The 72089-nt window shown below is 28.7% G+C and overlaps 1 protein-coding gene across 1 annotated transcript; it reads left to right on the top strand.

Annotated features, from left to right (window-relative positions):
* Positions 1–25200: 25200 nt before the first annotated feature.
* Positions 25201–71575, top strand: Peritrophin-A (Peritrophin A). The gene is made up of 5 exons (XM_075370356.1): positions 25201–25314; positions 47068–47286; positions 60481–60675; positions 67180–67387; positions 71325–71575. The coding sequence occupies exons 1-5, from the start codon at positions 25260–25262 to the stop codon at positions 71341–71343; spliced, it is 696 nt and encodes a 231-aa protein (XP_075226471.1). The 5' UTR covers positions 25201–25259; the 3' UTR covers positions 71344–71575.
* Positions 71576–72089: the final 514 nt, after the last annotated feature.

Here is a 72089-nt window from a genome sequence, read left to right as displayed (position 1 = left end):
ACTTCCAAAAAAAATTAAAAATAAACAAATAAATTTTTTTTAAATATAGGGATAAGTGTAAATCTGTCTATCTCCTCAATAGTAATTTGCCACTAGACCCCTTCGACAATCAAACTTCGGGACCTATAATACTTAGATACGCTGCTTAGTCTAACAATCCCGTTTTTATTTGCTATTAAAGCTCACTTCATGTCTTTTCCATCCCATCGATCATACTTTTAACTAATATTCATCTTTTTTTAGCCTCCGGAACCACCTTTAGGTATTGCTTCAGAGGATGATGAAATGACAATTTTGTGCCGCGTGAAAATTCCATGCCTAACCGGGATTCGAACCCAAAACCTCCGGATGAAAGGCCGAGACGCTACCACTCGCGCCACAGAGGCCTCACTATTACCCATCTAGAATAAATCACAATTAATCAGTGCAATTAGATTAGACAATCTGTAAACTGGTCACAGAAAATCGACGTAATTCAACGAAAGTATAGAAAGGCCCCCTGTTTTAAACACACAGAACGTAAACCCTGGTATTTTGCACGAGACAATATGTTAAAGTACAAAGAATATCCTACTTCAAGAAAAATGTCAGATTCAAAAAATTATTCACAACTCATGAAACTTCCTCAAAAAGAAAAAGTACTGAATCATTATGGCTTTCACATTTTTTCTACAGAAGCATGGGTTCCAGAAACAATTAAAAAATAATGTAATGGTCTAGCATAGCCTATTACGAGATATCAACTCGGTCCAACTTAGGAACTGATCTAAGACGGAATTACTGCAAGAGTTAAGACAAGTCATAATCCGGTTTTCACAGTTAACAATTTGTCGCTGTTAGTTTTCTTATTTCGAAGTGTATATTAAATATTAAATCAAAACGTTAGTTAGAAATGTAAAAATATAACTGCAAATTTAAGAAAAATGACAAACAATTCTTCAGATATAAATTACAGCTTTAACATATTTAATGACTAAGCCACAATTCGTTACCAATTCAACCTAAGAATCCTCGATGTAACCAAATACTGAGTAATAAAGAAATGCTAAACGCTAGTTAATTTCTTCAATCTTGATGAAAAGGAATTTGCTAGACAGATAAAGACAGCTTTCATGTCATGAATTTTTATGAGAATGTTTTTCTCATTGAGAATTTACCTGATTTTAGTAATTTTCTTAAATAATTTATTTTTTATTTAATTTAAAGTTATCGATTTATGCTAATTTTGGGTTTAGATTAGGTCTCCTCTGGTGTTGGCCCTTTTTTTAATTGTTTAGAAATGTTTAACTGCTTCCCCCACTCTTCTAACCATGTACCCTGTTTCATCATCGGCTCTAACGATGAAAGAACGGATCTATAAGTAATACAGATGAAAATATCATTTAAATGAAATTTTCATCTTCATTTACTAAGCTCTCCAAGATTCCCAAGCTAGTGCCAGTCGTTTCATTTCGGTATACCCCCTACATCCTACATCCCTAACAATTTGTTTTACACATTCCAAGCGTTGCCTGCCTGCACAATTTTTCCCATCTACATGTCCCTCCAATATTAAAGCGACTATTACAGGATGCCTGTAATTAATATTTGGCCTATAAGTCTGTCTCTTCTTTTAACCATATTTTTCCAAATGCTTCTTTCTTTATCAATTTGCCGCAGCACCTCTTTATTTGTCACTTTATCAACCCATCTGATTTTTAATATTTTCCTATAGCACCACATTTCAAAAGCTTCTAATCTTTTCATCTCAGGTTCTCCGATCGTCCAAGTTTCACTTCCATATAAAGCTACGCTCCAAACATATACTTTCAAAAATCTTTTCCTGGCCTTTAAATTAATTTTTGATGTAAACAAATTGTATTTCTGATTAAAAGCTCGTTTCGCTTGTCCTATTCGGCATTTTATATCGCTCCTGCCTCGTCCGTCATTAATAATTCTACTTCCCAAATAAAAAAATTATTTTACCTCCGTAGTCTTTTCTCACCCTACTTTTACATTCAGTGGTCTATCAACTTTATTTCTACATTTCATTAATTTCGTTTTGTTGTTGTTTATTTTCATACGGTAGTTCGTGCATAGAACTTCATCCATGGCGTTCATTGTTTCTTCTAAATCTTTTTTACTCTCAGTTGGAATTACTATACCGTCAGCAAATCGTAGCATCTTTATCTTTTCACCTTGCACTGTTACTTCGGATCTAAACTGTTCTTAGCATCATTAACTACTAGATCTATTTAAAGATTAAAAATTAACGGCGATAAACATCCTTGTCTGACTTCCTTTTTTATTACTGCTTCTTTCTTATGCGTTTCGATTAAATTTTAGCAATTGATCTCTATACTTGAACCCTAAATTTTTAAAAATGCTGAACATTTTATTCCATTCTATGTTATCAAATATTTTTTCTAAGTCTACAAATGCCGTGTATGTTGGTTGATTTTTCTTTAATCTTCCTTCTACTATTAATCTGGGCATTAAAATTGCTTTCCTTGTCCCTAACATTTTTGCTGAAACCAAATTGATCTTGTAACACTTCTTCCACTCTCCTTCCAATTTTGTACGGAAGTCTAGGTAAAAATTTTGATTCATGAGTAGTTAAGCTAATTTTTCTATATTCTTCACATTTATCTACCCCTGCTTTCTTTGTTATAATGACAATAACACTTTTTTTGAAGTCTGACAGAACTTCCCCTCTATATTATACATCAGTTTGTATAATCTACCTATCTATCGCTTCCTCACCTGCATTCTGCAGTAAGTTTGCAAGTATTCCGTATATCCCACGAGCCTTTCTCCCAATCAAACCCTTTAATGCTATATTAAATTCAGATCTCCGTATTATAATGCACTTTGCACCCTTTTCTTCCTCTATAACACCAGTTTCTAACTCATTTCCTCAGATTTTAACTTATGTAGCCCAAAATTTTCCTTAACTTTCCTGTACGCTCCGTCTCTTTTAACAATGATCATTTCTCTTTCCACTTCTGAACACTTTTCTTTAATCCACTCTTCTTTCGCTAATTTGCACTTCCTGTTTATAGTATTTCTGTAAATTGTCGATAGGTCCTTTTATCTTCTTCATCACCAGCATTCTTATACTTTCTACATTCATCCATCAGCTCCAATATATCCTCTGATATCCAAGGTTTTCTACCAGTTCTCTTTGTTCCGCCCAAGTTTGCTTCTGTTGATTTACGAATTTCCATTTTAGCATTCTCTCATTCTTCTTCTATATTTTCTACCTTATATTTTTTATTCACACCTCTTACGATGTCTTTCTCAAAATCTTCTTTACCTCCTCTTCCTCAAGCTTCTCTAAATTCCACCAATTCATCCGGCACCTTTTCTTCAGTTTCTTAAATCCCAATCTACATTATGGAGATTGAATTACGGTCGCTACCGATGGATATGCTTTGCAGTCGACGAACTGATTTCTAAATCTTTGCTTAACAATGATATAATCTATCTGATACCTTGCAGTACTGTCCGGCATTTTCCACCTATATATTCTTCTATTACGATTTTTAAATTGGGTGTTGGCAATTACTAAATTATATTTCGTGCAAAACTCAGTAAGTCGGTCACCTCTTTCATTTCTTTTGCCCAGCCCATATTCACCCACAATACTTTGTTCCTTCCCTTTTCCGATGCTTGTATCTATTCTCTAACTATTATTAAACTTTCGTCGCCTTTTATGTGATTAATTGCTTTGTCAATTTCCTCGTACACACCCTCTACCTCATCATCATCGTCATGAACACTTGTAGGCACATTAACAATCGTTGTCGGCTTAGGTTTTGATCTTGTCCTCATTACAATGATTTTATCGATATGCTTTTTGAAATACTCTAATCTCTTCCCTATCTTCTTGTTCATTACGAAACCTACTCTTGCCTGCCCTTTATTTGACGCCGAGTTAATTGAATCCGGTCACCTGACCAGAAGTCGTATTTCTCTTCCTACCGAAACTCGCTAATTCCTACTATATCTACATTTAGCCTATCCATTTCTCTCTTTAAATTTTCTAACCTAACAACATTTTTTAGGCTTATAATATTCCACGCTCCGATTAGTAGAATATTTTTATTTTCTGGTGACCCCTACCTTAGCGGCCCCCACCCGGAGATCCGAACGGGGGCTAGTTTACTCCGGAATATTTTACCAAGGAAGGCGCCTCCATCTTTGTTACGTGAAAATGAAGAGAACTACAATTTCTTGGAAAAAATAGCTGTAGTTTTCCATTGCTTTCAGATGCGCAGTACTCAGAAGCTTGAGTGATGTTGATATGGCTGTTTAAGTCTTCCTGACCTATGCCCTTAACAGCTTCTGAAAGAGCTGCTGCCCTCTTTCAGGAATCATTCCTTAATTTGGCTTTCAACAGAAACCAATCCAATATGGTTGCACCTTATAGCTGGTCCAGCTACTCTGTATCAGTAAGCACTCAAGCCTCCTCACCATCGGCAAGGTTTCATGATTCATAGAGGGGAATATATATATATATATGTATAAATACATGAGATGAAAATCTCATGCTTTTATTGTCTATAAATATAGACATTGATTGTATGGCTATAAACCTCTAATTAAAGAAAAACAACAAAGATTTTAACGTCAGTTTTAAGTGTAACTAGAAGACAATAACTCCACAAGTGTTAATATATTTTTGAAATTTGGTTACTTAATTCAAGAAGAGTCCAGAAAATAGAAATTTACAAACTCAGTTCTACATATAAAACAAAATAGGCTCCAGAATGTTATCCACTGCTTCCAGAACGAAGAAAAAAATCTCAACAATTAAAAAAAATAATCAAGAATTTAGTCAAAAAAAATCCCAAAGAATTAAACAAACGAAAGGTTTCAGAAAAAACTTTAAATACTAGGCCATTAAACAACATAGTTTATAAATTAAGAAAGAGAGTTATAACTAAATTTTATGGTTTTTATTAAGATTTTCAGGCTGTCATTAAAAGTAAAAAGTGAATTTAAATTGCTTAATTAATTTAAATTAAATATAAATTATGCAAATCAGATACAAGGTAAAATCTATACAGTGATAGTTTCTGGAAAAAACAAACTTCTGCTTATGACCGCTAATGGTTAATACAGATTATACAATACTTAAACTTTATTTATTTTTTTATAATAATTTAAGAAATTATTACCAAATTGTTTTAAATTATTTTTTAATAAAATATTAACGGAGAATTTTTTTACTACTAAATAAATATTAATGCCAACAGAACAGTAGAGTAATGCATTGCAACTGGACCGACCTGTTTATGCAACGTTCTGCAACAGATGCTGCTGCAAAGTTGGCGCATAAAAAAAAATTGCGATATTTAATAAATAAAAGCTGATGCAGAAACGTATTCAGCTTTTATTTAACATATTACTTAAATAACTATTCATAAATTAATATTTAATTTATTTACACTTATTGGCAACTACAGGCTGACGCCCACTTACAGTCTTGCCACTCTTTTTTTAAAGATCAAAGATGAATTTTGTAACGAATGGAAAATGTCAAGCTTGACCGAGATTCAAACTCAGAACTTTCCAGATGAAAGACATAATAAGAATAATAGATGCATATTTTTTTTCTACAACTTATATCGTATACTTCGAAATAAAATGTTTAAACCCACAAATTAGAATACTTTATAGTACAAAATATTATAAAATAAATACCTCAAAAAAATAAAATTCGTATTCACTGCAACAGGTCAAGCAGCCTTCTGGAGGCATGCAGTCTGATTTATTTCAAGTAAAAGTAGGAATATAATAACAACGTTATATTATCCTACCGCACTCGTAAAACCTGACTTAAGAACAGGTAATTAAAAAAGTAGCACGTATGAATTAGTCTCAGGTAAAAGGTAAACTAACTATGCCTACGACGAGTGTTTAGCGGAAATGCAGGTGAAGCTTCAAATGAGTTAAAAATATTACAGAAAGAATTTTAGAAATTTTGAGAGATAAAACGATGTGACTCGAGATTCTTCCTAGATGTTTTAAATTGTTAAATACAAAAACCACAATTCTTCATAAAATGTTGCGATTACTCCTTTTATCATAAATTTATACTGGAATATATTTAGTTGTTACTTAATCTACATTAAAATTTACTTCTTAAGTAGGTATAATTTTAAGACTAAAAAACTGAAAAATAGGTTATTTTATAGAATAAAGTTATCTAGTGATATGTGTAAATTGCTATATTATTGTAAATTTTTTAGCATCTAAAAATTATTCTGTTAAAATGTCTTACGATTTCAGTCGATTGATTCTTAAAATCAGTCGAAAGATTTCTACTTCAGCAAGTGTTGATACATTTACTTTCACACACAGAAACACATAAGGGATTTCAAACGAGAAGTTCATCATGCCAAAATACCTATTTCGTTTTTCTCTTTACATTACTTTAATCACAAAAATTAATAGTTTACAATTAATCAGTAAATCATAAAGTATTCCTCATGATAAGAGCGTAAAGAAAAACAATAAATCTTTGAACTATATTTTTCATACTATACACTGTGTAATTAAACGAATTCATTTCTGAAGGAGCAATCTTTTTTCTCAAATTAAAATGTTTGCTTTGTACCAGAATTAAAAAAGAGCTCATCTTTAATTTTCTGATGTAATTACCAATTTATTAAAAACAGACAATTTTTTTTTTCTATTTAATAATTTATACTGGAAATCTTATCAGTCCAAAGTAGTTATTATAGTATATTCTTATCTGAAAGATTTCTTTTACCAATATTTTACAAGAAGACATACAAAATAGAATATTATACAAGGAAACCCGTTTATATCTGTAGAAAATAAATGGGAATTGTTACAGTAAATAAAACAAAGTAATACTATTTAATCGAAAAAAATTATCTCATTAATGATGTTTGGCAAGAAGGGCAGAAAGTTTAGTATTGAAAATAAAATTCAACGAACGAAAGAGAAGAGAGAGAGAGAGAGAGAGAGAGAGAGAGAGAGAGAGAGAGAGAGAGAGAGAGAGAGAGAGAGAGAGAGAGAAGAATATGTTAAGCGAATAAATGGATAAAAATGTAATAACAGATAGTGAAATGTACGAAGAAGAATTTTTAGAAACAACTAGTGATAAATAGAGATGTAATACTGAAATTTTGACTACAAAAGTAATGGACAGATAGTGTTCATGTGAGTGAAAGAAAAAACCTGACAGATTCTCAAGAAGAAGTAAAGTAATGACAAGCAAGAAAAAACTGGGTTGAAACGACCCGAATGAAAACAGGTCGAGCTGGAAGAAACTTACACCAGGAAACACATGTTTGAAGTAAAGAATAATTTATAACAATGTAATTTAACAAACGCAGTTTACAGTAACTGCACGTATACTTAATTACTCCGGCAACTAGTAAACAAACAGTTATAATACCCTCCCCTCTTTTTTATGATGAGAAAACAAATACGGGTCGAAGATAACAGAAGCCAGAGTGGCAACAAAAACATGAGCACTTTTTTTAGTAAAACTGGACAAAATGGATAACAGATCTGGTAAGCCAATCTTAATTCTATTAAACTATTGATAATGATGTATTGAAACTTTGAAACAATCGGGAAATTCAATATATCCTGAAATGACTATTAAACATCGGTAAAGAACAGGTAAATGAACCCTGAATAGTGGTCGCGAGAAAACATAATATTTATATTATGCAAAAGTTAATTACAGCCCAAGATTTTAAAGATATATTTTAATAATATACTAACCTGACTGAATAAACAGTCTAGTCCAAAATAATGGACACTAGCAAAGGAAATATCTCAACATCTCAACAGAAAACAACACTTTGACCAATCAGGCAGAACGAATAATAGATGAAAGAATGTTAATGAATGAAAATAATACCTCTAGGTGGTTTAGTTCTATCAAAAAAAAAAAAGGAAGTGAAGTAAGAACTAATACCTAAATAATGGTCGTTATAACCTCATAACTATGAAACTGATATCTACCAAAGAATTTGAAAAGCAGTTAAACGTAAATATAAAAATAATAACAGCACAGATTGGGCAGTAAAATCCCAGCAGTTAACTTTACAAAGCCGTAATCGGTACAATTAAAATATGGGGAATGAGTGTTTGGAATCACACGTAAATCGTCAGTTCTTCCTCCTCCCGGTACGGTAGCAGTTACGTACGAGTGTATTGTGGTTAAGGCTCAGATACTGAACAAATGCTCTTACATTTTTCCTTCCTTTAAGCGTGTTTATATAATAATGAAAGGCGGTATGTTACTTTCTTTCCCACAAGACAAGCGGAGAGAACAATGGAACGGTATTAATTAACCAGATATATTACATCTCGCACCGGTTGTCGTATTCGGTTTCACACTACCATATTTCATTGCCTGGGGTCTAATATATATATATAATTTTTTTTTTAAGTAATAAAAATAGTTAAAGAGAAACCTATTTTCTAAGACCTTGAAAAACCTTCACGTAGACACTGCCTTAAGTCATTCCCACTGCAGGATGATCATATACAGTCGGGAGAACTAACTTTTCGAGGTGGAATTTTTAAAAAGATTTTTTAACGCGTACAAAGGACATCAGTACAATAATCCGACCCAAAATTTTTGATTTGGTATTTACTATTAAAAGTAGAAAGATATTATTTCGCGTATTTTATATATACATATATATTAGGTAAGAAGATTTGTAAACTTTTTAATACAATAGAGGTTGTTATTTAAGATAAAGAAATTTTACTGAATCTCAACATTTAAAAAAAATCGCTTTCGGCACGCCGGAAGGCGGAGGTAGATTTCACCGGTGCTAAGTAAGGGATAAAAAAGATTTCCATCTTAAAGTTAAGAGAAAATTCAAATTTACTCAATAAGACAATGACTGCATTTGTAAAAAAAAGGTCCACATGTTTAGCATACAACAAGCCCCATCTTGTTACAATTCCAGTAAAAGTTTGGTCATCCCTTGCCGTAAGGGTTGGTTATATCAAAAATTGTTTCACAAAAGTTTTAGGTAATATTTAGAGGACTAACGACTACTTTAAACCGATTCGATACTGTGCCTATTAATGATTTTTTTTTTATATTCAAAAGGCAATTTTTTCCACCCCCTGGGCCACGGTTGGTGATATAAAAACACATTACTTATATAAGTTTTAGGCCCTTATCCAAAAAACAGTAGGAAATTTAAACGAATTCGATATTTTACCTAATAAAAACGTTATAGCGATATTTTGTTTTTTTAAAAAGCCCCCATTTCCACTACCACGATCCGATTTTAGCCGTTGACGAACTCGACCGAGATTTTGGGACGAATTATTTTTAAGGAACAATTTGAAAGTGACTGACGCAAAATCTGGCAGTTACCGTATCCACAAGAAAGTGACATATATATATATATACGTATATATAAACTTTTGAGCTGATGGTAGTTTTGGGGTCAAGGGGATGTGAAACGCGAAGATATGTCGAAATTTTTCGGAAGTCGAATCATGGAACCCATTAATAGAATTTCTTATGAAATCCACCTAAAAGTTATAAAATTGGAAATTTTATTCATTTTAAAAGAAAAGCAAATAATAAAATTAAAAAATAGCGCGATAATTAATAAAAAAATTATTTAAATATGGCGCATTTTTCTGTAAAAATATTTGTTCTAGTCTTAACTGACATGATCTACTTTACGTGATCACTCCAATAATAATTAATCGTGATTCATCTTTCGTGTTGGTATTAAAATGCGGTCTAAAACGCAACATTATTGCTCCATAAAATTAAATCCTTAACGTATCTCCATGAAACAATTATCCTTTTCATCAACAATATTAACGGTATTTTTCACTTTCAAAAACACAAAAAACGAACGCGTAAAACCCTTTTAAATAAAATAATTTTTTACAGAAAGATCTTAAAAAAATTTACTTATTATTATTATTATTAAAATTTTATCATGTAATAACATAAAAAAAAGATCGAAAAAATCTAACTACTTCCAATAGTTTTCCAAAACTTCCCGGTAAAAGCTCATACTTTCAATCGCACTAAAAGATTATTTCTAAAAGGAAAACATTCGAAACCGGTAAATTTTCACATTAACAAACCCTCTAGTGAGTAAAAAAACAACCTTTCTTCTTAGAGAGCGAAGACGAATTTTTAAAATTGTTAATATAAGTTTATAGAAGAAAAATGACAAAATAAGTAAGTCATCATTCTAGAAGGGAATTTTAAAATTATCATTCTAGAGGGTGATATCCTTACGGTTTGTAAAATACCGTTTTGATATTAACGACAATGATGGTCCATTAAACACATTTTTCGTTTATTTGACTAAAATCTGGCGTTTATTAAAAAATAATTTTTTTTTTTTTTTTTTTAATAAAAAACCTCATTCTCATTTTTTTCACATGTATTCAGCTTCGTTTACCTTCCTCATTTGAGGTGTAAAACAAATGCAATATATCTTATTAAAAGAGAAGGTTCCTAAAAATCTATTACGATTGAAAATCATAAAGACGGTTAAGAAGACAGGTTTAGGTGTTCGTTTTAATGGAAAAGATTATCTCTTAACAAAAAAAAAGTAACTAATAAATACAGAATAAAAACCGAAACCGTACGCGATAAAAGAATAAAAATTCTAAGCGAGCGTGAAAAATAAATACTACATTTTATAGAAGTATACAGTTATTATTTTTAAATAATAAATAAAACGGTTGACAATAGATAATTTTAAAAATAGTAGAGGTATACAACACGTACTAAAGAAGGAGTGTTTATTGGCTTTAATTCAAAAGAATATTTCCGTCTTGTCACGATTGAAGTAAACGTGACGTGAAATAAACGTTATGGATTACATGTATCCGAACGACATGAGATTTATTTTATAAATAAATTTATGCAACAGATCTGCCGTACATAGTAAATTCTCAAATATTTTTAACTAAAAGCTTTTTAATAAAAATTTGCATAAAATTATATAAAAATTTACTTATCACTTCTGTATTTAATAATATCACACTTAAAATACCTCGGTGATACACTGATTAGTTGAAAAAGTATATGTGTGTGTGTGTATATATATATATAAATATATATGCACAATTGATAAACTATTATTATATTTAATCTCTGTCAAGCTTTAAAGGATTCATTCTTCCTGATAGGAAATAAGAAAAATAATACAAATTTCCTACTTCGTAAAACCGATACAAAAGCTAGATTATGTAAACAGTAATAATAGAACGCATAATACTTAAAATAGATAGACTACGTTTATGCACGTTAAGTGGCTAACTGTAACAGTTGTTGCTGATCTGAAGTCACTTTCAAAAACGACACAGCCATTCCCAAAAAATACTAAAGAAAGTGAGGAGCGAAGCGATTTTCTATTGACTTCTTCCCGAGCCTAATTTAATGTTGCATATCGGCATGTCAAGTCCACCGAAACGCAGGTGATACTCAGATCCTACAAGTGAAATTGATTCAGTCGTAAGAAATATATGGTACACATAAAATAACAAATTAACGTACATATTTTCAACGGAAAAGACTACACAGTTATATAAATTCAATTCAACAAAATTAAGTGTATTGCATAATGATGATATTGTACCTTATTTAGAAGAATTTTAAAATAAATAAAAGTTATTTCAAATTTTTACAATTTAATAATTTTTGAAAATTTATTATTATGTATATGTATAAAACCGATAAATGTATCGATAATAACATAACTGTATATTTATAACCACATGAATTTTTAAAATACATCCCTTTATGTTAAATTATCAAAATTTAATTATTTAATCAAATTAAATTAAATTCGATTTATTTAATTATTTATATTAATTTATCAATTTCTTTTTAAATTGATTCTTGCCCGAAAAACTGGAGCTCTGTTCTCAGTGATTCTCATACCATTATACATATATATTTTTTTTTATATTACCCCATGAATTTTCAAGATACTTCCTGATAAGCTTAAAAAAAGTTGGAAAAATACTTTTACAAAATTTTCCCGATTTAATCAATTTTTTTTAAATTATACCCTTTGCCCGTAGCTAAACTGGAGCTCTATTTTCTGTGATTCTCATATCATTACTTGTATATACTTTTACTGGATATCAAAAAATTAAAACTATAAACATTTAAATTTATATTTCTTTTAGTTAGAAGGTTCGGAAAAGTTTTTCAGCTATTTTTATACTACTATAGTTCTTAAATAAACTAGGTAAACTTTCTAATAAAATCGCATCCGGGTTGATTACAGTAATCATGGGTGTAACGTTTACAAAAAAGAAAAAAATTAGTTAACCCTTTCCTCTCGGATCAAAGAAAGTAATATCCTCTCCTTTTGGGATCAAAAGAGGAAAAGATTTTTAAAAATTGTTACATTAGCTTATATTGTCATCAAAAGTTCGTTTTTGAAGTTTTCCGAAAACGCAACTATCTCGAGATATTAATTACGAGGTAAAGAAAAACTACACCGTCCACTTGGCCGATTTCATAAAAATATCACAGAATCAATATTTACACCAATAAACGTACAACATTTCAAGATTTTGTTAACTCATACAGGAATATTAAACAAAGCAAACGTCAAAACAGGAGCGCACATCATACATGGTGGAATTCCACCTTAGGCTTTTTGCGTTTTTTAACTTTCGAAAATCAACATTTCAGAAAAAGACTCTCATTATAATAATTTCCCTCATTATCGAATTGTATAGTAAGTACAACCAGGAAAGTAGATATTTACTTTCAACCACCTCAAAGGAAATTTTCACTTCCTAAAGAAATTGAATTTGATGCTTTTTTCTCAAAAAGTCTGTTCGTTTTTTTGGGAAGTCTAGGTTTTTTGGGAAAAGATGTTTATCCCTACGATTTTTCTTAAGTAATAAACAAATGAATGGAATCAAAAGGATAGGTATATATCAGAATGAGGAAGTAGGAGGGAAATCAGGAGATAATTAAACTATTAAAAGAGTGGGGAATCAAATGCAACGGGTAATGAGCTAAATACTGCAACGGTTTACGCAGTACAGGATAAAGAATAAACGAAAGTTAACAGTACGGTATGTCGAAAAGGGAAGTTAATGTGACGTCACACCGCTTTATTATTTAATGTTCTCCATACCTCCTTAATAATTAATAATTACTATAGCCTTTATCCTAATCACCGTAGTTATCGTTCAGCATATGATTTCTTTTTAACCGCGTTCTTACCATTCTATAGTTGAATGCGAAAAAGACAAACGTGATAAAATATATTACCGATATAAGACTGTTAAACCCTACTTACAAAAATTAGTCTTTTTATTCAGATCGATTCATAATTACATATTCCTAAATATGTTGAGATGGGCTAATGTGCTATTTTGCAAATAATAAAAGTTAATTCTTCATCATTCTGGTGAAGAATTAAGGGAAACCACGGAAAATCCCCATCACAGCATCATCGCAATATTCAAAATTTTTGAATAAAAAAATAAATAGTTAAGTTCAAATTTTTGCAAAAAAAAAATAATTCCTATACGAAACAATTATACAATTAATGTGTGAAAATATTCATAAATGACATACTACAAAAATAAAATAAAATAATTTTTTCAAAATGATTAATACTAGTATTATATGGAGTGATTCAGTAGGAAAGGGAAATAATTTGGGAACCGATTCTATAGCCTGAAATAAGGAAAAACGTTCATACAAACATATGTCCGAAAACGCTTTGTTATTGAGTTTCGGCTAAAAAAAGATTTCACCCGGATTTCAGTTCCTCTGGTGAAATGAGGTCACACTGAAATTTTTAATGCGTTATTTAAAGGGTAAACTTCATGTCTTTTGATTTGAAAAATCGAGTAAGACTAATCCTAGAACTGTATCTCTCGTAGTTTTCATAATATCCAAAGTAAAAGAGAAACATTTATTATATTTGAAGTACGATAACTTTGTTAAATGACTAATTAATTTATATTAACTTTAATATAAAAAAACTTGTAGAGAATTTATTTCTGAGAAAATTGATGTAATAAAGTTGAAAAAATAACAACTTTTATTATTAAAAACAAAACTTAACAGAAAAATGTTATAAATTCGTAACACTGAAAACCGATTTATTCATTCAAAATTAATTAGTTCAAATTTATTACTTAATGTATAGGATGATAATTCACGAAGAATGTAAAAAACTTTCAGGACATGTTCTACTAGTGAAAATAAAGATTTATATAAACGTAGTTTCGGAAACAAACACTATTACGTTTTCTAATTTAAATGTTAATTATTGTTTAAATGCAATAAAAACAAATCTGGTACGGACACCACATGACTTCCTTGTACGCCTATTAAATTACATATATACATTTTTTTTAAATGAAAAGTACATAAAATTTTATTTCATTAATAACTTCTGATATTTTTTAATTTTTTTTTGTTTTTGTTTTTTTTTTGTTATTGAATTATATTATTTATCGTAAAACTTTGTTTACAATCATAGAAGTCGGATTCGAACCGATGTGCCTTCCCCTTGTAAGATCCAAATATTTCATTAATTAAAGTTGTATTTGGCTAAACTCTGGAACCAATGAAAATAAGTACCACTTATGATATATCGTTGAAAAGCTCTCAGTACGTACAGACGTCACGCCGAAACTAATCAAAATGGAATCAGGGATGGTCCAAATATTCCGCTGAAATCTGAAAACCGAAATTTTTCGCGATCACAATACCTTCTTTATTTCGTACAAGGAAGTAAAAACTTAATTGAATCAGCTGTTAAAACAAAACTAGATAAAATTATTTTTAATTAAATTTAAAGATGTCTAATAAAAATTATTCTGCTCTGTTTTTAATAATAAAAATTGATTTTTTTTTATTTTCATAGACTTTATTACATCAATTTTCTCAGAATTAAATTCTCTACATATTTTCATAAATAATTAGGCATTTATTAGTCATTTAACAAAGATGTTGTACTTCAAACCTTAAAAAAAAACCAACGTTCCTTCACCGAATTTTTCTATTTTACATTGGACATTATGAAAGCTACTGATATACATTCTAGGACTTGTTTTATTCAATTTTTCAGGTCAAAAACATAAGAAATCATCAAGTTTACCCCTGACATAAAATCTTAAAAATTTCAGTATGACCTCATTTCATCGGGGTAGGCTAATAATAAAATTCTACACAAAAAAATCATTAACTAACAAAACCTCACAGGATCTCATAAAAACCAGTTCTAAGAGTAGGTCCAACTTTTATATCGGTTAAACAGGAAAATCATTTAACATAGTCAATAAAGAACGCACAACGGTACTCGCACGGTGAAAGTGAAACTATGGAACATTTTAATAACAATAAATCACCTCTACACAGTACGAACTAATTTAAAGATCTTAAATACAATATAGTACCAAAAGAACAAAATTCAAAATAAGAAAATGTTGAAAAAAATACACAGCTTCAAAATAAAAACATTCTAATTATCGTCAAAAATATTAATCACTTATGTAGCAGTATAAATAAGGGGTTAAAGGAAATTATCTAGAGCTATTAACCTTTTTCGTTGACACACTTAATTTTATTCATTAAGATACTACAAAATCCTAACAAATCTATTGGTTTATGTTGTTACTAGAAAAGGGGAGTAAATTGAGTTTTGTGTAATTTAAATAAATGCAACACTGGCGGAATCTAAATTATACGATTCAAACATAGCTTTGAAAAAAATTATCACATATTATTTGTTTGGTACTTACGTACTAACGCCACCGCAGCTACAGCTTTATTTAAAAAAAGTTAAGTAGTCAATCGGATTTCGGTGGAAAATGGGCCGATATAGAGTTTAACATAAATTCCAAACAGTCTCTTTATTAATTTTAATAAATGGTTATTATTATTTATTTATTTTATAAATATAGTTTAACCAAACTTAACCTACGCCCGCTAACCTTGACTAATTAACAGGAGTGTTTTGATTATTTCAATAATAAATAATTGCAATAATTACTGAATTTATTAAATAAATACTCAAAAAATTACGGTGTTTATTAGTCTAGGTTAGCGAGCGAAGCGAGCGTAGGTTAAGTTTGGTTAAATTATATTTATAAAATAAATAAATATAAATAACCATTTATTAAAATTAATAAAGAGACTTTTCATTTTCCACCGAAATCCGATTGACTACTTTGTTTTTAAATAAAGCTGTAGCTGCGGTGGCGTTAATACGTAAGTACCTTTTTTAGTGAATTTTAATAAGAAATTATTTAATTTTATATATTTATATTTTAGTTAAATATAAATAAATATTTACCAAAAAGATATTTATTATTTTTTTTTTTTTTAATTATGAATTTAAAAATTTACCAGCTTATTCCTTATTTAAAAAATTAAAAAGTTTATAAGATCTTTATTAAACTCAACCTAATCAAATTATTCCCGAATTTTTTTTTTTTTTTTTAAGAAATGATTAATTTTTGTCCACAACTCGGTTAAATTTGAAAACAGTAAAAAACAGATGCCGAAATAATAGGGAAATAAGTGATTTTTTTAAAGATTCTTAGTTTTAAAATTACTGGTGAATGAAACACATATTCCCGGGAGTAAAAAAACAAAAAAACTTACAAATTCATTATTTGGTCGTAAAGAGTAAATAAAAAAATTAGCAGGAAATTTTGTTATCTTTATAAAGGGCCTGATATCTTTTTTAAATCGATAATTTTTTATATATTTAAAATAACCGTACTTTACTCACGTTGAGTCCTCTAACTTTATAGAACAGACCATTATATTTGCCAAGACTAAAGAATTTAAATTAATTAAATTAAACATGTCAAAATAAAATGTCAATGACCGTTAATTATTTCTTTATTCAATATTTCTTTTTATTATGCTAATCTTCTTTAATTCCATATTTGAATCGTATTCCCTCCTGTTCTAATATCAGATTATTATTACAATCCTTTGCAGAATGGCATTTAAGAATTCTGGACAACAGCGAAACAATATATACTCATATATTTCTATTAATTTAATCCATTTATTTTATTAATCAGTTAAACATCACGATTCGCGAAAAACAACAATAAAAAGTAAATTCATAAATTATGATTTAACTTACAATTAACTAACAGGCAAAACGAACCTAGAATTGTGACAGTTTATCCTCGATAAGGAGACACCCTCCCACTGAACAGAATGAGTAATTTTTTAAAAATTGAATGCATTTTCTTACAGTTCCCGAATAAATATAAAAGATTTAACCTATTTAATATTTCAATGTAGATTAACGAAATTACTTTCAAAACAATTTTTTTTAACCTACATAAAAGCAGTCGCAATTAAAATTAAATATAATTAATTAAGATTACATTTTTCCACACTTTTATAAAAGAGAGAAAGTATTAAATGTATAATAAGATTAATTTTTTTAACATAATAGCAATAGTAATAAAATCATACAGAATGTGTTTAATTCTTTATAATAATGTCAGTTAGATTATAAGATGAAATTAAATCTACAAATTAATAACCGAGAAGGGAAAAGAAAGTGGTGAGAACAAGCAATTAATATAAATATATATACATATTTTATTCTTTACTTTTAGTAGTCATTTAAGTGTTAAAATTTAAAATTAAACGTAAAAAATTAAGAGGTTTGAAAAGGTTAATCCGTGTAGAAGAATGTTATTAAAAAAAGAAAACTTTAATTAAGCTTTCATGTTATTTGAAATACAAGTTACAAAGACGGCAGTTGAACCACGATCTACAAATTCAGGTGTTAGAAGTGTTACGATTGTTAAACAGAAAAAATTTTATCAAAAAATCTATTACTAGGTTATAAATAGATTCTTATTTTACGACCCGGTTTAAATAAATGAAAATATGTATTGATAAAATAATAACACCTATATTTTCACACCGACCAGTTATTTGCAATTGTTAATAAACACGACACAAACGTTAAGGTCCGTAGAACGAAATATAAACAATACAATGACCTTAAAATAAACATATCATTCTATACTAGTCGCATTATATCTTTACCGATGAATTTGAAACTTCATAACAGTAAAAAAAAAAAATCAAAGGTGATTTTTCAAAGCCACAAAATTACATTTTATTACTACTCATTTTTTTTTTGCTTATAAAACCGAAGGAAAATAGTTTAAACGTAAATTATATTTTCTCTGATAATAATTTTTCTCCCCGTTATTAAGTAAAGTTATGAAACAACTTGCTTATAATATTATTTATTTTCCTAAATGTGGAGAGAAAAAACCATTTTCCTAGATTTATGACAGCCGAAATATCATTTGTTTTAAAAATAACATCCTATAAAACCTGCTTTAATGCTTGAACGATTGATAAAAGAATTCTTCCTAAATATAATTAAATACCAGTCTTTGTTTTAATTATGTCTTTTAACGAGTTTATGAAACGTTGAAATTATAATGGAAAAACAGACGAAAAACAGACTTTTATCGATACGGATTTTCCGGCTTTTCTGTTTTCCTCCTCAATGGGGTTTTTTTTTACGTTACGTATTATTAATTGCTCATGTTTTAATTATTTGCTTATAATAATTAATAAAAATTATAAATATAATCTAACAAAACTTAACCTACGCTCGCTAACCTTGACAAGCGAGCGTAGGTTAAGTTTGGTTATATTATATTTATAATTTATCTGCAAATACCTACAAATACCATAAAATTATAATTATAACATAAGCAATTAATAATACGTAACGTAAAAAAAACATTTTGGGGGAAAACAGAAAAGACCCGATTTTTCTACAATATTTCTTCATATTAGATTGCAACGAACAAAAATAAATTAAAAAATAACACGTTTTAATACGATACAAAAATAATTTTTCTCCATCAAGGATTTAATGGAAACGATCATATTTTTAGTAAAAACTCAAAAGAAAAATTTATTTCTTTCGTGAAATATATTTTTTTGATATTTCAACAAATGTAATATGTAACAATACACAACATAATATAATTCAGCATAGTTAAAAAAAATGAAAATTTTACCTATACGTAAAGATATTAAAGAATAGTATTTGGTACAAATGAATCGACGAAAAATATCATTGATAGCATAATGAACACCGTAAATCTACCAATACCAAAGACATCTACGGTTTTTTTTAATAATACATACAGAAGTGGCATAGACTTATGGAAATGTCCTGATAAGATTTCCTTTTTTTAGCTTTATTAGCTTATTTATGGGGTATTCTAAACTGTACTCAAATAATTGCATATTCAGGATTAATATTTATTAAAGAATAATTTAACTGATCATAACCATAAAAAATTTGAATCCGATTGGATCACTTGTTCAATCCCAAAATAATCTCGCTTAACCTTTTTTGGAACCTGACACGAAGCAGTTATTCCAAAATTCAATCCTTTGCACACATAATAATAATAGATATACGCCAAGTTCACCATTAATAAAGTGCTACTATTTCATTGAACCGTAAATTGTTTAGGAACAAGAAATTTGTTTCGTTTATTTATTTTTAAATACGAAAATATAATTTAAAGCAACCTAGTGATTTTAAGTTGAAAAAAAAAGGCTTGGTCAACTGTTTTCGGAACAATGAATGAGTGAGTATTTATGTGAACCGAAAACCTAAACATGTTTAAAGAGATGACCATCAGATGTTTAAAGAGCCATTATTACCGATCATACAACAGTAAATATTTGAATGAAATTTTTTTAGAAAATCATCGTCTGCAACAGAGATGTCCTAGCATATCTACGACTACCATATCGTAGACGTAAACATCATAACTGTAGATCATTCATATTCGTAATCTAAGACTCCTTTTAGACTGAAACGAAGTATTTTTTTGTAAAACCAATTATTAAATAACAATTTTTAAAATTCAAAGCTACTCCCAATAAATATTACCTCTTTTCCAACTGGATTAAGGTGAACGTGAAAATCATCTACCAGACTCATTAAAAATATTTACCTCAGGGGCAGATATATTTTAAGTTTAAATATAGAGCAATTTTTTATTAAAATTCCTTGTTAAATTAAATTTTTTGTCAAAGATCACTGAATCCAGACTAAATCAAAAACCAAAATATTATTCATCTTTTAACTGACGTCAGAATTAAATATAATTCCCACCATTATTTTTATACTTTCACCTCAGATGAACCCTTTTCACCCTCATTAGTTTTATCTTCACGTATTCATGTGAATGTATATTTTTTTCATTAATAATTTGTACTTAATATGTATCAATTATTTTTTCTTTTTAGAAAATAATATCTAAGAAAATACTATTCTATGTTTAAATTATACGTAAAAGATAGGACAGAACAAATAACAATTAAACACGAGAAGAGAAAAGACCAGCGGATACCGACAATATTACGTACAAGGTGGTATCTTGACATGCAACCAATTAGATAGCTATTTATTATAGGAACACAAATGAATTCCAAACATTCTGTTCCAGTTGTGATTTCTCCGGTCGTTTTCTTTCAACACAAAGAAATTTTCAGCTAAATTTTTTCCGTTTTCTCTCGTTTACGTAGATCTACTCTTAAAAAAAGACCAGGGTTGATCTAATAGTAAAGCCGTCGTAGAAAATCAGATGATTTCGAAGTCGACGTTTTCAGGTCCAAATCCTAATTAAGGTTAATCTTTTATTCGGGTTTAAATATCAGTTCGTGGATGCCGGTGTTCTTTGGTGGTTGGGTTTCAATTAATCATACGCCTCAGGAATAGTCGGCCTGAGTTTCTTCAGGACTACACATTTACATTACACTTGTAATTCGCTAATGACATTTGATACTATACACTTAATGCTATAAAGTATTTATTTTCTAAAAAAGGTCAGAGGAAATAGATAAATATAGAAAAATTCGTAATAAAATATACATTTTTTTATCAAGATATGTAAATATGAAATAAAATCATTAAAACAATTGTATAGAATTTATAACTTTAAAAATCGCTTGTCAGTTTAACAAACGTTTACTCAATTTATCAAGGTTTATAAAAATTATGAAAAACAAATAAGCTCAAAAAAAACTTATTGAAAGTTTACAGACTTCTTTTATCGTGGTATAAAATATATTTTCGTTATCCTGACAAAAAAATTATTATTACATAAAGCATACCGACCTAGTCCAACCTTCCACTCTTCAGATATTAATGTTACCAACCTTTCTTTATTACTCAAATTTCAGTTAGAGCTGTAGACTACAGGGACCAAACTTCTCGCACAATAATTTACGAGATTTTATTATTTTATAATAGTTGCAAACCGTATTATATACCGGTGGTCTGTACGGTTCGATCTGTGTTGAACTTAGAGCTAATTATTCTGGTAAAATTTTCTTACAACTGTTAAAAATATTTTTTTCTAAAAAGATATTAGATAAGCGAAAAAACGTAAGAATAGAAAATAACATATAATTCGGATACTAAAAAAATTAATTTTTATTTTTTTAAATATTATATAACTAGAAACAACGGTTACAGTAAACTGAAGAGGAACAAACATGTAAATAGAAATTATAAAGGAGAAATTTAAGAATTGAGGCTGCTAAGTGGAAAAATGGACATCGACCTATAAAAGAACAGATTGGCTGAAGCGCATGAATTATATGTGATATGTAAAACAGACTTAAGTCTATTAAAGAAAGACTAGAAATTAGGAATCTGAAATGGTATTTATGAAGAAAGTTGTACGAACAAGATAAAAAATGAATACGCATTAAAAAAGCGGAGGAGAAGAGGACATCACTGAATGAAACAAAGTCGCAGAAGAAGAAACAGTAATTAAAGAAAAAAAGTTTGCTTTTGGATTTCTGCCGCTACTGACGAAATGTAGGTTATAAAATAAAAGAAGGACCAGGATTATCAATGACCTAAAGGAAATAGGCTTTAAGGACTTAAAGAGAAGAGAACAGGTTTCGTGTATTTGTACACGAAACCTGTTCGTGCGTGTTTGTATTCCGATTCAATGGGGAAAACGATGATCACATCTTGGACTTGCAGAGTACAAAAAATGATCATATAACATTCTTAACCAATCAAACGCAATATTGTATCAAAAACTCTAACAATGAAAGACAGCACGGAAATGTTTCAAGTTTTACAAAAGTCCTCCTTCCATAAATCATTAACCGACTAAACATTTCCTACTAAGTGTTCGACGAATCTTTTTTTTTTTGCTTGGCCTTTAATTCTGTAGGAGCCACTAATAAATAAAAACATCCAAATAATTTATCTGTTTATTTCCAGAACCTCGGCTGTATATCCTTACATATGAAATATTGGAAACCAAACTAAGCCGTATCGTATAAAGGATATCGCTTTTGCACAAGTAGTACTATTATAAACACAAAAATTTTACTAAACCTAAACTCTGAATTTTTCAAAAACCATTTTATGATTTTCGATAAAATTATATCTAAATTTATTCTTAAGCAGATTAAAATAATAAATATAATTAATTATTCTTAATTATGCCATTAAGAGACAAAAATGTAATTTTCACAAAATAAGAGTTTAAAAGATTATAAATAATCGACTCCCAAGTTTATAAATATAGCTCGGGGCAATCTTGTCGATTCGATGTCAAATTTCTACTACTATATTTTGCTAGTGAACACATATACTCCCAAATTGACATACTAAATGGATTTCCGTAGACCACCTAAATCTCATTTTTTTAATTTAATATTTAGTTTTTTTTTTTATAAACTATGCCAAATTTTTCCTTTTTCTTGAGAAAAAATCTTATGTGGACACCACACGACATACTTGTACGCCTATTAAATTACATTTATACATTTTTGCCGCACTTCATTCAAAATTATTTCATTTGAAAGTGAGCTACGATCCTCCAATTCTTTAATAAAGTGGACAGTTACACAATTGCTAAAATATTAGTTTATATTAACATAAAATATTTATACAATTGTTAATTCAATAATCTTTCCTGAAATACTAGATAGAGCAAAAGACCCTTTATTACTCTTTAAATAAATTTAAGTCTTATATATCAATCTGATACTATGTTTTTTTTTTAAATATTATGATGTAACCTCAACAAAATGAAAACAAAAACGAAACAGGAGATTAACTTTTATAGTGATATTTATTATCAAGTAGACAAACAAATGCATAAATAAGAATGATATGATTCTAAATTATAATTTTCAATTAATATAAATAATCAGATGTTTCAACAAATCTGATGTGGACAACACATGACTTCCTTGTACGCCTATTAATAAATTACATATACACATTTTTAAAAGTACATAAAATTTTATTTCACTAATAACTTCTGATTTTTTCATAATTTTTTTTTTATTACTATTATTGAATTATAGTAAAAGTACTCTTTTTGCAATAACAGGTTAATAATAATTATTAATAAGTCAATATATATATTTAAATTTTAAAAAAGTCGGAAATGGAGTCGGATTCGAACCGATATGCCTTCCCCTTGTAAGAAACAAATACTTCATTAATTAAGGCTATAACTCTGAACCAATGAAACAACTTATGATATATCGTTGAAAAACTCTCAATGAGGGCTTATTATTGCAGTTAAGAAAAAATCCAAAACCCAAATGTTTTGAGGATTTTGGGCCTTTTTGGACACCTTTGGTCCAGTCGATTGCAATCAAAAGGGGAGGTGCAAAACTAGATGTTACAACAGTCCTAAACCCAAAATTTCAACATCCTACGGTTTTTGAGTTATTATACGTACGTACATACAGATGTCACATCGAAACTAGTCAAAATGGATTCAGGGATGGTAAAAATGGATATTTCCGTTGAAATCTAAAAAACCGAATTTTTTTGTGATCACAATAATTACTTTACTTCGTACATGGAACTAAAAACGAGAAGCACGATCTAAAATTTTTGCATAAAACTGCTTCTTATAATGAAATTTATAACAAACTTCAACAAAAGGAGAAGCAATCTCTCAATCTGCCCCATAAGTTATTTATGTATTTTTAAACCTTACTCATCACCAAACGCAACAATTTCGAAAATTCTTTTTTATTTTCTAAAGAAAATTCCTCTTGTAGTCTCGCTGTAACTACTTCCCGTAACGAAAAGTTAGATCATTTACAAATACAATTTTAAGGCTTGCTTTCCTAATCATTATTTCTTACTGAATTATCACAACAAAAAGATGTACAGGTTTATGTGATTCTGATATTCAAAGTATTTTGATGCGTAAATTTAATACAATCAATAGTAAAATTAACAATAAAAAATATATATATATATAATCTCACATTCTAAAAATTCGTAACTATAGCTCGTTTGTAGCCTTATCATTTATCCGTACGCTTTTTTTTTTAATCAACATTTATCACTTCTCGTCTTACATTTCTTACGAACGGCTTTTTATAAACTAGTTGCAATTTTAAAACAATCGGTACCTTGATGAAAATTTTAAAAAAAATTCTATTTCAAAAAATACCATAAAAAACCAGTTTAAATTCTTCTTTAGTTTAATTCCAATGCCAAATTACAGTAATTATTACAGTAATTAATTATTACAGTAGTTATTCAATTCCAAATTAAATATAACTGAGATTTAAGAATAAATTTTATTTTTTAAACTTAGTTTATTTTTAACTTTTACTTCACACGTAAATAAAAAAATTGAACGAGTATATTTTTCCATTACATTACTGTAAATACTAATTATTTTTTTAAATAATAAAAATATGTACATAATTTTAAAACTGAAAGTGTATTAATATTTTACAATAAGTTGATCCATTCGATTTAACAAAGACAAAAAAATTGTTTTATTTTACACGTAAAATATTGACTTAAGCGCATACAATACTAACTTAAATGTAGGAAATAGATTTTCCACGTAAACAGTGATACGGTAAGATAAATGACAAAGAAACTTTTCCAAGATATTGTAAATTCCAATCTGTCATTCTGAAACTTAGATAAATTTATAATCTATTTAAAAAAAAGATTGCATACAATTTTAATTTTTTTTAAAATCATTAAACGCATAAACGGATTAAAATAATTATTTTTAATGATTTATTTAATAGCCTAGCAAAATTAAATGGCTTAAATTATATAATAATAATAATAATAATAAAAGAAGCTGATTACTTAGTTTAGTTTGCACACATGGCTTATATACAATTCAAGTGGAACCCCCCACTCCACCTTGTTATGTTAGGTGAGTAAGGACGGACAGTCTCCAAGATGCAAGCGTTCAGCGTGGTCCTAGCCACAGCTCTCACCGTTGTCTACACTCGTGGTCAGTGTAAAAAAAAAATTGCACATTCATTATAGCACATATATTTTTATGTATATACATATAAATTAGATATATATAACAATTTTTAAATCGAGATGTGTAATTTTTTTAGCAAATACATCACTATGAAATTTCAAAAAAGAACAATATGTAAACAATACATATCTCTATATCCATATGAACCGTTTACATATATAAACTTTATGTAAACGATAAAACGTCATTTACTAATACAAATTTTAATGGAATATTATATAAATTATTAAACGAACGATAATAATTAATTGTATGGTACATATTTTAAGGATATTTATTTTTGTTAATAGAAAAATTACTTTTTGAATCACACAAATTAACAAACGTAAAATTAAAAAAAAAAAAAAACATACAAAATTATACATTTAAATCTTAATTCAAATATAAAAATCATCTACGATATTTACAAATAATCTATACATATTACAAAGTAATTAAATTATGTAAGTGTATTTCAAATAATGTGCACAGTTAAATGAAATTAAAGGATGCACTGAAAAAAATTGACGGTACGTTTAAATGTTGGCTGCTTTTGAAATATTAACTTTTTTTTTAATGAAATTAATATTATTCGAGTAAATCAGGTTTTATTTATTAAAAGAAAATCTTTTTATAAAGTACAACGCCATCTGCATATTACTGATGGCCATGAATGGAAATACATATATAATTCGTTTTCGCTAAATTGGTTAAGTAAACTAGAAAAAATATTTTTTCCCATACTGGGCACTCATATCATATTTAACGATATTTTTTTTTTGTAAATACTAAAAAAGATGTTAAAACTTCCCTTTAAGTTTCATTACTGTATTTAAAATTTAAATCAAACTCAAGACCTTTTTTGAAATTACTGAATTCGGATAAATCGTAATAAATCAATTTAAAAAACATTCTTGTTCGAGAGATTACATGTGATTTCGTGTCGGCCTATTTATGTATATTTATGCATGCGTGCGCGCATAAACAAACACGATTAGACTAGTGTAGTATATACTTAACACTCAATAAGTTGAATAGTTCATGAACTTTACAAGTATTAGTTAATATACATAATATAACATACATTATATTCGTGCAATATAAGCATGATTTTTTTAAAATTATTTTTAGAAAGTACGTTTAACTTACGACATACAACGTATTTAACATATTCATTTATCTTTACTAATCACAAACTATGCAACAAATTAATTAACATAATTAATTATAAGTTATTGAGTATCGCACAAAAGGTCTAGATGAATCCTGTAATAATCTAAAAAGAGGTAATAGTCGTGTACTTTCTATTGTTTACGCCTATTTAATAATTCAATGGAACACTATTGTTATTAGTTTATGTCACTACATTGTTAAGGTAATACAGCCTATATCGATTTCATAACTAAACTGTGAAAAAAACACACACATATACACACCAATACACACGCGCACACACAGATCATACCGATACACACACACATACGGTAGTTATATTATGTAATTTGCATTAAAATATTTTCCTGAAGCAAAAATCTGTATAAAATACAAATTAATTAAATAATCCAAAAGAAAAACAAAAACTGTACGTAATTTAAAATAATAAAAGTTAATGAAAAGTAAAAAAAAAACTTGACTTTTTGTAAAAGTAAAACAATTGTCGGAAAAGCTTAACTTTCCCAACATTTAAATTGAGTTTAAGATGAAACCCCTCCGGAGATAAAATATAAAAACTATTTGTACCCTTAAAACCTTTTATTTAAAAATATAATTTAATTTTATAAATGAATTTATTAAACAAGTAAAAATTTACAGAAATTAATATAAATTTAACTGTGATAATCTGCCCTAAAATATATTAAGATGTAATTAAAAACATTTCAAATTACAGAGATTTGGACTATTGCAACAACAGATTCTTCTTTTTTTGGTTAAATTTATGTTTTACCCCTCCGGTAAGGGTTGAAAAATATTTTCATCACCGTAACGCTTTAAGAAAAATAATAAATACTACTTCAAACCGATATATTAAGTCTTTAAACGGTTAAAAATCTTTCTAAAACTTTGCTTTTTAGTGGATGAGGATAAATTTTTCAAAACATTCTTTATACGAAGAGCCCGAGAGTTTTCACGTCAGATTATTTTAGACTACTGTAATTTCTTTAAACATTTTTTATTAATTATCAAAAATCACACAAATATTTGAAAGTATCTAATTTTTGAACGTTTCTTAATGTTAAATACTTCCTTTAGTCGCGTATGTTTTCCCTCGGGCAAACTAACATGTAATCTTTCCCGCAAACCCTCTACTTAAGGATGAAAATTCCAACCTCTAATCAACACTATCCATCCACCTTCATTTTGTAAAAATCCAACAAATTAAATACCATTTTATGTTTCTGAAAAAAATATATTTTGGAGGTTTATATTTTTGAAGTACAGGACTTGAAAAATATTCAAAATTCAAACGAATCATTTTTTTATATAAGTAAAATTTTAATCTAGTTACGTAACAGATAACAGCCGGAAAAAATAAAATACAGAGCCAAATCACATGGAAAGAACCGAAACCTTTATCACAGGAGGCCAAATTAATAGCGAATGAGAAAGCGTCACACGTAACCGTTTACTTAATAATGCTATTACAACTGTAAATATATTCGAATGCTCCCATGTTTATGTTAAATAATACTGAAATAAGCACCATATACATCATGAATGTGAAAGCTACCTCTTATTTCTTATCAATATTCTTTTAAATTTCAAAGCTGGATTTCAGATGAAACGATTTCAATGATTTTGATAAGACTAATACGATTTTATTTTAAACTGAAAAATACTCGTATATGTTGGAGTAGACAATTTAGCAACCAGTAGGTTGGTTCATTTACATCAACCTTTTTTTGGACATCAAAATGGTTATATTTAGCTAGAAGTCGTCACAAAAAAGGTTTTATTTTTAAAAAATCTTTGAATTTGATTAAAGTGGAAAGATTTTCTGAACAGAGAAAACAAGATTTTTTTCCATAATTTTCAAAAAATGATGCATAAAATATAAGAATATACGAGTAAACAGAACTCGCATCATTTAAAAAAAGGCAGGTTTCCCGCCAACAGGACACTATAAAGTCGCTTAGAATATAAGTAACCTGCAATTCATAGGAAAGTTTTAAAAAATAAAATTTAAATTTCCGTTCCTCGACAATGAAATATATGTTTTCAATCTGATGTATTAGGGGTAATGTATTTATACGTAATTAATTAAACAAAAACAAAAAACGGTTTAATAAAAAAAAATTATGCAATATTTACTAAACTCGTGATAAAACGTAATTTATTAATATTTATTTTAGTTAAATTTTAACCGTTCACCCTACACACATGCAAACACTAACCTAGTTATTATAATAACACCGTAAAGAAATACGGTAGAGATAGTAATAGGGAAAGCGAATGGTCAGTACTAAACTACCAGTTACTATAACAACATAATGCTGTATACAATTAGGGCAGCGACTAGAATACGTATTAAAAAAAAAAAAAAGTGAACGAAGTTGTACAGTTGATATTTTGCGGACAGCCTTGACGGACGCCCAGTGACATTCAGGACCACTTCTAGTCACGGCTAACTACCGCCACATAAGCGACCGACCAGAAAAAGAACAAAAACCGCCAAAGGCTGGTGAAAAAATCTACCTGTTACCATTTACACAGAATAAAAACTTTAAACACATGAATACTTGTGTGTGTATATATATATATATATATATTCTTAACACACATATACACACTAACACACACAATGCAGAGGGACACATGCGCACACCTTCAAAGTAAAAAGGATACACAAACAAAACAGAACCACAACCACATCACAACGTCTATTCAATATAAAAAAGAACTTTCATGTCCCATATAAATACATGTACGTAATTTATTTATATATGTGTGTGTGTATATATATATATATATATATATTATTTTAAAAGTGATAAACTTCTTTCCTACTTCAATGAAAAACTATATGAAGAGGACTTTCACTATATGAACTCAATATTCAAGTTAGTATTTTATATACCATATGTTCTTTATCACATTCAGAAACATTTCCATATTTCTAAATAATCTAAAGTAATAATCTATTACTTCTGAACGTCAGATACACCCATTATTCTCAATATCTTAGAAATTTTAAGTTTTAAACCTGAATTATCTCCCAAAAGAATGTGATAAATAATTTTTATATTTTAATATGTTTATTGGCATATTGCACAACTAAATAAATAAATATATTTGCTGAATACATTCTGGAAGTAATTTTTTTTTCTTCTTGAATAATTCATCGCAGAAAGTTTAAAGCTTTTACGTGGGAATATAGAAAATGAGTTTTATAGAGTATGTGAATTGTTGTGCCTGACAGGGATTTGAACCTGAAACCACCCAGATAAAAGACCAAGACACTACCATTCTGCCAAAAAAATAAATAAATAAATGAAAAATAAATTTTTTTCTTTATTAAATACTTACCATTATTAGCTATCATTTTGCTATTAACTGGAGAGATTTTATACAAAAAAAGCACAGAAACGTTTTTACTGCTCAATCAATTTTTAAAAAGAAATACACCAATCTTCAACAAAAATGTCTTATGAATAAACACATACGGATCCTCGTTAGAACCTTTAAGGATTTCAGATCTACTAACAAGTTTTTTTGAAAATAGGGAATTTTTAAGAAAGGGAAAGGGGATTTAAAAGAAAATAATAATTTAAAAGAGATAGGGAAATTTTTAACATAAAATTATATAGTATATTTCTCTTGCTTATATACAGAACAATCTGGCAGTTTAGCATAAAAGATACTATAAACTTAACAAAATTTTAAAATACCCTGCGCATCAAATAAATATTACAAAGCATTCAATAACTGGACCTATATAGTCCACAAAAATATGGCAATGTTCATACATTTATCTCTATTTCTGCTGCAAAGGCTTTAAAGACTTAATAATCAAACCCATCTGGTCTCTTTTATTCTTGAAGATTATTTCACATTTAGGCATTGCTCGTTTCCTTTAAATCGTAATCATTAACTACGAAAATTCACTTTTCTTCGATTTTCCATCAAAACCTGTCATGGTTTTACTACTTTATTTAAACCTTTCAAATTATTAATACATTCTTTCCTATTTTCTCCATCGAAATGCCTCCAAAAAATATTCATTAGCTTTTCAATTTACACAAACACACAAATCTTACCACTTTTTGGTGGGAGCTTTGTATTTTTTTCTGTAATGTTATACATACTTATATATATTCTAATAAGGAGTATGAGATGAATGAAACTATTATGAAAAATACAAAAAACCAAATCCACGACCAGCTGATCTAGAAGGCAGCATGCTATCTTAAAACCGAATGGCTAGCCACTATATTACTTCCATAATAAAAGAGAATACTGATGAAATCCAAACTAACAAATGAAATATCTTGTTTTGTCAGAATCAATAAATAAAAGATCTGACACTAATCATTCTCAAAAAAGACTAAGTCATTCTCAAGAACAAGTTCCATGTCAGATTTATAAAAAAATTGAGGAGTGTAATAGTTTTCCCGTTTGCTTCTTCATTGGATATTGGTATGTCAAGTACATATGAAACCCATTAGAAATCCGTGCCTGCTTGTAGAAACTTTGTACTGTTCACCACAGGGATTAGCTGTATAATATGATCATTCTCAGAAAAAATCTCACTGGTTCCTCATACACCAGGTTCTTACATGCACCACAACCAAATTTAAAATCTGTACATGGACATATTTATTAAACCACACAAATGTTAATCCTTTTCTCAAAAAAAAACTTCCAATTCTCACAAATACAGAACAAAATGTAATAGTATTGTACTTATAATACATAAATAAGAAACTGAAATCTTGGTCTGGACTTAACTGAAACTTTGGGATCCTGAAATATCTCACGAAATAACATCTAGAAAATTGAAGGGTATGATATAGCCACATTTAATTAATCAGTTCCTATAGATACTTAAGTTAAACAATGAATGTAATTTCACTACACAAAGTGTTAGTACATTAATGACTAATGATCATGGCAGTTGATACCGCTTAAAATATGCAATTAAAATTAAATTGCAATTAAAAACCCCTAAAATGAAAAACTGTGCCACAGATTAGTTCAGTAGAGTGTTTACATTTACAAACTGAAGATTCTACATTTCATAAATTAGATAAAGAAATATTATATAGTAGAGAACTATACACAAAAAATTTTAAACTAGCTGAAGACAAATGCGAACAAAAGCTACTAAGTTTGCAAGCTAGCCATGATTACTCTCCAAAATTTCAAGGTCAAATTTCCCAAAAACATTTCACACAGTTTCATAGAATTTTAAGTACTACTCGCTCATTAATATTCACATCAACTCTGGGTAAATGCCTAAAGGAGATTCTACCACCCAAAATAACCTTTTTTTTTCTTCATTTTGAAAGAAATTTTATTCTTAATGATCCAAACATTAGAAAATATTCCTCATGTTATTCTTAAAAAGACGTATTCATAAGGATAATTCAGTACATAAAACATCCAATAACAATTATACTATATATTTCAAAACTGAAGTACTTTGTGTACAAATAAATATCTATTACAGTTATTTCAAAAATTTCCAAGTAGCTTTCAGCTCAAATATTTGTTTTAATCTCGGTATGCAGACCCAATTCAAAAAGATTACAACATTTTCAAAGTTATATTAGGTCAAATTGGAACATACATCATGAAGAGATTTCCAGTGCTACAGACTCTGCTTGATAATGATGCCCAAAATTTAAAAAAATGTTGGGTCCATACTGTGAACTGGATTACACTGTCATCAACACAGTATTTAATAATATATAATGATATGAAATTTTATATTTACAATACTGAAAATTCTTTATTTTGATAATAAATGATAAAACACTAATGTTTTGATTATTTGGCATGCAATGAATTAAGTTCCAAATTCAACTTGGCTTTTTTTAAATATTTCTACCTCAGTTTTCAATTTAAACGATAATAATTATAATTTATCGTAATAAATAAGGTAATAAACTGTACCCTTTACAACCTGACAGTTCTGCAATGCCAGTGCAACATCTCAGGGAATAGCAATCGGTAAATTGAGTTTGTATGAAGCAATGTAAAATGCCCTTGCCCAAAGCCACATTTAATAAACTGGTTCTTATAAATCAACAAAGCTATGTATACTTCATCCAGTTCATTGTATGCTAATGGAATTTTATTGGCTAATGACCATAGAAGTTGTTGCCATTTAAATATTAATATTTTTAAAGATTAAAATTTCTGTTTATAATTAATTACATTGGCGTATAATGCTTATGCGCCAATAGATGCAATGGTAATTTTTCATTAATAAAATTTTGTATATCCTTAAATGAAATGAATGTATTCTTATTTACCTTCATATTTAATTAGTAGGAGAATAAAAATGCTACAATTTCTTCTAAAATTAGGTTAAATGTGTCTGCATCTCTAATGAAGTTCTTGCAGTTTTTTGTTGATACATTTGAATTCATATAACTTTTCTATGCACTGTATGATCTGGGCGCTGGTTCAGATCAATGAAATTAAAGTGGCAATTAACCTAGCAAATCATCTGATTTACAACATTTGTTGCGTACAATACAGATTAAAGAAAAATTAGGAATGGTGGTAATCTTTTTTGTGGTCATTTTGAATAGACTTTGTCAATCAGTCCAGCAAATAAAATTAATGTAATACCAAGTGAGAGATTAAAATTACCACCAATCTAGAAAAAAATTATTGTACAAAAATCTGTTAAGATAAAGTAGTGTAAATAAATTTTATGCATGAAAACTGGGTAAATATGAAAATAGATTCTAGAACAGATATGTCTCAAAAAACTGAAACAAAAATTATTACTCAGGTTAAAACTAAAAATAAAAACAATTAACCAATCTTTAATCAGGTAAATTAAAGCGCAACAAGACTCCATCTTTCTAGAAATAATATATACACAATAAACACAACCTCTATATTAAGTGGTCTAATTATTAATTCTTTATCTACTTAATAAGTTATATATTCAAAAAATAATACAACTGTCATCAAACATTTTTCACATTTAATAGCCACATTTTAAATGATCATTTGCAAATGATATTTTTATTAGCAATGAATCCATTCCAGTATAACTTATACCCTGTAATTCAATTGGTAAACTTACTTTAATATTCCTTTTCTCAGTGGTTCACCAAATATCTTACAATCCAATTAACATATCTTTTTAGAATATTCTGTTCTTGGGGTTCTCTATTCCCATTTATTTTATTCCTTGCTCCATTTATCCAATTTATGCTAAGCTCAACAGTTCACATGTTAATACCAGCGGTACATTTTCAAATCGATAATTTAGCTGGAATATCTATCATAAATCATTAACCTCATTCCAACTAACTATAAACTCTTTTTTACTGAAATTTATCAAAGTATTCATTTATAATGAACATCAAACATTTTAAAATTTAAAGCAAATACAATGTGTTACATTAGTCTCTTTTGGAATTATCATGAAAAGACACTCAAAAGTAATTGGAGTAAAATGTATGTCAATAATGTGCTTTCATCAGTGCTGGATATGAATATATCGACATCACATGGATGTCATTAAAAATTACTAAAATTCAAATTTCAACAGGTGACTGTAATCCGTAATGTATAGAAAGTATGTAAACTAAATGTTCATTAAATATTTTGGTAGCATTTTTTTTCACATAAAAATTAATAAAAAAATAGTTCACATACATATATTTATAAATAATTAATTTTCAGCCTACCTAAGTATTTTTGATTTTTAACCAGATTTTTATTCCTGAAGAGTAAATTGAAATGTTTTAATAAAATTTGGTATAAATATTTACGTTAACAAAAATAAATATAATGTTTGCCACTCTAAATAAATTGATGGAGTAACAGTTGAATGAACCATTCTTTCACATTTCTTAGCTATGATACCAGAAGCCTTCCAACACTATGTCTACTCCCACTTCCTTTCATCATAAGCTTCAGTTCCCTACATCATAATGATGATATTTGCGATTGCATGATGACCCAAATATTCCAGCAGCTTATTCTTCTGAACAGACTGTATTACTTTCCCGAACGAGTAAACCTCCATATTGGTTACATTACCCGTCTATTAAATTTTCAATATTTTTTATTATAATCACATTTCAAAATTCAGTATTTTCTTTATAATTTTCTAACTTAATGTTCAGGTCTCCATGACATGATAAACAAATACAAAAACATGTACTTCATCATCCTAATACAAAGATTCTATGTTAAATGTTAAATTTTCACTTCTCTTAACTACTTATGTCATCTCTATCCAACTACTTATCGCCATCAATCGGACATGTTTGCAGATTAGACAAACAAAATAAATCTCTCCACAGTAGCAATTTTTTTTATTTTATTTATTACTTGGCCAAATCTTAGATATTTCATTTTAATTAAAACCATGCCAGCTGAGTATTAGTGAAAACAAAGGAGGATTTATTTATAACATATTTAGATTAAAATAATAGTTTACTACACTGGTAATTTTAAGATAAAGAACAGCAGTTCTTGTAGTTCAATCCGGCTTCCACAAGCAACCAATACAACTGGTAAAAATTGTATACCTTATTTGAGAATTAGTAATTCTGTATTCTCATTACATTTTCGGAAAGACTTTTTTAAGTAGCATTCAAAATATCAATGGGAAAAACCAATGATTAAAGTGAACAATATTCTGATCAATGTCTCAGGACATTCACAAATATAGTACTCTACCACTTTTACTAAACAGTATAAATGAGCTCATTTTAAAAGAATTAAAACTAAAGAAAATTTAAATAATCTTATCCTTTTATCTCGAAGATCCTGGGTTTGAATCATATTGATTCCCAAAATGTAATTACTTTTTAAAAAAGCTATTCCCTTAAATACATAGTTTTTGACTATCTAATCTATTCTGCACAAATTTTCGGACAGAATGCATATTTATCCTATAATAAAATATAATCATTTTTACCGAGATCATGAGAATTGTGAAAACTTTTCAAGACACAACCCCAATTACACTCATAACAGGATATTATATAGCTGAAAATACCACAGATTAAATATTTAGAAGTGCAGTTGCCAGTTTTAAGCACAAGAATCTTATAACAAATGGCAGATGATGGAATATTGCTCAAATAATGAAGTATGATGGAATATTGCTCAAATAATGAAGTATTTTTAGTCACATTTTACACAACAAATTAACATCGTAGACCTGTTTTAGTCACAGAAGAGAATATCACTTCTTATTGCTTGCATCCATAATCAATAAATTTAAATAGCTTTTCAATAAACTGTTACAAAATTCTTTGATAATTACAAAATGTTATGGTTACAATTAACCTGCGACTAAAGTATGACTCATATTAACAGTACGAACCATGTACACCAATTCACTATATGCATGAGTCATACTCACATTATAAGGCAAATTTAAATGAGAATGTACATAAAATAATCAGTGCTAATCGGTTCGCAGTCAGCGTTTACTGACTAATAACTCATGACAGCAAGCGTTACCAACTATCACAATTGTTCTAGGATATTCTCAGCTGCACTAATTTAATTATGACATAAATTTTAGAAAATTTCAAAGACCTGAGCAAGATAATAAATTCCATCCCTTTGACTCAATGATTCCACAACACTTTAACATCTCAGGAAAAACATTCTAAAAAAAATACGAATGCTAAAATTCCGGACAGAAAATTTTAACTAACTGGCTGATTTCTGAAAATTAATAAAATGAAACATCACAGTGAATGTAATTTCCATCGAATGGATGGATGCTTTAGGTATTCAGTAGTAGCTAATGTTAGTAGATTACGTAACTCAAAATAATAAATAATTAAATTCATTATAATCATTCTTAGAGAGTTGTTTTATTTTATTTTTTTTTTTTTAATTTAACACTTGCTAAAAATTTTTAATTAATTATAGAAAGAAGATCCCATGGAATAATAGTACGAAATAAGAGTGACATTAAACCACAATTTTTGATTCTTTGTTTTATCAACATAGCAAGACATGACAAGACAAACATTTTTTAAAACTACTTTTTGATACTCAGAAACTATGGAAATATTTTATGTTTAATGGATTCTTATCTACTGAAACACTAAGTGTTTATATAGCGTTTTTATAAGATCACATAACACATGTTCACATAAAATATGATACCAATAACATAAGCAATAATGATCACAAGCACACTTAAAATATAATACCCGAAGATAACTTCAAAGATCTCCCAACAAAATTTAATTAGATGGCAAAAATATACAGTCTAACATTTGTTAAAAGATTACATACTGACAGAAATCAAATGTTAAAGAGAAAAACTTAATATGACATCAATAAACTAAAATAATCTCTAAAAGTGACTTCTTAGACAACTCTAATGACATTGTAATGTTTAACCACAATGTCCTTTACATACATATATATATCAGTTACACATTACAATATTCACTTTTATAAATGTAAGAAGTAAATTTTTAAATTGGACATACAGAGTTCTTTAATGTCACCAAAAAACATATGATGTTTATTTTTACACAACCAACTTTCATATTACAAATGCACAGCCCCTTTTCTATTTAACTGACCATAAAACTTACATCTCAACATTTTTTAAGTTACATTTGCATTCATTGGCTGACCAGCTTTACAAGTATTGTATATATTAACATGCCTTTTACTTAGTTCATTTATAATTTATTCAAAGTATTAACATTTTAACATGGATCCAGGAAAAGATAAAACAATATGTCTTCCTTACATCCTCATGATTCCACAAGACCATTTGCAGAAAATCCTAGAGTAACAATCTAAAGATTAATGATTGAGAAGAAGCAATTAAATGCCAACAGCAGAAGCCATCTTTATATGAATATAAAACAAAATATTAGATATATTTGTACTAACATTCACATATTCAGGAACTTACTGAACTACTGACTGCATTTATTGAGCTCTGAGAAATATTTAAACTTAAATTTATCCAGCAACAAAATTATATTATAAGCATAAAGCTTAAACCTGTAACATTTTTCATTAGTCACTAAACATACAGATGTTTGTTTCTCACTATTGAAATTTAGAAAATAGGCTAAATTTTATTGTAGATAATATTTTTTTAAATTCATTTTTATTAATGATAATATTTTCATTCATTAAAGAAATTTATCTAAAATTTCCTCCATCACCATGTAAGTTTAATATGTCAAGTTTGCTTTTTTTATTTGTTCAAGATAATACATTAATGTTAAAAACTATTTTGGAAAAACATGTAGAATAGATTACTTTAATCACATATATCAGTAACACTAGAAGTATTTACAAGTGGACAGTCCAGTAACAAAAAATAATTTTTCATACTAATACGCACTTTACAAAGAAAAACAAACTGATAGGATAGGAAAGTTTTTCTTGGGATTTAATTTTACTTCAACAGGTACAGTGGTTCAACCCTCCTTTTCGACAAAATTGTTTTTCACGATTGATTAGCTTTGGATGAATTTTAATGAAAAATGTCAAGCTATAACAACTGAAGAAATAAAATTTTATACAAGGTGGATAGAAACTTTTTTGTTTTTTTGAATTTGAAACTGACCTCTTATCCAATTTTACAGAAGCATTATTTGTCATTTAATCACTAAGGATGTATTTTAATAAAATATTTCAGGGGAACACAAATCAAAAAGAATTTAAAATAATTTTCATACGAAATAGTTTTTTCAAAGGGTTCCGGAAAAAGATACAAACTGGTTCTCGGGTAAACTCGTCAGGTAAATCAACTTGTATTTAATAACCCAGATCCTGCAGATTACCAAAGTTAAACAAAATAACATGTACTTTCACTGCATGCTGTTGGCATTTATTAGCTACTAATGACCATTACAACTTGTAAAATAATAATATATTATGACTTAACATATTATTTGAATTTCATTTTATTAACTGAAAGATGTAAAAAAAAAGATTTTTAAATCAAAAAAGAAAAAACTCTACCTCAGTTCAATGATTCACAATACATCATTTAATTCAATAAAATCTTCTTTTTTTTTAATTGTAATATCTTATAAAATTGTCTTGTGCATTTTGGTAATACTATTTGTTATTTTATACAGAGTTTTATTACCCTGAACCTTTCATACAATTGTTCATTAACATTAAACTTCAATTTTAAGCTGTGATGAGGTTTTATTAATTATTATTTTAATCCTGAAAAAATCAAGTTAATGATAAATTTTCTTAAAAGTAAAAATTTTTTTTAATCTTTTCTAGTTATGAGCTGCAATTTGCTACCTGAAAATATTATTGTTACTTATTTCTTTTTACTTTAAAAAAAATAGAATAACAAAACTGAAAATTAATGCTTTACAGAATTAATGACAAAAATAAACCCGGATTATTTAACAATGAAAAGAATTGTCCATTAAAATACCTTAACTCATTTAGCAACATTAATTAAATATATGAAAATTATTATAAGAAAGTATAGGCTACTGCAAATATTATAATATCCTACAACAATCGGTTTTAAAGTTACATTCGACTGACAAGCAGCCTTGGGACAATATCTCTACCCCTCCTCCACACATTCATAAACCTCATTCCATCTTTTACTAATACAGTCGCTTATTCATTCTAAGTAAAACCACTGTCTTGTTGCTATACTTTCACTTAACTCCCTGACGTAATTCAGTCTTGTCATAATGGAACACTAAATGTATTATATACTTATAAAATACATAAACACGCTCCACATGTAATATTTTGAACCTACTTACCGACAGTATTAACCAATCAAATAATTATCTTCATATATACTGATATGCAAAAATTTATTAATTTGAATATAAATTTAATATTTTCTAGATCATATTATGAATTCACAATTTTTAAATATAATAATTACGATTAGTTCTTAACATATCTATTTAATTAAACATAATATTAAAAATAATTCCAACAGTACTTTCATAAAATATCTATACACATAAAAATTATAGTAATTATTTCTTCATAGGAACTCTAAAAGTGAAGATATGGATTTCTTTTTATAATGGTTAATTTTATATGGATAATAAGCCACCTAATTCCAATCGACTGAAAAACAGGTATATTACTGGTTATTTCAGAAATTTGTTTCATAAAAACCACAACTAAATCAGGCTTGACCAACCACCTAATAAATATACACCATAAACATGTTAATAATAACAACCTAGAAATTTTATACTCACACAAAACAAAACCACATAACTCTCTTTGTGCCAGTGGCACAGCTTTTTTCTACCTATGCCATATGTTCTGTTTGCTGTGGTTGATATATCTACTGTAAAGGACTAACTTGTTTAAAATATCATAAGATTTTACTTTTCATCCTATTTTTAATTCTAAAAAAATTTCTAGAAAGACCATTCTTTTTACCAGAGAATGCTCTTTACAGATTTTTAGTGATTAATATGAAAAAAGTTACAGAAATTGAAATTTTATGCTGATCCTCTATAACTAGATCGAAAATGTTTTAAATTATCTACCACTATGATTGATCAACTCTTCTGTGTTAATGATCTATTTTGTAATAAGCACAAGTATGATAATTCAATTCCTGGAATGGTCATGCATTGTCTCCTTGTAATTATTTGGTTAAAATCATGTATGTAATGATGTTGGCATGTTTTTAGTAAATGTTTGTGTAAACATCTACTAAACAAGCTGTTACAGACATTTATAAGTTGACTATTGTAATGCAAAAAAAAAACATTATGTAAACATCAAACTTCGTGAGAAAATTGCCTATACCGGTATTGGAACAATGAAGTTGTTTAAAGTAAAATATGGTGTGGATCCTCTGAAAAAAGTCCAAATGTCTTTGAGTGGCTTGACAGATTCAAAGATGGCCAAAAAAAATGTGAATGACAACTTCATATTGCCGGAGAGTGGGCTGCCAAAAAACAAAAATGATAGTCATAAAAAGTAAACAGAGTGCACATGAAGACAAGTATATACAGAGAATATAGTCTGAGAGATGATTAAGTATAAAGTTAATGGCAGATAAAAAAAATTAATGATGATGAAATATTACAAGATTCTGTTTGAAAAACATGGCCTGGCAAGTGGTCATTCATCACAACAATGTGCCACGACATGATGCACTCATCTTGTGAAAGTTTCTAGTCAACAAATTCGTGACTCATTTAAGTAATATCTTACACTCACCTGGCTGCTGAAAAGACAAAGCACTTCAGTCATTGATATCCAACATAACATGATAGAGGATCTGAAGAATATTATGAAAAAAGAGTTCATGGCCTGTTTCCAGAAATGATAGCACCATCAAACCCAGCTTACAGATGCATAAGGGATATAGCTCAAAGATGACAACAGTCAGTAATGTATTGTTGTTAACATATGTCGTTTTTTTGCAAGAACATTATGGGAATTAAATTATTTTCCATAATATTATTAGTGATGATCAAAAAGGGAGAGTGGGAAACTTGATATTGCAGTTTCTTGTTTGGAAATGCTTTCTACTCTATCTAATGTGTGCAAAGGATTAAAAAAGTTTATGAAATAAAAAAAAACCAAATAACAATGAATACTAACAAGAGAAATACAATTTTTGAAGCATATCAAATAACATCTGCAAAAACCACCAGAAATGATACTACAACCAACAATAAGAACAACACTGACAGTCAGTGATGAAAGCATGTACAAGCATATCAGTTGGCAAGAGTATAAATCGCCTTTATATCAAACTTGCGATTTAATTTATTGCAAATGTTACAATCTTATATGTGTTTCTTTTTTTTATTATTATATAACCTCAAAATATGTTGTAAGTCCAGTTTTAATTTTGAAGCTGGTTTTATCCAATAAAACTACACTTTCTAACTATGCTAACAATAGCTACATTAATATTACATTAATCATTAAAATTAATTTCAGAAAAAATGTATCGCATAGTAATTCATAAGTTCTTTTGAAGACATAAAGATAATAATAGATTTTAAATCTGTAAAACTCGGCAAGTTAAAATTGCAAAGAGAAAAATACTCAAGAACTATTTATGAATAATGAAAATCTAGAAGTAATTAAAGATAGTAGCATTCAATGCAATGGTATTTAGGATCAGTTTAAAATCATATAAAAGAAAAACAGATTTTATCAGCACTAAAATGATATTTAAAGGTCTTACAGAGGTCCCACTGACAGCATAACAAAAACTTAATAAATATTTAGACTAATATGCAGGATCACGTAGAGGATTCAAAATAAAAAATTGAACGTTGCCTTCTGTATAAAAGAACAAAGATAGTTAATAAATGTTTAAATAATTATAACTTTAGCATTACCTCATGTGTTTACATCTAGGAAGTTTGCCTCTGTTCTCAGATATGATAAAGATACACACTCCCCAGAGAAAGTGGGCATAATATATATATATAGTACACTACAACACAGTTATAAAACTAGAAACCACTTATACAGCAGAAACACTCTTCCACCTGAATGAACAATCAAAGACAGACAGACTCCAGAAAATCGAAAGAAGAATCAGAAGAAACTGCATCAATAAAAAGTACCAGAAAAACAGGCAGAGATTTTTTCTGCCAAAGTCATGTACAAAGAATTAGAACCCATCACTGATACCACGCATAAGAGGAGACTAGAATCTTTTGAACACATCATGAGGATATAAGATTCAAGACTTCTGAAACAGCTAGTACAGTACAATCTTAATTCAAAAAACACAAAGACAGGATGCAGATAGATCAGAGAAATAAGAGAGGATCTGAAGAAAATTGGCCTTACACCAGTAGACAACACAGATAACATAAAATTACACAGGAAAATCAAAAACAAAAACACTCGCTTCACACATAAGAAAACTCACAACATAAACATTTTCAACACTAGAAAGGCCACAAAGATCAAAACATATGAAAAAGTACTGGTAGGACCACAAGGCCAAACAGTCCCATCAAAGAGAATTGGATAATGAACTGACTAAAGTGATCCTATGCAGTCATAAAAGATAATAATTATATATATATATATATATATTATATATATATATATAAATTGCAGTTTAGGACAAGTTGGAAAACTAAAAGAAAGATTGGAACTATTCTAGTCTTTTATTATTCATCATCATCTGGGGCTCTGCCTAATGCCACTGCTTTCTCCATCCATCCCTGTCCCAACCCTTCTCCTTCACCCCGTTGTAATTTCCAATCTTCACTCATCTATTAACTTCATCCTTCTTGCAGAGAGTTTACTTGCAGGGAGTGCAAGTAATCTTTAGCACTCCTAAAGTAAGAGCTTGGCTCTCAAGTACAGAAGACCAGAGGTATCTAAGTACAATCATTGCTTGGAAATAGGTCATAAAATTAGTTTATTAGTAACTAATATTTAAAAATGTCAGTAATATATAGGAACTGGATAGCCAGGAAACTTAGTTTATTAATAACAATAGAGAAAATTCATTACTGAAAAACAAAAACAACAGAGAACCAATAACTAGTGATAGCAGTTTATAATTTTACTATTAATAAATTTTTTTAGATACTTGTCAAAATACATTTTGTTTAACATAGGAGACAAAAAAAAAGATATTAGAAATGATAGTTTCAGATTTGTATTTTCTATGAATTATTCTTGGGTATTTTTCTCTTGCGAATTTATTCCAATAACATTTCAGTTTACTGTGTTTTGTTGTGTTTTAATCCTCGGTAAATTCCTTATGGTTTTTTTTATAATTTTATCTGTATTTGTTATGTTATTGATACACAGTTATGATCAACACCTGCACTACAACAGTGTATTGTAATCACAATTTTAAAATCCAACCAAGAGATTCCAATGTGGGAAATTATGTTTCCTTGACTGAGAATTTATTTCGACCACATATGTTAGCACCGACCTCTTCACTACAGTCAGAAAAATAAAAATATTTTTAGTCTGACTTTCTTGGGAAAGGATAAAACTTTTCTGCTTTGCCATAAACCAACACTGAATGTACAAATATATAACTAATGCAGTTAATAAAAAAAAGCATGCATACTACAAACTTTTAACATCACATTCAATAATGAGTTTTATTTAATTCATTTATTTTAATTTGGAAACATAGTTCCCAAAGTACTTTAAATTTTTCTTTACTATATTTTCACAGGGTTACTTTATTAATGTATAAAAAATACAGTTATCCTACTTTGTAAATTTTAGTTACACTGCAATAAAGCAATTATAAAGCACCCCCGGTTTGGGGACATACAATTAGTATTAAACGGAATAAAGGAAAATTGAGAAGCGCGCATAGACTTGCACTGTTGAGGGTGGCCGCTAGTTACAGAACGGTGTCCTATGACGCGCTTTGCGTAATAACAGAGGTTCTACCAATAGACCTGCAGATTAAAAGCAGGATGCTTAGATATGAGGGACTGCCACAAGACGAGATAGCGGCTCAATTGGAGCAAGAATGGCAGTTGGAATGGTCACGCTCAAGAGTCGGGGATTGGACTAGAAGACTAATCCCTGATATAGGTAGGTGGTATGGAAGTAGACGCGGAAACGTTGACTTCTATATGACACAGTTATTATCGGGGCACGGATCTTTCGGGCAGTACCTAGCCAGAATTGGAAAAAGGGACACACCACAATGTGTTTATTGTGAGGAAACAGATAATGCGGAGCACACTATATTTGTATGTCCTAGATGGGCTGAAAACAGGAAGGTAATTATAACAAATCGATTAACACCGGATAATCTAATTAATTGGATGGTACAAAATCAAGAGAACTGGGACTGATTCAGAAGGTTTGCTGGAGAGATCCTGAGAACTAAGGAAGAAGAGGGCGGTAGACTGTGATTAAGTTAAGTAGGGAAGGGTGGACAGTCTCTCCGTGGAGGGCTCGTATGCCCTGGTATGCGGGTTCCTGCGAAGGGGGAGAACTCCAGGGGTGATGGGAATAAAAGAAAAGACCTAGTTCCGGCCGGCGGTGTTTCTCCCTGCGGGCGTCTAGGTGCTTTGTGGGGTGGGTACCGTCGGTTAGAGGCATAGGCGTAAAGACCGAGACCCGGTTCCCTGCGGAGGGGCTGGGGGACGGCATCGCCGGACCTTGGCCCTAACGCAGGGAATTAGAGGCAGGCAAAAAATAAAACAAAAGATCCAAGACCGGGGGTGCCAACCTGCCGTGCCGGATGTAAAGCCAGTGGGTGGGGGACGCCCCCTTTGAGTAGAAGGACACTCTCCCCGACTGAGTATACTTAAATGGATATCCGGTCGGGGAAAGTAGGGGGGAAAAAAAAAAAAATTATAAAGCACACCTATAAATTGCAGATTTTCAGTCAGAACAACAAAATGACTAAAACTGAAAAATAAATCACAAGAAAACAGTTATTGGATGTCTGAGCCCAACCAATACCAGAATGAAGATTTGAGTAGAGAGCATTTAATCAATGAAAAGTATAAAATAAATTAAATCAAAAATAATGGTCCAGCATTAATATAGTTATTTTTTTTTTAAGCAGAAATGAAGTTCTTTATTCAGAGCAAATTAAGTTTATAGAAATACAAAATTTTCTATTAATCCTTTAGAATTTTATATGACCAGCATTAATTGTTTGTAAATTATATAATATTAATTCATTCATAATATTACAACATAATCTGCACAAAACTGGAAAACTGTAAAAAAGATATTTTTGACCTTTTCACTATGGCCTTGGATTTACCTGCAGTATCATAAATAGCAAAGAGCAAGTTTTTTTTTACAGAACAACATTTTTAAACATCACAATTCTTTTATAAAAATATTTCATATAAATTGTAAAAAGTAGAAACTCCTATATTGCTATATATTTTGTTATAAAAGCATTACGTTAATTTTTTTATAAATTTCTTAAAACATGGTTTCAGCTGATAAATTTTTTAATAGAATAAAAAATAATTAAAAATTTTATTTCCACCTTACCAACAAAAAAGATGTTTTCTTCAGATCTTTCAGTTTATTTTAGACCATCATCAGGAGATAAAAAATAATACAGTATGTCAAAAATTAAAATAAATATACATCTTGACTGTTTGAATGCCAAAAGTAGACTCATGAGTATAAATCAGATTTTTAATTACACAGTCATTACTCATACTTATACTTTTATGAGTATAAGTAATGAGTATACTTTTGACATTCAAACAGTCATGACTGTGTAACTATTTTAATTTTTGACTTATTGTATTACTTTTATCTCTTGATGATGGTTTGAAATGAACCAAAAGATCTCAAGAAAACATATCTTTTTTGCTGGTAAGGTGAATATAAAATGTTTAATTTTTTTTTATTCTATTAATTTTTTTATATTTTTACACTAGAAGTAAAGAATCTGCAAATAAATATTTGATTAATACAAAGGAAGGAACTGTGAATCACAACATCTAATATTTATAAAACGAATGTATCCTTCAACAGATATTACAATTAAATTATATTTCCTTTGTATAATTACAACATATTCTATATGAGCACCAACTTCCTTTTAATATCTCATTTACATTTTGACCTTGTTACATTGTTCTTTGAACATATTTAATAGCTGTAATATTAAAAATTCCATACTTTGAATATCACTTTCAAACTATCAGTATATTAAATTAATACAACATACGCTTCAACATTCCTTCCCCAAAAAAGGAAAAAATCAGAATAATGAGCTGGCATAAAAAATTAACATGGTAGGTGTTTTAAAACTTTATATACATGTAGGGTTTCCACAAGTTTAATTAAACTTTCCACCCTATGTAAATTACCAGTATACTACAATACCAACCGTGTTTATTTTTAATTATTTTCATTAAATTTTTAGAGAAAAATAAAACAAAAACATACTGATCCCTAACTCTGTAACACGTTAACTAGGTTTTCTTGTTTATTTTTTGGTACATTAATTTTATTTAATATAAAATTTATCTAATTAGAAATGTTTCAAAATACATTAAAAATATTTTTTGTGATATTAAACTACATTCATTAGATTTAAAATTTCTGTTATTGTATGCAGTACAAATCTGAAATCATTACACTAATACCCTAAAATAATGTCTGAACATATAAAAAATAGAGATAAAAGCCATTAGTTCCCAGAATGCAAAAATTACAAATAACAAGTACATCACAATTGCTCACAAAAATGGTCAATAAAAGCCATAATGACTACCGTGGCCATGCAGGCAGTATAGTCTATACCAATAGTCCTAGTTTCAATTTCCAGCTAAGTTCTAAAAAATTTATGCTGAATTAATACATATGGCTAAAAAAAGTCTTCAAAGGAAAACATTCTATTAATGTGAAAGTAAGCAATTTTATTAAATAATTTTATCATAAATATTACATTTCATCATGCTGCTGAGTAAATATAATTAGCAGTGTTCTGTTATACAGTCTTAACAGGATGTCTTCTATAACTCATTTGCTTCCTTTTTCAATTTTTCCTCTATCTTGATATCTTCCAGAAATTAATATCTCTTATCCTATCCCTCTTTTAAATGTAATAATACAAGATTATTTTTATTACAGTTGCTGCAGTGCCAGTACTGAATGCTCCTGGCTGTCCAGAAGCATATGGAGTACAGACATATGCTCATCCAGAAGCATGTGATCACTTCTTCCTTTGCACAAATGGAACATTAACACTTGAACAGTGTGAAAATGGTCTTTTATATGATGGAAAAGGTGCAGTCCACAATCACTGTAATTATCACTGGGGTGTAGAATGTGGAGAACGTAAAGCTGTTTGTAAGTAATTTAGGCTAAATTTTTAAATCATACATAACTGTTTTATTTATTTTATGCATTTTATTATATATGAAATCAAATGGATTGCAGTTAATATTATTAATTAACTGCAATTTAATTAAAATTTTCTTTTATTAAAATTTATTTAAAAAAATTAATAATAAAATAATAGTAGAATAACAATGAAAAGTTCAAATAGATGTTTGGAATAGATATAATTAAAAATAAATGATAGAGTGAAAAAAAATTATCCAAATTCCACAGCAGATTGTCCACATAGGATCATTAATTTTGATTAAAAATATATTATACTACCTATAATTATGATTCTTCCACAGTAATATAAATCATACTTTTAAGTTTTTTCCTGAATGAAATTAACGTGTATATAACATTTGTTCCATTGGTAACATGTAAAATGTATAGGCACATTAATCCAACTCTTGTCGAGCATGGCACAGCATATCAGCATCAATATTGGTAATGTTGTAGTTGTGGTAAAATTTTCAAATTTTTCATATTAGAAACCTGTGATTTATATTACTGATCCTTGAAAAAACCCCCTCACTGGTACTAAAAAGTCCCAAAACGTTAAGTCCAGCTACATCAGTGGTCAGGCTGTTGAATTATCACATTCAATCCACTAATTAGGGTATTCTTGTTCAGGAACAGATTCATTAACAGATAAAATAGCATCTGTTTATATTCTTGTGAATTATCTGTTTATATTCTTGTGAATTATCTGTTTATATTCATTAACAGATAAAATCTGATGTAGCATGATGCAATCTTGCTGGAAGATGGATGTTGGAAAAATTGATGCTGAATCAAGGTTGGAAAAATTTTAATTTTTTAACTGAGAAAAGCCAAAATTGTCCAATATATCAAGGTAAATTTTGCCAGTCATCATTAATTTATGAAAGAAAAAAGAGGCAAATTTCTTGTCACAGAACACCTCAAAATTAACTTTCAAAATACCTCTAACATGCTTAGCATCAAAATACAGGTTTCTGAGACCCAGATTCCTATATTTTGTTTATTTCCTTTCTTGATAAATGAAACAAATATTTAAAAGTAACCTCATCAGTAAAAACATTTTAAGTAAGATAATTGTCATTATCTTCCAAATGATCAAGCAGTATAATGGCAAAATTCTTTTGATTAATCATATCTTCTTGTATACCTGTAGTAATTAAGTTTGTAAGAATACATTTTTAAATATTTTCTCAACACATTACGAACAGTTGAACAAGATATGTTTAATTTATTTGCTACCTGAAGTATTGATTTGTGAAAATTGCAAATAAAATGTTGCACGCATTCAACATTTTTGTCAGATATAGTTTGGCTGTCCATAAACTTTCTACTGTTCACAATTACTGTAATATTAAACTTTTCATACCGTGCACGAATAACAGGCCATGAGAATGGTGATCAGTTATAATGTATTCTAAACGTACGTTAAACCATTGTATCTGATTTGTTCCTTCAAACCAATCAATATACTGTACCTTCTCTCAAGTAATCATGGTACTACAGGGTGGAACAAGCATGGTTACAAGGAACACCATGTTTCATTCCACATGACCAAGAACACCTGTGAGTTTTTAAATACTATTTTTAAATAAATTCCACTTGTAACATCTGTGACCTAAATTTAAATTGTAATTAATATTTAAAGTAGTAAAGATCTTTTACGGACACACTATATATGAAAATATATGATGAAATTTAAAAAAAATTATTACATCAAATTACACAAAAACAATACGCTGAATAAATCAAAATAAAAGCCGCATATAAAAAATAATAATCAAAAGTGAAAAATTGGATATATTGAAATGTTCAAAATAAGGATTTTGAACATAAATATAAGATAGGTATATAAAATAATAAAATTCCCACCAGAAAATGATAGAATACTGTTTAACTACAAAGCTGCACATGTCTGTTTAATCATTTACATTAGACTTTAGAAGATAAAGTCTCTTGTCATTATTAAAAACATTAAATTCATTAATTTAATAATTAGATAGTAATAATTAAGATCCAGATAATAATTAAGTTATAATTAGATTTAATTCATAATTAGACAATACAATGTTTTTCAGTATTTAAGATGATAAAATATTTATCATTTCAACATCATTCTTACTGTACACTAAAACAAAAGAATTGCAAATTCAGTTGATAAAATATTATTTGGCAATCTAATGCATTTCACTATAGTTAAAGTATAGGGGAAAAAGCATTAAAAATACAAAAAATAGAAAATAAGGATGAAAGCCTAACAGCATTAGTAAATAAAAAAACAATTTATGGAAGGAGTTAATAAATAAATGCATAATTAATAAATTAAATAATGCATCCAATTTATACTTTGGATGGTACAGTATATACAAGATATTTCCATTTTCTTTTACCTTGTTACTGATAATGAAGCTGACCATGATTGATCTGAGATAACAAATGGTTGAAACTACAAATTACATTAACATCTGCATATATAATTACAAAATTAACTTCAATGTAAAAAATAACGGCTAATATTCAGAACAACAAAATACATTTTAAAGATTTTTAATAGTTTTTGAGCTATTCATTTATGTAACTTCTTGAATTAAAATTTAACTTAGTTTTTTCTTTGTTTAATTCAATACTGTTAAAAATCTATAAACACTGATATTTCACAGTCAATGTGAAAAAATACAATAAACCATCAGGAAAAACAAAAATCCTTTGGTTGAAAATGTTCAGTTTATTAAAATATGATATATCTTCTTACAGTTCAAAATTTTGATTTGTAATTTTATGCAAAATTCTAATTAATGGTATAGTTTTTATCATAGTATACGTTATGATAAATTTCATCTGTACAGGTTCACACCTTTATCGGTACAGGTTCATAAACCTAGTTATAGAGATATGAACAACAGAATTTACAAAATCACATAGAGTAAGTAAATTTCAAAGAAGTGTAAAACAAGTTAGAGACTACAGAGTCACTAAATTCAAACAATATCCAAGCTTACAAGAAAGCTTACGATCTAACATTTTTTCCAAACTCACGGTATGATTCACAGGACAAATTGTGTTGGTGATGAACTGTATGAGTTTAATGTGATAAATTTCAAAATTTATCATAAGATTTAAAAATTTCTGGGGTCCTGGTAAGTTGGTAAGTTACACCTTAAAAACCTAAATGTTCCACAAACCACTAGAACAGCTTAAAACAGCATCCTAAAAAAATTTAGATTTCCAGAGCAAAATTTCCACATACCACAAAACACACATAATTTTTTTAATTAATTAAAAAATGCTAATATACTCACAGAAAAAGCAATCATACACACATCTAGACAGTGCTACATTCTTCTGATACTGATTATCAAATTACACCACAGCTTACAGTTATTGAAAAATATAAACATGAAATATAACTTCCTTCACCTCACCAAAATAAAAGTAGATAACAATCGCATTTTTACAATTCAGAGAACCTACCACCACAATTGATACTTATCTACAACACTTCTAATCACTCCATAGAGGACCGTACTCCACAGGGTATAATAAAATGGCCTCATGCTGTATTAAACGAACCACCGTGCAGAGGCGGTATGAGAATCAAAAAATGACAAACCAGGCTTAGGAGCCTCTATATTGCGTAACCTATAAATGGAAACCGCACAAAAATTCCAGCCGCAAAAGTGACAGTTTTCGCAATTAAATTTTGTTAAAACTATAAAAAGCTAGACACCCCAAACCGTCCCACGAAAATACCACAATTTCATTTAGTCACCATATGCGACTCCCTCCGGAGCATGGGGCACATTTCTCCCTCCAAATAACTAGAGCTCCGGTAGGCGCACTCCTGCTAGCCCATAGATGCCGGTACCGAAAGTATTTCAGCGGATGAACTGAAGGGAAATCACGCCGGGATTACTAGGCTCAAAAGCTTAGACTATCACGGTCAGAACCAGTAAATAAATTACACCATGGTCCATACGGATAGGAACGCAAATTACCAAATCCGTCCATAAATAAAACTTAAAATTTATAACCGCTACTAAATAACCGATGAAATTCGCCCGATAATAGAAAGATACAGCAGCAAGGGACATTGTCCAGGCTCTGCGGTCTGTAGGGAGAAATACTGAAACTCCCGCCAATCTTGCGTTCTGTTCCGTAATCACCCCATGCTGCACAAAATCATTCCATATTTTCTCCACTTCATTCACAATTATATACGCACACGTTAACTGACAATTATATTAAACAACTCAACGTAATAAAATATCTAGCTAGCTAAGCATTCATTTTTTATACACTTATTGACAACACATTACATAAAATACGCTGAAAAAATTAAAAACACATCCAGAATAAAAAAATAAATAACTCTAATATATATCAACCAACAATCTTACTAAACTGCCAAAATGTTGAAATAAAGTTACTATCATTTCAAAACCATGAATAAAATACAAAACATCATGCAGTAAACAAAATATACACTGAGAAATACAGCAACCCACCATTATCAAAAATTAACTGCAGTGACTGCACTAAATATTAAATCAGGCAGATTGGATTCACAATTACCCACAGATACAAGAAACACATAAATGTTCCTTGTATATAAATGTATGGAACATATATAAATGTACACATGTTGATATTACAATAACAAATCAATCTTTGCAAATCACCTCATAAAACAATATATACATGAAAATTTTACTGGAAGTGTAAAAATTAGCTATGATCTCAAATGCTTAAACAATATGAAATTTTAAAAGGCAGTAAATTTGAAAACAAAATAAAAATCATCATATTCAATGAACAAATGCAACGTAGATCAAATATATTTCTATAGCACTTACTCAGCTACAGTACTAAAATACTTTTGTAACTTCAAAATATATTCCATTATAACAAAGGATCCATACAATTAGATCTGAAAATCTCTTCTGGATATATAATTTCCAATTATTTGGAAATTAAGTTAATAAAAACGTTGTAATATTTAAATAGTAAATGTATAAAGTAACAACAAACTATAAACTGGAATAAATCAAATTTAAGAAACAACCAGTTTCTGCTGATCACTTTAAATTTTAACAATATTAGATGCAGCTTCATTTAGAGAAATAATTAAACATTTAAAGTACAACATTCAAAAAAGATGAACTACAAAAAATAATTATTAAAATGCATGATTTATGAAAAAGTATTGTTTGTGATAAGTTTACTCATAATAAATGTTTTTATCACTTGTTTTCAGATTCACAAAATATGAAGTTAATTAAAGTTTTAGTATGTAAATATCTGTAAATATTTATTTAAAAACAGAGAATCTAGTTTAATTTATTTTATTTTGTACTAGTTGTAAATTAAACCATGTAAATAGTTACATATATAAGATTTCAAAAGAAATATATTAATAAAATTATACAATTATGAATTTCTACGCGCCATCAAATCATCATAAAAATTTATGAACATAATAAAAGCATATATGTTTCTTAAAATATTTAATTATGCTCTTTGTATATACAGTTCATAGAAATTGCATGTTGCTGAAAATAAAAATGAATAAAGGATAAACAGAATAATGGAAGATTTAATAAGTGTTTTGTGAAAATTTGAATGCGAGTGCATGAGTATGAACATGTAAATTTTCAATGAATTCAGTTATATTAAATAATTTGTATATTCTTAACAAAATATTAAGAATTAGGATGTTCTTAATAATACTAACCTGCACAAAGGGAAATTCTCAATACATTATGCAAAATACTGTTTATTTTTATGGTTTTCTTACTTCAATTTCTTCATTTAATTCTTTTATGCCAAGCAATCATTAAATATGCTTTGTACAAAATAAAAGAATGAATTACAATTTTCTTTTATTGTAGATATGTCAAACACTTTTTAAAGAAAAATGTATATACAAACATATGTCACTGTAAATATTTTAAAATGTACATTCTAAAAATATTGTGTGAATATATAATAATGAATTTAAGTATGTATATAATATAAGGTATTTCTTCTAAAATAAGTAATGGCTAACATTCTTAAAGTAATAAAAAAGACTGTTTTTCTATTCATGCCATCTGTTATATTGAATTACTCCCGTATGTATATAAATATTATAAGCAATATACAATAAACTATATTTAAAGTATTTTTTTAAATAATTATGTACTATTTCTATCAAGAATGTGTTGGTTTACACATTATAAATAATTTATTCAAAGTTACAGACAATATGATCCTTGTTTCTTTTAGAATAAGAGCCTTGATTTTACATATCGGAAACAGAAAATAAGCAATGTTTTAAACTTCTTAGAATTTACTTACTTATTCATTTTCTTGCCAATATAAATCAGTTCATAAATACCCTTTGTGCATCATACTTGTATATTATTTGTTTTAAATTATTTTTATCTATACAAACTCATCCATTTGTATAGTTATAGATATTGTCAATATACAAACATTGAAAATAAAATTAAAATATGAACAATTACATCATACTGATATACAAAATTTCATCATTTCAGAATTCCATTAAACAGAAATAGTTAATGAATGAATCCGTCACAGTAATCATTATTATTATAAAATTCCCGCTAACAGTAAACACTATGAAAGACTTCATACAATTTTTCTACTTTTTATGTTCCATGCAAATTATTAAAGATTTTTTCTTGGATATTAAAAACTAGATTCAAAGACTAAGTCTATGACTATCCCAAAAATATATACCTGGAAATATAATTATGTAAATTGGATTTAATTCTTACGGATATTATTTAAAGCAACTAAGCTTAATTCCAAAACACAGAAAATGGTCACAGTAATACCTAAATAAAACAGTTTACACATACTTCTTAGTACCCTACTTGTAATTAATAAAATAAACTTCCTCTGCATCTGGAAAACTTCCCCTCAGCACTAGATGATTTGCAAAACAATTTACCATTACATAAAAAAGATCCAATAATATAATGTTAAGTCACAATTAAAGCATTTAATACTCAATTTTTTTTTCAATTATTTATAAAATATAAAACTGATTTCACTATATTTACTCTAAAAGGAAGAAATGTAGGTGTTCCAGCTTAAGTTTGAATCAACACAGAGGCTAAATAACTTAAGTTTCATCATATTTTTTATTGATTGATATAAAAGCTAAAGTTTAAAAATCATAAGAGAAGAATGTACCCATGGAAAAAGCTGGGCAATATTGCAAGTTATCAGATAGATTATATCATGGGTAAGAAAAGATTTAGAAATCAACTCATTGACTACAAAACATAACCAGGAGCAGACATTGATAGCGACCATAATTTAGTGGTAATGAAATGGAGATGGGGGTTTAAAAACCTGAAGAAAAGGTGCCAGATAAATCTGTGGAATTTAGAGAACCTTAAGGAAGAGGAGGTAAACAAAATTTTTGAGGAGGACATCGCAAGAAGCCTCAGTAAAAAAGATAATGTACAAAAAATATAGAAGGGTGGACAAATGTTAAAAAAGAAATTTTTAAATCAGCAGAAGTGAAGTTAAGCAGAACAAAGAGAACTGGCAGAAAACCTAGGAATCTGAGGATTATTGCAACTGATGGATGAGCGTAGAAAGTATAAGAATGCTAATGATCAAGAAGGTAAAAGGAACTATCAACAATTAAGAAATACTATAAACAGGAAGTGCAAATTAGCAAAAGGAGAGTGTTCAGAAGAGGAATGAAAAAAGATCATTAGTAAAACAGATGCTGTAAACAAGAGAGTTAAGGAGAATTTTGTGGTACATAAGTTAAATCTAATAATGTGTTAAATAAAGATGCTACACCGATTTATAATGCGAAAGAAAAAATTGATAGATGGGTGGAATATATTGAAAGTTATACGAGGAAATAAATTAGAAACTTATGTAATAAGGAAGAAGAGGAAGTCAAAGAGGATGAAAAGGGAATTACAATAATGAGATTTGAATTTAAGAGAGCATTAAAAGATCTGATTGAGAGAAAGGCTTGTGGGATAGACAGAATACCTGCAGAATTGCCACACAGTGCAGGTGAGAAAGCGATAGATTATACAATCTGGTGTGTAATATTTACGGAAAAAGGGAAAGTTCCGTCAGACTTCAAAAAGAGTGTTATTGTCATGATACCAAAGAAAGCAGGAGTAGATAAATGCGAAGAATACAGAACAATTAGCTTAACTAGTCATGAAGAAAAAATTTTAGCTAGAATTCCATACAGAATTGAGAGGAATGGAAGAAGTGTTCGAAGACCAATTTGGTTTCAGGAAAAGTGTAGGAACAAGGGAAGCAATTTTAGTGCCCAGATTAATAGTAGAAGGAAGATTAACGAAAAAACAAACCAACATACATGGCATTTATAGACTTAGAAAAGACATTTGACAACATAGAATGGAATAAATGTTCAGAATTTTTTAAAATTTAGGGTTCAAGTATAGAGATAGAAGAACAATTGCTAAAATTTACAGGACTAAACTGCAACAGTAATAATCAAAAAGAATAAGAAAGAAGCAGTAATAAAGTAGGAAGTCAGACAAGGATGTTCCCTATCCCTGTTACTTTTTAATCTTTAAACAGAATTAGCAGTTAATGATGTTAAAGAACAGTTTAGATCAAGAGTAACAGTGTAAGGTGAAAAGATAAAGATGCTACGGTTTGCTGACGATATAGTAATTCTAGGTGAGAGTAAAAAAGATTTAGAAGAAACAATGAATGGCATAGATGAAGTCCTATATAAGAAAAAAAACTATGAAAATGTTGTGTTATAAAGCTCTGCATGAAAACAAACAACAAAACAAAAGTAATGGAATGTAGTGGAAATAAAGTAGATGGACCACTAAATAAATTAATAGGACAAGAAAAGACTACGGAGCTAGAAGAATTTTGTTATTTGGGAAGTAGAATTACTAAAGATGGACGAAGCAGGAGTGATGTAAAATGCTGAATAGCAGAGGCGAAATGAGCTTTCAGTCAGAAATACAATTTGCTTACATCAAAAATTAATTTAAACATCAGGAAAAGATTTTTGAAAGTATAAGTTTGGAGCATAACTTTATACGAAAGTGAAACTTGGAGGATTGGAGTACCTGAGAAGAAAAGATTAGAAGCTTTTAAAATGTGGTGCTATAGGAGAATGTTAAAAAACAGATGGGTGGATAAAGTGATAAATGAAGAGGTGTTACATCAAACTGATGAAGAAAGAAGCATTTGGAAAATATAGCTAAAAGAAGAGACAGACTTATAAGCCAAATCTTAAGGCATCTTTTTTTTTTTTGCGACGAGTCAGAAAAATACCATTTACATACCCCCATGCGAGAGGGGGAGTGTCAGACTCGCAAGGGTTCAGCTAGTTGTTGTTAGGAGACTATGTGTGCCTGCACCCTCCTAAAACTCCTCTCTCATAATTGGCTGGGTACCCAGCCTTCTTGGGATTGCTTGAAGAAGCATTACATCAACACCCACTCACACATTCATGCACATTTACTACACTAAGTAATACACAAGAAGAAATATACTCATATACATCAGAAAAAAAAAGAGAAAGAAAGACTCTCGCACACAGTAAATAATGAGGAACACATGGAGAAATCAGAAGCTACATGCAAGATAGTATATCAGGTTTTCATCCATACTCTTCTCAGTCAAATTATAAAATTACAAGAAATAACCTGAATAAACAGTATATCACTTTATCACAAATATTATACTTAAGGATTACTACTAGAAAGGAAGGAGTGCATCCTTGCATACATTCAGTCACCAAAGGAATAAACAATGTTTAGAGTAATATTAATAATAAATCAATTGCAACAAAAATCAATGTATACTCTTATTACTAAAGGATACAAGTGATGGAACTAGTGTCCCTTGCAGGACACTAGTAGGTAAATGATAGCGAGAGGTAGGGAGACATAGCCTCAGGAGAAACATTGGGAAAGAAGTAAAAAATAAAAAACAATCTAATCATCATGCTCACACGCCCTGCATACAGATGTCCAACTGGAGTCTGGTTTCTATCCATACTCCAAGGTACTTTATTGCTCTTTTGGATGAATCTTCTTTCCCTCGAGAGTCATAGTTAGCATCATTCATCGCTTCGTGATGAAATGACGGCAGACTCCGTTTTATCTGGTGCCAGTGCCAGCCCCACTCTGGCCACCCAATCTTTTATCACAGTGTAGGAGTCACTGATTTTAGTGACCACCTCCCACTGAGTGCCAGCCGCTACCACAAGAACCAGATCATCCACATAATCCAATAGTCCCACATCTTGTGGAAGCATCAGGTGAAAAACAACATTGCAGGCCAGGTTCCAGAGCATCGGTCCTTGGACCAACGCTCCCGCCAGTTGTAAACTGCGCACTGTGATTCAATTTTTGGTGCAAAAGTATCTTCAGCTGCTGAAATTCATCAGTAGTTGTGCCTAATGTATGGACCTACAGTAATGAGTAAAGGAAAGGTTAGACAATGGTGTCGAAATTTAAAAAATGACCGCACAGATGTGCATGGCAGGCCCAGTATTCAGATCGACGAAATTGTTGAACAAGTGAACCAAAAACTGCGATGTGATCGGCAACTGAAGATTAGTGATCTGGCTGATGAATTTCCACTTGTTGGACACACCATTATCTACACGATTGCTACAGAAAAGCTCGGATATCACAAATTGTGTGCAATGTGGGTACTGAAAATGTTCACCGACCAACACAAAGAGCAAAGAATGTGCAGTGGACGAGCATTTCTGGACTGCTATCGACAGAATGGAGATGATTTGTTTTCCACATTGTTACTGTCGATGAGACATGGATATCCTACATCAACAGACAACTGAAAACAACAGTCAATGCAATGGCGCCATTCAAGTTCCCCAATACCGAAAAAGTTTAAACAACCTCTGTACTCGAGTTCAAAAATGTTGGCTACCATTTTTTGGGACAAAAGGGGCATCATTTTGGTTGATTTCATGGAACATGGATCAACAATTACAGCTGACGTGTACCGCGAAACGCTTATCAAAATTTGAGGTGCGATCCAAAATCAACAACGTGGGGAAACTGTCGTCCGGCGTAATTCTCCTTCACGACAATACGCGTCCTCTTACCGCTGCCTTAACCAAGAAGATTCAAGATTTTCGTTGGGAACGTTTTGACCACCCTCTATGACCAATGATCCCGACCTTGCACCTAGCGAATACTTCCTCTTCTTGCATTTGAAAAAGTGGTTTGGTGTACAACGGTTTGAAAACGATGAGAAACTCAAGACTGCCATTGTCAACTGGTTCAATTCCCAGGCGTCTACTTCTATGCAGAAGGGTTAAAGAAACTGGTGAGGCATTACGAAAGGTGTTTAGTACTGAATGGCAGTTATGTGGAAAAATGAAGAAAAAATGTAGCAAAAAACAACTGTATGTAAAAACCAAAAATATTGGACCAAATACTGCACAGTTGAAATATTCAAATAAGACTAATGACTTTTTTTTAGTATTCTAACCAAAAATCTGATTAAAATTTTAATGACACTTTCACCATTTACAGAATATTGCAAAAGCAATAAATGTTTCACAATTTTTTAAACTTAAAACATAAATATTGAACGTAATATTATTTTCTAATAAAACATACATAAAATTCGGCAAGTTGATCTGTAACTGTCAAAGTACATTCAGAAATTATTCTAATAAGTAGTTTAAAGAAGTATAAAAATCAGACTATGGGGAAAACTAATCTTGTAAATCATGTAAAGACCTCTATCTACATTTAATTATTTTAGTAATGATGGAAAGGAAGACAGATAAAGACCAATCAAGGTAAAAACTCTTAATGAGTATAGAAAGATACAAATGTTTGAAGCTGACAACTGAAGATATATTCCAGATTGATTAAGATACATAAATCCTCCATGCAGCTAAGAATTATGACTTATTTTGTGTAAAAAGTTCTTTCAATTACAACACCAATTATATAAAGTACAAATAACAAATATACTTAAATGTTTCTAATTAATTTGATCCTTTTCACTCCATGAGGAATGAATCATGTAAAGTTATGTTTATTGCTAACAGCAGCTTGATTATGTATTCTGGACATGATTTTACTGCTGTGTAATAATTAACAATATATCCCTGGTGATCCAGAAATTTAATTTATAACAAATTACAGGTATCCTTATTAGAAAAACAATGAGTGAAGTGCACTTCTTATTTTTGTTTGAATAATCCCTTAGAAGCTGCCTAAGAACACATACAATCGAAGCTGCACAAGATATCCAAAATATCATGTAAATTCCAAAATATCATTCATTCATTTTGACTTCCAAAATATCATGTAAATTAACTGATTCATGAAATCATGTGAATATAATTTTCATATGTAGCTCCTCATTAGAGGAGGGTCAGACTGTACAGCCAATAATTTAGTTGGATGGTTATAAAAAATTATGATAAATATCTTCCTTTGGGAAGCCTAGAAAGAAAAATATAAAGATCCTACAACAAACTTTAGACAAACCAAGTTTTGCTAAAAAATAAAGAATGCCATCAATTTGAAAAGAATTCTGAAATTCTGTATACTTAAATAATTATATTACTGTATTACACATACTTTTTAAGAATTAATAGAATAATAACATTAACCACTTCTTCTTTATTATTAATTCTATACTCTATAAAACTTGATCTGATTAAAGTTACCCTAAGGTTTTCCTTAATCAACTACATAAATGCTTAAACAGTTTCTTGTTTATCCCTAAGTGATTTATCTATTAATTCCAGACATGACCTATTATTTATATAGAACTAAGTACCAGTCAATGTTAAATACTTAATTATAACAGAAACTATTAAGGAAAAATCTAATATCAAAAATTTCATATAAATTAAATTCTCATTTCATACAAATGAACCTCTTTCAAAGAATTGTATGTAAAAATGAACATAATGGTAAATAGACATAATTTTAACCACCAAAATCCCTTCAATTTCTACTTTTTTCCTATCCTACAAAAAATACTATGTAAATAAAATGGATACATAACTTCTGTACAGTATGTACACAAATAATGTAAATAATGTTAAAATAAATAATGTAAATAATTGTTAATAATGTAAATAAATTCTGTATATAGTGTAAAAATGTTTTTTTTCAGTGGAACCAATCAATGCACCAGGATGTGAGTTTAAATATGGTATCTACCCAGACAGTGCAGGATGTAGCACCAACTACATCAAATGTGCTGATGCTATTCCATATCAAACTCCTTGTGAACCAGGTTTAGCGTATGATGCAAAAAGCCATAAGTGTAATTGGCCCGATGAACTTCTTGAAATATGCAATCCTGAGGGTAAATAAATTTGTAATTAATTACCTTATCTTATTATTTTATGAATTCATAATCTTTTGATAGTGGTACCAGAAAGCTCACCAGGATGCGAATTTAAATTTGGGATATATCCAGACAGCGATACATGCAGTACTAGCTACATCAAATGTCAACATGGTTATCCATTCCAGACACCATGTGAGCCAGGTTTGGCGTACGATGAGAAAAATCATAAATGCAATTGGCCAGATGAACTGCTTCATATGTGTAATCCTGAAGGCAAGTTACTAACAATACTAACATTTATTAACAATTAATTAATATACTCATAACTACTATAACGTAATATCAAAGAGGGAATTCAAATTTCACAAAAAATTAGAGCCAGTACAAATTTTGCTATCAAATATATATATTTTTGTTATCAAGCTATTCCCCAAGTAGACCGAATCATTTTCCTGATAATAATATTCATATATATTTCACCTCTCAAATCACTGGAAATTTACCTGGCTTGAGCTGTTAAATGTTTTAAAAAGTAATTAAAATTAAGTAATGCAGTAATTAATAATTAATGAGGAAACTACTACTATTACTACTACTACTACCACTACTGCCCTGATTTTGATTATTAATAGTATTCCTTCATAACAGAATAATCTGATATATTTGTATAAGTTTTGTACAAATTGCACATAATTATAAAATTATGTTCAATTTATAAAAAAAATCCAAAAATAAGAGAAAGCGTATACAATACCAAGAAATCGACAAAAGTATTGACATTTACTAAATTACTGAATGTTGTATTAGAAAGTTTTCATTTATAAAAATTCTTAAATATTTTATCCCTGTCAAGTTGAATAATCATCATTCACAAAATCTATTAATTTCTCAGATAATTTTTCTAAAAATTATTTATAATAAAAATTTATTGCAACACAATTTTTGTTTTAACCTCCAAGACCACCGTTAGGTATTGCTTCTGAGGATGAGATGAATGATTTGTAGCATGTGTGAAAATGCCATGCATGACTAGGATTCGAACATGAAAAGCCGAGACACTACCACTCGCGCCACGGAGGCATTGCAACATAATTAAATTGTTTAAAATATACCTGTAATCCTATAAAATAAACTTTGAAATTAAACTATTAAATGTCTATAGTTTAAATACACTTACAAAAATCTATCAAAATTAATTTCAATGTACACAAATCAATTGTAATTTTAAAATTAAAAAGATTATGGAGTTTAGGCTGACCGACTGCAGTCAATTTCAAAATTAAAATATAGCATAAATAAAGTAAACTTATTTTATTATTATAATATTATAGAAATTATGATCCTGCATCACAATGTATTATGCAATATCATCAAATTTATGTAACATGAGGGTAACAATACCCACATTAATACAAACGTATTAACAATAAGACTACATACAGAGATAATGCAGAAAATGTTTAATTTGTAAATTTTATTGATAAATTAAAGAAAGAGCATAAGTAGTTAAGTAGTCATCCATTACAACCGTCTTAACTAAAATTAAGAAATAAATCATTCTAATTATCCAACGATGCCTCTGTCTCGCGTTAATAGCATTTATAGTAATAACAAATATACCTAAATTCTGTAAACAAAGAATAATAATTAACACAGTAAATCTTGTTACAGAATGCAAACACTAAAATCTGAGATCTAAGTGCAGGTAATACTATTCAAGAAAACAACGTTCTCATAAAAACAACTTAAAAGTTTTAAAAACTTGTTTTTAATAAATTACCTACAGAAAAAATGAATCGCCTACAGAAATAACCCTAGTCGTAACAAAATCGACGTTTCTAGAACGTTTATAAACCTTCAACAAATTATCCAGAAATCAAAAATACTTCACAATTCAACACAGGAAAGATAACTATGATTAAAACTTACCTTTTGAACTCAACAAATTGAAATAATTACTCGTTTTTCATATATTCAGTTGGTCATTAACACAAACTTGACACATCCAACCTTATACGTTTGAATCTCAACGACTCAACCTCAAATGCGGGCTTCGTTTTAACTAATTAAATTGGCGGTCTTCAACGTTATGAGTATCTCACGTATGGTAACCTAAAAGTATCTTTACTTATGCCATGTTATCGGTAGTAATATCAACGAAAACTATTCGTTAGTAATACTTCTGTACTTATCCTTAAGTTTTAATATCGGTTAAAATTTAAATTAAGGTCTTGCTAACTTTAATCTATCGGAAAAAATGTATAACTTTTATATAAAAATTAATTTTAATGACACCGATTAACAAAGTTCATTAGTCATAAATTTATTAAGACTAATAATTAGATTAAATAAACTAATTACTCACTTGTAAATATTAGTTATAGTTAATATTAATTCGATCCAACAGTCTGGGAGTTATTTTTTAAAAATCACATCGCATTTTAAAAAGTTAAACGTATATAGCAATACAATTTTAAATGCATCAACAAAGAAACAACAAATAACAGTAAAAAATAAAGCAGCAGTACTAAAGAAGAAATATATAGCTATATCATTAATGATTTTTAAAATCCACTCAAGACAATTTCCATAATAACAATATTACAAGATAATATCTTGATGAAAAGTATCATTACAAAATACTCTACCTCTCTTTGTAAAAAAAAAACATGACTAATTAATGAATGGTGTTCTGAACGCTAAGAAGCTTGCTCCGGTAAGCACAGACGACAACTACAGTTAATCGTAGGCTGAAATTTAATTGCCATCAAAACGTTACTTTCTGTCCTCTGTCGTACTTAGATCAGTATCCAAACAATAACGAATTTATACAGTAGTCAGTGATCGTAGATTTAATTATCGTTATAATAAACAAGCTTTGAACTGAACACTGCCGTGGCTTTTTTCCAACTTTACCATTCAGTTTACACACACTAAGTTTACTTTTTTGTCACTTCTTGAGACTGGTCCTGGTTTAATTACATGTACATCCCGCTCACTGATAAGCGATAAGAGAGTCTGTTGTAAGAAATCGTTATGATACAATTTACGTGAACTTGAATCTTACGCGTCATTATCTGAAAATTACACAATGATATACCAATCTATCTAATTACACAATCTATCAAGCTCAGGTTGTTCTACGAGCCAATGACTTATTTTTAACAATGTAGGTTGCCAAAATTATCGAAATTAAATGTAAGCATTACATTATACATGACTGAAATAATACACTTTTTTAAAAATAACATTAATTTTAATTCGGTTTCGTACTATAATTAGAACAGAGTTTAATTTTATATCTTTATAAATCTTACTTTTCTTATGATTTTTATTTCTAAATTAAATGAAAATGGTAACAACTAGTAAGATTTTATTATAAACAGTTTATTGCCACTGTAAAACATGAACAGTTGGTAGAAAATTTTTGGTACTAGTAATTCTTGGTAATTAAAAACTATGTATTTATTTTTTTTTTAATGAATATGCGCACTCATGTAAAATATGATTTTCATTTCATACATTTGGATGAACTTCATACACATTAATATACAATTTGGATAAACACCAGTTACGTGACACTTAACTGTCATAAATAATTTTATACATTATATTAGTTGAAATCATCAAATTATATTTGGCCTAAATATTTATACCTTTTCTTAAATTTATATCTGTTAACAAACCAAAATTGTATTTTTAGGCCCTCCGGAAATCACATAATACAATATAAAAATGCAAGACTGATAGGTATTCTTCAAAAATTTACACATGGATTATAATCAAGTTGGTTAACTTAAAGAATTTTTTTTTACCATAAACAACAATTTGCTTAATCCTGCATTCTGTTTAAAATCATTTAATGCTTGAGTATATATTTCGTTGAAAATCGACAATTTTATTATCTCACTAATGGCACTATAAGCAAAACATGAAGAGTAACTAAACATCAAATAGAGTATGTGTAACACATGTTATACATATACCACTCAGTAGTAACACGTGTTTCTAGTAAGTGGTATTATAAAAACTTAGCTTAATTATAAGTATATAAAATTTGTAATTGAAACATAATGTAAAATTATTGGAAGATGAAACTGACTTGAGCATAATTTAATATGAAGTCTGTCATGTACTGCAATTGATCCAAAGCCTTACTAGCTGGTGGACGGTAATAAATTATAGCAGTACATGTAACAGCAAATTAACAAACCTTCACAATTTGTCCATAGTTACTACATACAAGCATAGTGCATTCACAATAGTTTTAGCAACACTTCATAAAAAGTTTTACCTTATGATATGCACAAAATTGATGCTAAATCTCCATCAGATTTCAACATCTTTTTATTATTTAAGAATAATTGTCTTAATTTTTTTTCTTATTTTCTGTAGTTATCCATCAATTATACCAATGTTGTATGAATTACACAACTGAATTCAATAATCTATTCATGATTCCTAATATCTGGATTGGTTTTGAATAAAATTTTAAAAACAGGATTTCTCTAATAACGCTTTATCTTAGGCCTAAAGCCTACTGATAGTTAATGAAAATATTTGTATAATAATTTTTTTTTTGTTTCAAAAGAAAGTACTTACATATTTTTTAATAGTACAAAAAAGTACCAGCATTCTGAACTATAAATTAAAAGACAAGAAACTAGCGGTATGTCATAATAAACAAGTAATCACAATTTAACTTTAAAAGAATACAAAGGATCCATAATAAGGTAGGTAAATCTCAGTATAATGTTTCAGTTTGAATCATGGAAAATACTACCACATTACATCAATTTGAACTAATTTTATTAATGTACAATGATAACATCATTTTATTCATATCATCTATCTACTTCAACAAATTACATCTGCATGTACAAGGTTATAGAAGTAAAAAATTCTACCCGATTAGATTTTCATTCACAACCTTGTTTTTAACAATTTATTCAAACAAATATATCATAGATAAATATTATTAACAGTTTCTTTTCATAATAACCCATTCTAACTGTAATAAAATAATTTATGACTAATTATTAAAATATTAGCAGTAATAGTAATAATAATTATAGAAATAATTAGAAAAATAACACTATATAACAAAATAACATTTCTAACAATATTAATCAGAATTTGACAAATTATTGAAGAAGGTAAGAATTATATCAATTAAATTCAATACTAATAAAGTATTATAAGTTTACTACTAACTTTATAGTAATTAAGATTTTCAGGAAACTAATGAAGAATTTCAGGTGCAAATATTAATGTAAACTTGCATTTTGAAATCAAATTAATAAAATACCATGTTAAAAATGCTGTAAAGTTTAATCAGTAAAAACAAATATAAACAAAATATAAGTTCTCAGATTTGTTTTGCATTGATGAAGTAAAAATGAAATTAAGTACAGGATCTACAAAGAACATAATTACTGAAATAACAATAGTTATTAAGTGTCTCATGAATGACAAAGCTGATTGCACTGTAACAGAACTCTTCAGTACATTATAAAATTATATTTAAATGAGACTTATACCCCAATCAATGTGAAAAGTAAGGTCGTGGAATTGAATTAAAGTATAACTAGAATATTTGTTTGAAAGATTTCATTGTTTTCTTAAGCTTTTTCAGGTAATAAAATATTTTCTTTGGTTTTTTATTATGGATTCCATTTTATTTGATATACACATTATTTTATCAACTTCTGTTTCAAAAAAACCAAGTGATAACATGCAAAATTATCTCTTACTGTTCTACCAATTCATTTAAATTACCTGAAAAATTAGTTATTTTGCATTGACAACTGTTTGCTCATGCAAAGAAAACTATTGGAAATCATTTGCTTGGTATTTTCACCAATTCATAATAATTGTATAGTATACTAATTAAGAATATGCAGCCACAAAGTGGCACATAACCTAAAATTATAGGGTAGTTCATTCAGACTCTTACCAGTCAAGACACACAATTGGTTTTACTAATTATCCAAAAGGTTTAAAGAAGACATTTAAGTATAAATTTTAGATTGTGTTGAAGACAACAGGTTCAATTCAGAGAATGCATTGAAAAAAAGTATAACATTCCCTTTTCTTCAAGAATAAATTATGTCCTGGACATAAGTATCACAAAAATAACAGATTATCCAACAGGTTTTCACTTTATGCTGAAAATACATTTATTTTATTTGTAATACGAAATAGCTACAAGATTGAAATTCAAAAAATTTTCACATAATTAAAATTAACAATTCTAATAGTAGAACAACAGACAAAACCTCATACCTTGCAGAAAGAATTTCCGTTTAAAAATAAATGTTATTTAAATAATGCAAAAGTATTTATGTTTAGATGTACAAGTTATTACTTTAGAAGCAATATCATTTTAATCAAAAAAATTTTTCTTATTTAATTAAATATTAGAAAATCAGTTTTTTCTTATTGCTTTTATACCAACTTCAAATCCAATTAATAATATTTTCTTTTTTTATTAATTTATTTTTTTATTTTTTTATTTAGCTGTTGTTGGCTTTAAATGCCCAGAGAAGTTAGATCCACATTCACCTCAAGCAAAATTCTGGCCATACCCACGTTTCCCAGTACCTAATGACTGCGAACGTTTGATTACTTGTGTTAAAGGATTACCACGTCTCATCACATGTGGTGACAACAAGGTCTTTGATGAAAACACTTTAACTTGTGAAGAACCTGAGCACGTACCTCGATGGTAAGTGAACTTATATTTTTTAAAGTTCATTATAATATTAATAACAACAAACAGTATTATGATGGATTTATTTTAAATGATGAATTAAAAACTTGAAAATTAAATAAAAATAAACCTTAACTTATCAAAAGATTATTATTGTATGTTACATGCCATAACATTTATTTCTCATTAAAAAAAAATAAAATTGTAATTGGTGATACCCAGTCTGTTATCATAAGAAAAATCAGTAGAATGAGATACAAAAAAAAAGTTAGGAAAGAACTTACTTAAAGAAAACATTTTTGGGTTTAAACAATTTCTTATACACTTATCTTGTTTTATTAATGCCTTGCTGCATAAAAGTATTTGGGTTGCCAGCTTAGCTACAATTGCATCTCCCATTCAACATCTTCAAGATCCACGAAAGATGTTCTGTAAAACTGTTCCAGTGAGTTTTTAACAGATCAAACAGATGAAGTTCTGAACTGTAAGAAGAATATAGATGAAGTTGCTTCCAATTCTCTCCTTGGTCATGCCATAACGGTCTCGTATTGTCATAATGGAACAATATTTCTCTAGTCACATATTTCTTTGGACTGCACCTCAAAGCATCAAAACAACTTCACAGTAAGATGTACAATTTATATTATGACTTCTGGAAGTGGGCATTCATTGAGAAGACCAAACCATTGAAACCATACCTGTACTTGATGAGGACATAAGCTTAAATTTCTTGTATCTGTGAATTTCTTGTAGTGAGGACATAAGGATGTTTTCATTAAAATGTAGATTGACAGTAACATGCTTTGTAATTTGTTCCCAGCAACATTCCTGTTGAGCTAGCTTTCTTCTCTTTCTTCAGTATGTTGAGAAAGGTGTTCAAGCACAGATCCAATGATTATGTTTGTGAAGAGATTTTTTTTATTGATATTTTTTTTGAGAGATATTTTTTATTTTGTAAAGATATTTTTTGGAAGGACAGTATATAATCAAATTAACAGCCAGTATGTACTTTGAAATGATATGATTAAATCTATGATATGAAAAAACTTTCTTTCTTATAAGACCTTGCCTATATATTGCACATTCATACTCATGATTTAATACTATTAATCGACAAAATTAATCGGGAGGTTCTGCTACATCAACTTATAGTGGATTCCTCATCCCACCAAACTTCTTTTTATTTGGTAACTTAAAAAGTATTATGTAAGGTAAGTTTCACAGCAATAAGAATGTAAAAACTGCCTGATTTCAATACAAAGAATTCACATGCTGCTGGCACAAAAACTGATAGAGCAGTGGGAAAAGTGTATTATTAACTAAATTAAAATAACAGTTATTTCATTATTCATTGAATGATATTTCTAACTTTATCTCTTCTAAATTATTATCTTTGCAGTTACTTATGTTAATAAAGTAGCTTAAAGAAGTTGCTTAATGTATATTGATGCAACTACTTTAGCTACAAAAAATAAGAATATTTTTCAAAGTCTAATCTTATGGAATAATTATTTTATCACTCAATATCTTCTAAAATAAACAGCTATTTCAAATAAAACTAAAAGGTAAAACTAAACTTAAAAGTAATGGGAATATCAGTCAAGATTTGGACTCTGTATGGTGTAGATATGTCTACCTTAGGACTGATTTGCATTGAGCTCAGATATATTTTTCCTGTTTTGCTTTAACTTTATGATATGTAAGTTAAAAATTTTAAAAGTAAATTTGGTATTTCAAATCCGTGTTTTATTTTATTACTATTTATATTTAAATAAAAAGGCTTTTTCAGTTGTTTGGTATTTTTTGTTTATGCAGTTTTGTGTTTCAGTGTTTAACGTTTCATTGTTTTCTATACCAGATCTTAATAAAATAATATTTAATTTTTAAATACATAATAAAATTTGAAGGTTACAACAAGCCACCAACAACCTTAATGTGGTAAGACTGATGAAGATCAGTGGTCTCTCTGTCTATTAACAACATTAACTCTAAAAATGCAATAAATAATAATAATACACATACCATTGGCAGTCAAATGGATTTTAATTTTTTTAAATATCAAACGCTGATTCTCCTCCCTAAAAAACTTTAATAGATTCTTTAACTTTAAAGACTTTAAAAACATTTTTAATTTTCTGCCAGGTCAGTAAAGCAATCAGTTTAGTTCCATACTTTTTATTGATTAAAAACTGGGTAACTATGATATCAGAGAAACTACATAATTACAGTTTGTTAGTCATAAAATTTAAATAGGCAGTTAAATTTAATCTTTTGAAAAAATATTAATATAGGTCCTTCCTTTAAGATTGAGAAAGTCGAGTGCTGTAGAAAGTAACCTTGGTCCTTTGCTTTTCTTACTGTGTATTACTGATATCTCTAAAAATCTTAAACCATTGATTGTTACACTCTTCGCATTGATGCAACTGTATCTATGACTAAAGGTAATTATTTAAAAGGACTTGAAAATTTTACATTAGCGTTAAAAAATTATTCACTGGATGGAATGTAATCATCTAACCTTAAATCTAAAAAAAACTGTGGAGGTAATATTGTTAACCACATGGATAGAGATCCCATTAATGATGAAAATAGTATTTCTGGTGCCTAAAACAAAATTTGGGGATGCTTAATTAATGACAGATTCTTTTCAAAAGATTCAAACTGATTTTATAAAATCAATTAATTGATGTTTGATGAAATAAAACCATATTGTTTTGCTTTGAAGGATCTTAATACTTATTATTAAATATCTAATACTTACAAATAATACCAGGTGATTCAAAAAGGACTTCACAACTTTAGATATATAAAAATTTATTTTTATAACTTACAGATTCGGTTGAAGTCTCATTTCACAGCAAAACATATCAACTTTTGACTCATATAGTTTAGTACCAAATTTGACCACCAGTGTTGTTAAAACTGGATACATTTACTGGTGTGAAACATGCTCTCTGTGCTTTGGTTTCATGATTTGCAGTCACCAGTTGCAATTCAAAGTAATTTCCATAGAATATGATAGGAAACCTCCTATTTGGTATACAATTTACTCTTGACACCAAACCTTCATTGAGACAGGTTGTTCTGTTAAAACATACAAAATCACCAGGACACCATGCATCCCTGAAGATGCTGTGGAGAGAAAGCTTTGCATGTAGTTTGAAGAAATCAACTCTACTTGCATCATGTGAGATTGGCATTCTAACAAGGTACTGTTTGGTATGTATTACATATTGATTGCACTTTAAGCCATACAAACTAACCATGGTTCAACAGATTACAGATGACAATAAAGTTACTCAGCTGCAGTTTTGTGTGGAAATTATGTATAGAATTGCAGAAAGTAGCTTTTAGACAATGTAATTTTTAGCGATGAGTCAACGTTTCACATCAGTGGCAAGGTGAACAACCATAACTGCCAAATATGTGATACTGAAAACACTCGTGAAACTTTGCAGCACATTCGTGATAGCCCAAGGTAAATATTTTTTGTGCCCTAAGCAAATAAAGACAGGCGGCAACTGTAAATGGTATCATTGGGTTTATGGACCATCTTTGCCTGATCTTGTTTAGCTCTTCGAATTAATACCTCAGCTACAAACGTAACGACTGACTACTGGCTACAATGTGGAATAAAATCAACTTCGGGATGTATGTCGCATTACAAATGAAAGCCATATCGAACTAAACTGAATATTGGGCAACTTGATGTGTTTATCTATGAAATGAGAACTCAATCAAATCTGTAAGTTACATGAACAATTCAATCTCTATTTTTAATATGAATTATGCAATGTATCAGAGTAATGTAATATGAATTATGCACAGATCAGAGTAAAAGATTTGTTTATTTAATGTAAAAAATATCTGACTATAATAATATTTATCTTGTTGATTAGCATATCTGTAAGCATGTATAATTCAAAATTTAATTAATTTTTTTTTCTTTCAGCGCTCACTTTAAGAAGTAAGAATCTTAAAAATTTAATTGTAAGAAGAAAAAAGAAATTATCTTCATCAAAATTTTGAACGCTCAATAAAATTCACATACCTTGTTAATATTATATAATTTACCTGTAATATTTTGTAATAAAATTAATGTAAATTAAATCATTAAATTAATCAGTTAAACTAATTAACTGACAAAAATAATTTATGTATTTTGTACATTTCTGAAAATATAAATATTTTTAATAAATTAAATCTTACAAATTATTATTACTTCCAAACCTACATACAAAATAAAAATCCTAAGTCGACAGATAAATTGAGTCCATTAGGTCTAAACTAAACAGATCACAAGATGGCAGTGACCACGAATCAATAATTGTTAATTGGCACCAGGATAACAGTAATGTGTAAAAATATTATTTTTTTAATTATGTACTAGAGAAATTTTTTTATAATTTTCCAAATTCACATCATAATGCTTTCAGTTGTTTTTCTACTGTCTTAAGTGACAAATCAAATAAAATGTAAAATGTTTTTAAGATTCATGTCATTATTATGTTTTTAAAAAAGACAAAACAATGATGTAAGGTTTTAAAAAAATGTTTATCGCATAGAAAAATAATTAGTTTTACATAATTTTATTGCTGACAATTTTGAACCAGAATATCACAAACCACATTATTTTAGTTATACTGATAAAAAAAAACCGAAATGAAATATTATAATTTGTACTAAATCTAAGAATATAGAAATATGTTAACTGCTA

Source organism: Lycorma delicatula, chromosome 7 (assembly GCF_047948215.1).
Source record: "Lycorma delicatula isolate Av1 chromosome 7, ASM4794821v1, whole genome shotgun sequence".
Lineage (NCBI taxonomy): Eukaryota > Metazoa > Arthropoda > Insecta > Hemiptera > Fulgoridae > Lycorma > Lycorma delicatula.
The sequence above is the reverse complement of the archived record's forward strand: the minus strand, read 5'-3'. Positions and strand labels throughout refer to the sequence as shown.

What these genes read in the sequence shown, in the direction of transcription:
- Peritrophin-A (XM_075370356.1), top strand. Translation starts at nt 25,260, where the DNA reads ATGCAAGCGTTCAGCGTGGTCCTAGCCACAGCTCTCACCGTTGTCTAC. An exon ending in TGGAGAACGTAAAGCTGTTT is followed by an intron (nt 47,287 to 60,480) that starts GTAAGTAATTTA and finishes GTTTTTTTTCAG; the next exon opens with TGGAACCAATCAATGCACCA. An exon ending in TGAAATATGCAATCCTGAGG is followed by an intron (nt 60,676 to 67,179) that starts GTAAATAAATTT and finishes TTTTTTATTTAG; the next exon opens with CTGTTGTTGGCTTTAAATGC.